This window comes from Oncorhynchus mykiss, chromosome 14 (assembly GCF_013265735.2).
Source record: "Oncorhynchus mykiss isolate Arlee chromosome 14, USDA_OmykA_1.1, whole genome shotgun sequence".
Taxonomy (NCBI): domain Eukaryota; kingdom Metazoa; phylum Chordata; class Actinopteri; order Salmoniformes; family Salmonidae; genus Oncorhynchus; species Oncorhynchus mykiss.
The window spans coordinates 31126569-31198431 of NC_048578.1; the positions used below are offsets into that span (position 1 = coordinate 31126569).

General features: G+C 43.7%; 2 protein-coding genes across 11 annotated transcripts; both read left to right on the forward strand.

Moving 5' to 3' along the window:
• Nucleotides 1-18778: 18778 nt before the first annotated feature.
• LOC110489115 (cytoplasmic polyadenylation element-binding protein 4) lies at nucleotides 18779-40778 on the forward strand. Of its 9 annotated transcripts, none has more exons than XM_036943300.1 (12): nucleotides 18779-18936; nucleotides 21706-23031; nucleotides 25176-25271; nucleotides 30657-30750; nucleotides 31502-31552; nucleotides 31725-31748; nucleotides 35165-35341; nucleotides 35528-35617; nucleotides 36193-36311; nucleotides 36913-37027; nucleotides 37175-37356; nucleotides 37555-40778. In XM_036943300.1, the coding sequence occupies exons 2-12, from the start codon at nucleotides 21961-21963 to the stop codon at nucleotides 37780-37782; spliced, it is 2247 nt and encodes a 748-aa protein (XP_036799195.1). In that variant the 5' UTR covers nucleotides 18779-18936; nucleotides 21706-21960; the 3' UTR covers nucleotides 37783-40778. The 9 variants fall into 9 exon arrangements, with proteins under 9 accessions (XP_036799195.1, XP_036799199.1, XP_036799200.1 ...); XM_036943304.1 differs by having other exon boundaries at nucleotides 30660-30750; XM_036943302.1 differs by having other exon boundaries at nucleotides 18798-18936; nucleotides 21881-23031.
• Nucleotides 40779-57177: 16399 nt separating this feature from the next.
• On the forward strand, nucleotides 57178-59904 carry LOC110489481 (homeobox protein MSX-2). Of its 2 annotated transcripts, XM_021562181.2 has the most exons (3): nucleotides 57178-57426; nucleotides 57529-57603; nucleotides 58611-59904. In XM_021562181.2, exons 1-3 carry the CDS (start codon nucleotides 57264-57266, stop codon nucleotides 59084-59086), a joined length of 714 nt encoding a protein of 237 aa, XP_021417856.1. In that variant the 5' UTR covers nucleotides 57178-57263; the 3' UTR covers nucleotides 59087-59904. The 2 variants fall into 2 exon arrangements, with proteins under 2 accessions (XP_021417856.1, XP_021417855.1); XM_021562180.2 differs by having other exon boundaries at nucleotides 57178-57603.
• The last annotated feature ends 11959 nt before the right edge of the window (nucleotides 59905-71863 follow it).

The following is a 71863-nucleotide window of genomic DNA, read 5'->3' on the forward strand; positions in this document are numbered from 1 at the left end:
GAGTTAGATGGATGAAGTGAAAGGATGTTCATTCAGTCCAGTCAGTTGCAAATAACTGACAAGGGTATTTGGCACACCACCTCCCCTCATCTCTTTACCTCACCTCATCTCTTCACCTCTCCACTCCCCTCATCTCCTCACCTTTCCTCCCCTCATCACCTCTCCTCATCTCCTCCCCTCACATCTCCTCCCTTCATCTTCTCACTTACCCACTTACCTCTCCTCTCCTCTCCTCTCCTCTCCTCTCCTCACCTCTCCCCTCATCTCCTCACCTCTCATCTCCTCCCCTCACCTGTCCTCTCATCTCCTCACCTCTCATCCCCTTACCTCTCTGTTCACCTCTTCCCCTCACCTCCTCCTCTCATCTCTTCACCTCTCCTCATCTCTTCAAATCTCCATTCCCCTCATCTTCTCATCTCTTCACCTCTCATCTCTTCACCTCCCCTCATCTCTTTACCTCCCCTCATCTCTTCACCTCTCCACTCCCCTCATCTCCTCACCTTTCCTCCCCTCATCACCTCTCCTCATCTCCTCCCCTCACATCTCCTCCCTTCATCTTCTCACTTACCCACTTACCTCTCCTCTCCTCTCCTCTCCTCTCCTCTCCTCTCCTCTCCTCTCCTCTTCTCCGCTTCTCCTCTCCTCTCCTCTCCTCTCCTCTCCTCTCCTCTCCTCTCCTCTCCTCTCCTCTCCTCTCCTCTTCTCCGCTTCTCCTCTCCTCTCCTCTCCTCTCCTCTCCTCTCCTCTCCTCTCCTCTCCTCTCCTCTCCTCTCCTCTCCTCTCCTCTCCTCTCCTCTCCTCCTCAGCCTGATATTAATGAATGGTGTTCACTATGTGGGGCCTGGATATGTGAAGCCCAGAAAGCAACACTTGAGTGATGATTCTGTCTGTGCCAGTATCCTGCGCACACACACACACACACGAACGCCTGACCTGCTGTGAACACAGGGGCTTGCTGTATCGGATCAGGCCACTGTCACAGGAGCAATTAAAAAGAGCACAGGCCCTCCTCTCATACTGTCACTGTCTATTAGATAGAGACAGGCCCTCCTCTCATACTGTCTGTCTGTTAGATAGAGACAGGCCCTCCTCTCATACTGTCTGTCTGTTAGATAGAGACAGGCCCTCCTCTCATACTGTCCCTGTCTATTAGATAGAGACAGGCCCTCCTCTCTTACTGTCTGTCTGTTAGATAGAGACAGGCCCTCCTCTCATACTATCACTGTCTATTAGATAGAGACAGGCCCTCCTCTCTTACTGTCACTGTCTGTTAGATAGAGACAGGCCCTCCTCTCATACTGTCTGTCTGTTAGATAGAGACAGGCCCTCCTCTCATACTGTCTGTCTGTTAGATAGAGACAGGCCCTCATCTCATACTGTCTGTCTGTTAGATAGAGACAGGCCCTCCTCTCATACTGTCTGTCTGTTAGATAGAGACAGGGTAGGAGAGGGGGAGGGAGGAGGGGAGGGGAGGAAAGGACAGGGAGAAGAGATTAGACAGGAAGATGCATAGAGACAGAGAGACAGAGAGACATGTACAGTGCCATCGGAAAGTATTCACACCCCCTGACTTTAACAACATTTTGTTATGTTACAGCCTTACTCTAAAACAGATTTTTAAAAAAAATCCTTATCATTCTACACACAATACCCCATAATGATGAAGCAAAAACCGGTTATTCAATTTTTTTTGCTAATTTATAAAAAAAAAACGGAAATATCACATTTAGTATTAGGACCCTTTACTCAGTACTTTGTTGAAGTACGTTTGGCAGCGATTACAGCATTGAGTCATCTTGGGTATGACGCTACAAGCTTGGCACATCTGTATTTGGGGAGTTTCTCACATTCTTCTCTGCAGATCCTCTTAAGCTCAGTCAGGTTGGATGGGGAGCGTTGCTGCACAGCTATTTTCAGGTCTCTCAAGAGATGTTCGATCGGGTTCAAGTCCGGGCTCTGGCTGGGCCACTCAAGGACATTCAGAGACTTGTACTGAAGTTACTCCTGCATTGTCTTGGCTGTGTGCTTAGAGTCTTTGTCCTGTTGGAATGTGAACCTTTGCCCGGTCTGAGGTCCTGAGAGCTCTGGAGCAGGTTTTCATCAAGGATCTCCCTGTACTTTGCTCTGCTCTGCTCATCTTTGCCTCAATCCTGACTAGACTCCCATTCCCTGCCGCTGAAAAACTTCCCCACAGCATAATGCTGTCACCCCCATGCTTCACTATAGGGATGGTGTGAGTTCAATCTTGGTTTCATCAGACCAGATAATATTGTTTCTCATGGTCTGAGAGTCTTTAGGTGGCTTTGGCAAACTACAAACAGGCTGTCATGTGCCTTTTACTGAGGAGTGGATTCCATCTGGCCACTCAACCATAAAGGGATGATTGATGGAGTGCTGCAGAGATGGTTGTCCTTCTGGAAGGTTCTCCCATTTCCACAGAGAAACTCTAGAGCTCTGTCAGAGTGACCATCGGGATCTTGACCACTTCCCTGACCAAGGCCCTTCTCCCCCGATTGCTCAGTTTGGCCGGGCGGCCAGCTCTAGGAAGAGTCTCGGTGGTTCCAAACTTCTTCCATTTAAGAATGATGGAGGCCACTATGTTCTTGGGGACCTTCAATGCTGCCAAAACGTTTTTCTACCCTTCGCACAGATCTGGCCCTCGACACAATCCTGTCTCGGAGATCTACGAACAATTCCTTCGACCTCATGGCTCATGTCCAATCAATTGAATTTACCACAGGTGGACTCCAATCAAGTTGTAGAAAAATCTCAAGGATGATCAATGGAAACAGGATGCACCTGAGCTCAATTTCGAGTCTCATGACAAAGGGTCTGAATACTTATGTAAATAAGGTATTTCTCTTTTTATTTTTAAAACATTTACAAACATTTCAAAAAGACTTCGCTTTGTCATTATGGGGTATTGTGTGTAGATTGATACGTTTTTTTTAGAAATACAATTTAGGAGAAAGCTGTATCGTAACAAAATGTGGAAAAAGTAAAGGGGTCTGAATACTTTCTGAAGGCACTGTATATAGAGAAACATATAGAGTCAGAGAGAGAGAGTCGGAGTGTCAGAGAGAGAACATTTCCCTGTGACCCTCCTCAGCCACCCCCCATAATACAATAGCCTTATGAAACCCTGCGATATCAAAGGTGACTGCAGAGAAACACACACACACACACACACACACACACACACACACACACACACACACACACACACACACACACACACTGTGTGGCAGGTACTGTACAGGAGCCTTCAATGATCCTGGGCAGGGCCCGGTTGAGTTGAGACCACAGAGGACAGAGAGGTGTTTACAGCTCTCAGGTTTATTACTAGACCTTTTTATTTACCACTCTTAGCCATGGTTGACTGGTCACTGGCCCACAGGCCAGTTTACACCACTGGGGTCAACTAGTCTATCTGAGAGTCTGAGAAAAACCCTTCAATGAGTAGGTGTGTCCAAACGTTTGACTGGTACTGTATACCTACTGCATATATATATATATACAGTGGGGAGAACAAGTATTTGATACACTGCCGATTTTTCAGGTTTTCCTACTTACAAAGCATGTAGAGGTCTGTCATTTTTTATCATAGGTACACTTCAACTGTGAGAGACGGAATCTAAAACAAAAATCCAGAAAATCACATTGTATTATTTTTAAGTATTTAATTTGCATTTTATTGCATGACATAAGTATTCTCTACAGGGAGAGCTCGAAATTGTAAGCCCTTTTGGTGCTGCCCTAGAGTTACATTAGAAGTGGCCTTCGATGAAGGCTTAATGTCACTGGCCACAGATAAAATTACGTCAAACTCTGACAGTGCCTTGCAAAAGTATTCACCCCCCTGGGCATTTTTCTATTTTTGTGCATTGCAACCTGTAATTTAAATCAATTTTAATTTGGATTTCATGTAAATGGACATACACAAAATAGTCCACATTGGTAAGTGAAATGAAATAAATAACTCTAAATGGAAAAGTGGTGCATGCATGTGTATTCACCCCCTTTGCTATGAAGCCCCTAAATAAGATTTGGTGCAACCAATTACCTTCAACTTTAATTGGTGCAACCACCTGTGTGCAATGTGTCACATGATCTGTCACATGATCTCAGTATATATATACCTGTTCTGAAAGGCCCCATAGTCTGTAACACTACTAAGGAAGGGGCACCACCACTAAGCAAAAGGCACCACCACTAAGCAAAAAGCACCACCACTAAGCAAGGGGCACCACCACTAAGCAAAAGGCACCACCACTAAGCAAAAAGCACCACCACTAAGCAAGGGGCACCACCACTAAGCAAGGGGCACCACCACTAAGCAAGGGGCACCACCACTAAGCAAAGGGCACCACCACTAAGCAAGGGGCACCACCACTAAGCAAGGGGCACCAACACTATGCAAGAGGCACCACCAAGCAAGTGGTACCATGAAGACCAAGGAGCTCTCTCAGTTCAGGGACAAAGTTGTGGAGTACAGATCAGCGTTAGTTTATAAAAAATATCAGAAACTTTGAACATCCCACGGAGCAACATTAAATCCATTATTAAAAAATTGAAAGAATATGGCACCACAACAAACCTGCCAAGAGGGGGCCACCAAAACGCGTGGAACAGGCAAGGAGGGCATTAATCAGAGAGGCGATAAAGAGACCAAAGATGACCCTGAAGGAGCTGCAAAGCTCCACAGTGGAGATTTTAGTATCTGTCCATAGGACCACTTTAAGCCGTACACTCCACAGAGCTGGGCTTTAAGGAAGAGTGGTCAGAAAAAAAGCCATTGCTTAAAGGAAAAAATAAGCAAACAAGTTTGGTGTTCGCCAAAAGGCATGTGGGAGACTCCCCGAACATATGGAAGAAGGTACTCTGGTTAGATGAAACAAAAATGTAGGTTTTTGACCATCAAGGAAATCGCTATGTCTGGCGCAAACCCAACACCTCTCATCACCTCGAGAGCACCATCCCCACAGTGAAGCATGGTGGTGGCAGCATCATGCTGTGGGTATGTTTTTCATCGACAGGGACTGGGAAACTGGTAAGAATCCCTGGCCAGGGAGATATGTATACTGTAGCTAAGAAAGTAATACTAAGTGTATGAATCCCTGAAGATCACTAACGTCATAATTCAACCATGATTCAACCAAGTTCACAGTTGTCTTGAAAGCACCATTAATCCAGAGAATGCCAGACTTTGATTACAAAGTTTGATGACAAAATTTGCCAAGAAGGATTTGAAGGACTGCTCCACCTTCCTGTTCAAGTGGGCACAGCACAACAGCACAAAAAGGTATTGTATGCTGCTACATAAATTATGTAACATGCCAGGGAGATATGTATACTATAGCTAAGAATGTAATACTAAGTGTATGTTGTGTAGTAAGCTGTTAGTAGCCCATGTGCCTAAACCTAATAATTTGTTCCCTTTTCCACTCATAACTTAGCCTTCTGTTTCAGGCTAAGACTTAGCCTACTGTTTAGCCTGTTTGAGAGAACTGTCATCATTGAATATTGTAAGACCTGTCATTGTATGCTTATATGCCCCCTTTATTTATCATACGGTTCTGACTTGGTTTACAGGGAGAATACAGTAAGAACAGCCCCAGTTCTGAATTCTGTCTCTGTACATTTCAAAGTGCTGAACAAATAGTTATATTGACAACTATGAGGAGGCATTGTCTATTAATTTTATAGTTATTGATTGAAGATGTCATTGGAAACACTTATCTTCCTCTATCGCTTTTACTTCAAAACCTAGAAACGCGTAATTTTCTTATATGTTGATGTTGGGGTGGTGCTGGATGGATATGAAGTTGAAACATGTGGAAATGTCCCTTTAAGCCAAAGTAAGCTAGCAGTGTTATTAAAAGTCTAACTGAAACATTCATTGAAAGTTGAGGAAGTTATTCAAAAACCTCCATGCAACCTAAAAATGAATGTTTCCAGAGTAGGAAAAATTGTTCACATCCATTCTTAGAACGTTTAAAATATGTTCAGTTTTACTGGTTTGGAAATGTACAGTAGCTTCGTTTCCAGAATCAATTAGAAACTAAAAACGTACATTCCCACAACTTCAAGGAACCAAATGTGCTAGCTGGGTGCTCTCTTATAATTTAAAAAGTCCACAAAAAGTCCCACTGTACCTGACATCGTTATTAACCTTTAGACGTACGAGTTACCATACCAGTCGCAGGGATGGCTAACTCTGGAAATTCCTTTCGTTTTTTTGCACCTTACTTGTGAAATAATCTTCAAAATTCAAAATGTATTTATTTTGGTGCCTCTAGGGCGGGGTGGACCAATTCAGTTTGTCCGTGATGTGTACGCAGAGGAACTTAAAACTTACTACCCTCTCCACTACTGTCCCATCGATGTGGATAGCTCCGTCTGCTGTTTCCTGAAGTCCAAAATCTTCTCCTTTGTTTTGTTGACGTTGAGTGTGAGGTTATTTTCCTGACACCACACTCCGAGGGCCCTCACCTCCTCCCTGTAGGCCGTCTCGTCGTTGTTGGTAATCAAGCCTACCACTGCAGTGGCGTCGCCAAACTTGATGATTGAGTTCGAGGCGTGCATGGCCACACAGTCGTGGGTGAACAGGGAGTACAGGAGAGGGCTCAGAACGCACCCTTGTGGGGCCCCCGTGTTGAGGACCACGGGGTGGAGATGTTGTTACCTACCCTCACCACCTGGGGGCGGTCCGTTAGGAAGTCCAATACCCAGTTACACAGGGCGGGGTCGAGACCCAGGGTCTCGAGCTTGATGACGAGTTTGGAGGGTACTATGGTGTTAAATGCTGAGCTGTAGTCGATGAACAGCATTCTTACATAGGTATTCCTCTTGTCCAGATGGGTTAGGGCAGTGTGCAGTGTGGTTGCGATTGCATCGTCTGTGGACCTATTGGGGCGGTAAGCAAATTGGAGTGGGTCTAGGGTGTCAGGTAGGGTGGAGGTGATATGGTCCTTGACTAGTATTTCAAAGCACTTCATGATGATGGAAGTGAGTGCTACGGGGCGGTAGTCGTTTAGCTCAGTTACCTTCACTTTCTTGGGAACAGGAACCATGTTGGCCCTCTTGAAGCATGTGGGGACAGCAGACTGGGATAAGGATTGATTGAATATGTCCGTAAACCCACCAGCCAGCTGGTCTGCGCATGCTCTGAGGACACGGCTGGGGATGCCGTCTGGGCCTGCAGCCTTGCGAGGGTTAACACGTTTAAATGTTTTACTCACGTCGGCTGCAGTGAAGGAGAGTCCACAGGTTTTGGAGCAGGCCGTGTCAGTGGCACTGTATTTTCCTCAAAGCGAGCAAAGAAGTTATTTAGTTTGTCTGGGAGCAAGACATCCTGGTCCGCGACTGGGCTGGTTTTCTTTTTGTAATCCGTGATTGACTGTAGACCCTGCCACATACCTCTTGTGTCTGAGCCGTTGAATTATGTCTCTACTTTGTCTCTATACTGACGCTTAGCTTGTTTGATTGCCTTGCGGAGGGAATAGATACACTGTTTGTATTCGGTCATGTTTCCGGTCACCTTGCCCTGGTTAAAAGCGAAATTCAATTTTGAGCGAATGCTGCCATCAATCCACGATTTCTGGTTTGGGAATGTTTTAATAGTTGCTGTAGGTACGACATCGCCGATGCACTTTCTAATGAACTCGCTCACCGAATCAGCGTATTCGTCAATGTTGTTGTTGGACACAATGCGGAACATATCCCAATCCACGTGATTGAAGCAATCTTGAAGTGTGGAATCAGATTGGTCGGACCTGAGCGCGGGAGCTTCCTGTTTTAGTTTTTGTCTGTAGGCTGGAAGCAACAAAATGGAGTCGTGTTCAGCTTTTCCGAAAGGAGGGCGGGGGAGGGCCTTATATGCGTTGCGGAAGTTAGAATAACAATGATCCAGGGTTTTACCAGCCCTGGTTGCACAATCGATATGCTGATAGAATTTAGGGAGTCTTGTTTTCAGATTAGCGTTGTTAAAATCCCCAGCTACAATGAATGCTGCCTCAGGATATGTGGTTTCCAGTTTACATTGAGTCAAATAAAGTTTGTTCAGGGCCATCGATGTGTCTGTTTGGGGGGGAATATATGCGGCTGTGATTATAATCGAAGATAATTCTCTTGGTAGATAATGCGGTCCACATTTGATTGTGAGGAATTCTAAATCAGGTGAACAGAAGGACTTGAGTATATCCGTAAACACACCTGCCATAAACACACCAGTATGTTGTTATGATCACACCACGTCTCGTTAATCATAAGGCATACGCCCCAGCCCCTCTTCTTACCAGAAAGATGCTTGTTTCTGTCGGCGCGATGCGTGAAGAAACCAGCTGGCTGCACCGACTCCTTTAGCGTCTCTCGAGTGAGCCATGTTTCCGTGAAGCAAAGAACGTTTCAGTCTATGTTGTCTCTCTGGAAGGATACCCTTGCTCGGATTTCATCAACCTTGTTGTCAAGAGACTGGACATTGGCGAGTAGTATGCTAGGGGTTGGTGCGCGATGTGCCCGTCTCCGGAGCCTGACCAGAAGACCGCTTCGTTTGCCCCTTTTACCGCGATGTTGTTTAGGTTCGCCGGCTGGGATCCGATCCATTGTCCTGGGTGGTGAGCAAAATACAGGATCCGCTTTGGGAAAGTCGTATTCCTGGTTGTAATGATATTGAGTTGACGTTGCTCTTATATTCAGTAGTTCCTCCCGACTGTATGTAATGAAACCTAAGATTACCTGGGGTACCAATGTAAGAAATAACACCTAAAAAACTAAATACTGCATAGTTTCCTAGGAACGCGAAGTGAGGTGCAAGAGGCAAGGCAAATGGTCTGTTCCAGTCAGGCTGACAGCTGGCAGGCAGGCTGTAGGCAGAATTAGGCCCTTACAGCTCTTGTGAAGCAGGGGACAACGAGCGGATAAGAGGCAATCCATAATTTTGATTAAGACATTAATGAGCGAGCTAGGATGGACGTAGTCAGTATAACTATTTGTTCAGCACTTTTAAAATGTACAGAGACAGAATTCAGAACATGGGCCGTTCTTACAGTATTCTCCCTGTACACCAAGTCAAAACCATAGGATGAATAAAGGGGGCATATACGCAGAAAATGAAATCTCTTACAATATTCGATGATGACATTTCTCTAAAACAGGCTATAGGCTACATATGCACCACCACTAAATCAGAACAGTAGGCTAAGTTGAAAGTGGAAAAGGGACCAAATGATTAGGTTGAGGCACATGGGCTACTAACAGCTTACTACACAACATACACTTAGTATTACATTCTTAGCTATAGTATACATATCTCCCTGGCATATTACATAATTTATGTAGCAGCATACAATACCTTTTTGGACTCATCCTGTTGTGCTGTGCCCACTTGAACAGGAAGGTGGAGCGGCGGTCCTTCATAGCAAATTTTGTCATCCAACTTTGTAATCAAAGTCTGGAATTCTCTGGATTAATGGTGCTTTCAAGACAACTGGGAACTTGGTTGAATCATGGTTGAATTATGACGTCAGTGATCTTCACGTTGGAGCTCTAGAAAGAGGCCTGAGTTCCCGACATGGAATTCCTTGTTGGATGACCATTCAAAGCGTATTTTCCTAGTCTGAGCTATTTTTTTCAGAGTTCCCAGTTGTCTAGAACATTGGTTCATATTCTTTGCTAGTTAGTGAGTTATTAGCCCAGTTATACAGCTAATTACAAGTAGCTAATTTCTAGTCAACAATGGGGAAGTGGTCATTTCCAACAAGAGCACAAAATGTGTGCATTTCTATCCATCTTTGAAAAGCAAGTCAGGTAAAGAGCTTTTTATGTCTTCATTTTTTATGTATTATTTTCAATTTTCAAATGAGGACCTGAAGCAAGGATATGCATATTCTTGATACCATTTGTGTCAATGGTGGGTGTAGCTGGTGCATGGAAGTCAGGCGCAGGAGAGCAGAGATGAGTGGACAAAGCACTTTACTCAGGCAATCATAATACAGAACGCAACCGCGTCACCAAACAAATGCCCAAGGAACAAGTGAGGCAGCACAAAGTACAAAACCCAAGTACAAAGTACCGGCTGCCACAAAGCACGGGCATAAAACAAAACCCGGCGCAAACCAGCCAGAATCCTGCCAACCTTGACAAATAAACAATACCCCACACAGACACAGACATGGAGGGAACAGAGGGCAAAATACACATTGTAATGATGATGAGTTGTAAACCAGGTGTGCAGGAAAACAAAACAAATGGAAAATGAAAAGTGGAGCAAGGATAGGGACCAACTTCGGCAGAAGTCATGACAATTTGAAAGGAAACACTTTGAAGTTCGTGAAAATGTGAAATGAATGTAGGAGAATATAATACATTAGACCTGGTAAAAGATAATACCATTTTTTTTTGTACCATCATCTTTGAAATGCAAGAGAAAGGCGAAAATGTATTATTCTAGCCCAGGCACAATTTAGATGTTGGCCACTAGATGGCAGCAGGGTGTGCACAAAGTTTTAGACTGATCCAATGAAACATTGCATTTCTGTTTCGAAATTTGGTATCAAGACTGCCCAAATGTGCCTAATTGGTTTATTAATAACTTTTCAAGTTCATAACCTTGCACTCTCCTCAAACAATAGCATGGTATTCTACTACTGTAAATTGGACAGTGCAGTTATATTAAGAAGAATTTAAGCGTTCTGCCAACATCAGATATGTCTATGTCCTGGGAAATTTTCTTGTACTTACAACCTAATGCTAATCACATTAGCCTACGTTAGCTTAACCGTCCCGTGGGGACCAACCGATCCTGTAGAGGTTAAAGGGGAAGTTTTGTATTTTGAGACAGTCTTGAATAAGCTATGTAGCCAATAGGCAGAGCATAGCATAATTTGTCTGATTCTCTGTAATGATGGCATGGGAATAATAATGCATTTTATTTTGTTTCTTGCATCAAACACAACATTTTCAGCCACCCCCTTGTGTGAAAGACACGTGGATAAACAGGTTAATTTCAAGCCCTGCATGTTTTTTAACAGAAGTCTCGTGGAATAATGGCTATTGAACACCACACATGGGCTTCTACTGTAGGCTGAATGATAGAACAGCTCTTTCCATGTTAAAATGTTATGGGACTGGGGAAGAGGGTAGAGGAAATGAGAGGGGAAGAGAGGAGAGGAGGGGAAAGGAAGGGAAGGAGAGGAGGGGGAGAAAAGGAAATGAGACGAAAGGAAAGTAAAAGAAAGGAGAGGGAAGAGGAGAGGGGAGTAAAGGACAGGAAATGAGAGGAATGGAAAGGAAAGGTTAGGGGAGAGGAGAGGAGATGGGATGAAAGGAGAGGATAGGGGAGGAAAGGAAAGGAGAGGAAAGGAATGGAAAGGAAAGGAGAGGATAGGGGAGGAAAGGAAAGGAGAGGAGAGGAAAGGAATGGAAAGGAAAGGAGAGGATAGGCGAGGAAAGGAAAGGAGAGGAGAGGAAAGGAATGGAAAGGAAAGGAGAGGATATGGGAGGAAAGGAAAGGAGAGGAGAGGAAAGGAATGGAAAGGAAAGAAAATGAAATGGGAGGAAAGGACAGGACAGGAGAGGAAAGGAAAGGAGAGGAAAGGAAATGAGAGGAAAGGAGAGGAGAGGAAAGAAGAGGGTAGGAAAGGAAAGGGGAGGGAAGGAAATGAGAGGAAAGGGGAGGAGAGGGAAATAAATAAAAGGAGAGGAGAAGAGAGGAGAGGAGAGGAGAGGAGAGGAGAGGAGAGGAGAGGAGAGGAGAGGAGAGGAGAGGAGAGGGAAGGGAAGGGAAGATGAGGCAGAATTGTATCATTGTAAACTCTCAGAGATCCAGCAAGTCAAAAGTTGTTCCCTGTGTCTTCTCCACTTCTCCTCTTCTTCCAAGTCCTGATGCTTCTGGATAGGTATAAACCACATCTCCACCTAGAGGCCACCATATTTATTTCACCTATCAGCTCTGTGAAGAGCAGCAAGAAGTAACTTGTCTGAAATTAAACACGACCATTGTTCTCATCTGATGTGGCGTCTCTTTTCCGTCTAACGTTGTAATACGAGCTGTGTTTCAAGTTTCAACAACTGGAAAGATCCAAACAGCTCTTCTATTCAGACACGTAACTGCAGACGTCAGCCGGTCAGCGGGTTCCTATTGAGCTCTTCCTTCGTCTGGTTTTTTAACAGTGTCAGTTTTTATGTGTTGTCTCCACTAAACATATAGGACATACCTTGTCTCACTAAACATTATGACTGTGATAGGGGTTTGAGAGATGTATACATTGTTACATTTCCAACCATACTAGAGTGCTTTTTACCAAACACCCTCAGCTCATGTTCAGTTCAGTTGTGATGGTTTATAATGGTGTGTGTATGTTGTACTTATGGATCAATTCAAACAGCTCACAAGTAGTTCATCCCATGTTTTAAATTAGGCCTTGGAAAGCGTTGTCCTTCCACATGTCTATTGACATCTCGGTCTGTCCTCTTTCTCTGCTCTCTCTTTCTGGAGAGTGACATCAGTGTAGAAGTGTGTTGTAATGTACAACGACCACCAGATGGCGAAATCTCACCAATGACCAGAGCTATCCAACCATTTTCCAAGAGAACTGTGCATTATAAATGGCAGCCAATTCCCTATAGTTCACTACTTTTGACCAGCGCTCTATGGGCCCTGCTCAAACGTAGAACACTATATAGGGAATAGTGTGTCATTTGGGACTCATACACAGGGTTGGCCTCGTCCTAGAGAGCTACTGGGTGTGTTAGAGAAGGTTTGGAGCAAAACCCTGCACATCCACAAATCAGCTGTCACAGTGGAGAGGTGAGTAGTGACTGGGATAGTGTAACTGCCAGGGGACAAGGATGACAGTGGACAGGTATGACAGGGGACATGGACAGTGGACAGGAACAACACCAAGGAAACTGTACCAGCCTACACATAGTAGGGCTCAGGTCGGCATGGTAACTGAAACCTTATAGGACCTGTAGCAGAGCCATGGCTAGTAGATAAACCAGATAGCATCAGCCCATGCTCCTACACACGCACGCACACGCGCACACACACACACACACACACACACACACACACACACACACACACACACACACACACACACACACACACACACACACACACACACACACACACACACACACACACACCTATGTTTCTACAGTTGGGTGGAACTGGAGTCAACCCTGCCGCTGTCCTAGTCCCTGTGAACTAATGAATTAATTAAACCAATGAATGACTGAGCTGACTATGTTAATTGCGAGCAGCATATCACCTTGCATACCACCGCTGGCTTGCCTCTGAAGATAAGCAGGTTTGGTCCTGATCAGTCCCTGGAAGGAGCAGGGTTGGTCCTGTTCTGTCCCTGGATGGGAGCAGGGTAAGTCCTGGTCGTCCCTGGATGGGAGCAGGGTTGGTCCTGTTCTGTCCCTGGATGGGAGCAGGGTCGGTCTTGTTCTGTCCCTGGATGGGAGCAGGGTAAGTCCTGGTCGGTCCCTGGATGGGAGCAGGGTTGGTCCTGTTCTGTCCCTGGATGGGAGCAGGGTCGGTCTTGTTCTGTCCCTGGATGGGAGCAGGGTCGGTCTTGTTCTGTCCCTGGATGGGAGCAGGGTAAGTCCTGGTCGGTCCCTGGATGGGAGCAGGGTAAGTCCTGGTCGGTCCCTGGATGGGAGCAGGGTTGGTCCTGGTCAGTCCCTGGATAGGAGCAGGGTTGGTCCTGGTCGGTCCCTGGATGGGAGCAGGGTTGGTCCTGGTCGGTCCCTGGATGGAAGCAGGGTTGGTCCTGGTCGGTCTCTGGATGGGAGCAGGGTTGGTCCTGTTCTGTCCCTGGATGGGAGCAGGGTTGGTCCTGTTCTGTCCCTGGATGGGAGCAGGGTCGGTCTTGTTCTGTCCCTGGATGGGAGCAGGGTAAGTCCTGGTCGGTCCCTGGATGGGAGCAGGGTAAGTCCTGGTCGGTCCCTGGATGGGAGCAGGTTTGGTCCTGGTCGGTCCCTGGATGGGAGCAGGGTTGGTCCTGGTCGGTCCCTGGATGGGAGCAGGGTTGGTCCTGGTCGGTCCCTGGATGGGAGCAGGGTTGGTCCTGGTCGGTCCCTGGATGGGAGCAGGGTTGGTCCTGGTCGGTCCCTGGATGGGAGCAGGGTCGGTCCTGGTCGGTCCCTGGATGGGAGCAGGGTTGGTCCTAGTCGGTTCTTGGATGGGAGCAGTGTCAGTCTTGGTTGGTCCCTGGATGGGAACAGGGTTGGTCCTGGTCGGTTCCTGGATGGGAGAACAGATGCTGCTGGAAGTGGTGTAGGGGTGCCAGTAGGAGGCACTCTTCCCACTGGCATAAGGAGGTCTCAGGGCAGTGAAGGGGATATTGCCCTGTATAGGGTGCTGTCTTTGGGATGGGACATTAAACGGGTGTCCTGACTCTCTGTTGTCATTAAAAATCCCATGGCACTTATTAAAAGTGGTATTTAAATCCAATATATTATTATTATTAATGAATAATGAAAGGTGAATGAGGCTTATCTGTAGACCTCAGTTATGACTGTGTGTGAGCCTCAGGGAGGGAGTCGGTCACTGTGCGCTTTTACATGATGAGTAATGTTGCTTGATACCTGAAGACTTGGTCCTGAAGATACCTGCTAGGCGTTTAGCTCAGTGGGCTAACACAGTCTTGTGGAGGGTTGGGGCAGACATTGTCATGTAAACACAATAAACACCCAATAGGAACAACTTCTCACAAGAACAGAAACCAGGTGGAAGTGTAGAGGAGAGCACTGCAGAGAGAGAGGAAAAGAGAGAACGAGAGCGAGAGAGTAACAGTGAGGTTCAGATCTGATCAAGGCGAGATTAATCAAGCCGTAAAGCTCGATTACCAGCTGAAAATAGCAGCAGCTTATTTTAATGAGATTGCTATGCAGCAGTGTGAACTGTGCAGCTTGGCGCTACCGAAGACACACACACAATCTCTCTCTGATGCTTTCTGATTAATCTTAAAGGGATAAATAACTGATTCAATCATTTGATTATCACATCTTGACCAATAAAGTATGTTCCAGAGTCAAGGCTTATGAAAGAAGATTCCCAGCTAGCACATAACGTTCTGAGAACCATATGTTTCTTAGAGCTTGGTGAGAGAGTGGTTGTTCTATGGTTATTTTGCCTACAACCTTCCCACAACTCTCTGGTGCAGGATAGTTGTTTGGCTTTGGAACATTCTCAGCACATTTAAGGAACTTGACAAAAGACTGTTATTTTCCTGGTATTTCATTACTTTAACAGAACGTTTCCTAAAAGTTCAAACATGGTTACATTTACATTTTGATAATGTTCTAGGAATGTTCTAAAACTGGTTTGACATTGGGAATGTTCTCACGTTGTTCTGAGAACGTTAAGAAACAACCTTCTTCTTTGTGAATTTCAGTAATTCAGTATAACGTTTCCTACAGGTTTCCTCATTGTTCTACTTAGAGTCATGTTCTCAAATTGTTCCGAGAACGTTTAGAAAACTGTCTATAAAACACACAAGAAAACTTTAGTAACGTTCAGAGAATGTTATAATAACGTTATTTAAAAACATACACATTCCGGTCTCAGCATCAACAACAATCTCTCTATCCTCTATATTTTTGAGTGTGTTCAGGTGTGTTGGAGCGCCCACACCTGATCTTAATGAGTGTATGTTTCCCTTGAAATGGGGTCTGTTTGAATAGACTAAATTGAAACATGACAAGTTAGCTCCATCCTTGTGGCTCAGTGGAGTAATTCCACGGATAGAGAAAATAAGTTCAAGTCTCACTGACGCTGACGCTGTGCCACAATAAAAAATAAATGTGTTTGCATGATTAATAGCTAAGAAAATGTCCTATCTGTGCTTGGAGTTCAAATTGTATTGGTCACATACATGTATTTAGCAGGTGTAGCAAAATGCTTGTGTTTCTAGCTCCAACAGTGCAGTAATATCTATCAATACACACAAATCTAAAGTAACGGAATTAAGAATATATAAATATTAAGGCGAGCAATGTCAGAACGGCATAGACTAACATACAGTATATATGAGATGAGTAATGCAAACTATGTAAACATTATTAAAGTGACTAGTGTTCCATTGTTAAAGTGGTCAGTGATGTCAAGTCTAAATACAGTGGGGCAAAAAAGTATTTAGTCAGCCACCAATTGTGCAAGTTCTCCCACTTAAAAAGATGAGAGAGGCCTGTAATTTTCATCATAGGTACACTTCAACTATGACAGACAAAATGAGAAAAAAAATCCAGAAAATCACATTGTAGGATTTTTTATTAATTTATTTGCAAATTATGGTGGAAAATAACTATTTGGTCACCTACAAACAAGCAAGATTTCTGGCTCTCACTGGCTCTCACAGGCCTCTTTAAGAGGCTCCTCTGTCCTCCACTCGTTACCTGTATTAATGGCACCTGTTTGAACTTGTTATCAGTATAAAAGACACCTGTCCACAACCTCAAACAGTCACACTCCAAACTCCACTATGGCCAAGACCAAAGAGCTGTCAAAGGACACCAGAAACAAAATTGTAGACCTGCAACCAGGCTGGGAAGACTGAATCTGCAATAGGTAAGCAGCTTGGTTTGAAGAAATCAACTGTGGGAGCAATTATTAGTAAATGGAAGACATACAAGACCACTGATAATCTCCCTCGATCTGGGGCTCCACGCAAGATCTCACCCCGTGGGGTCAAAATGATCACAAGAACGGTGAGCAAAAATCCCAGAACCACACGGGGGGACCTAGTGAATGACCTGCAGAGAGCTGGGACCAAAGTAACAAAGCCTACCATCAGTAACACACTACGCCGCCAAGGACTCAAATCCTGCAGTGCCAGACGTGTCCCCCTGCTTAAGCCAGTACATGTCCAGGCCCGTCTGAAGTTTGCTAGAGAGCATTTGGATGATCCAGAAGAAGATTGGGAGAATGTCATATGGTCAGATGAAACCAAAATATAACTTTTTGGTAAAAACTCAACTCGTCGTGTTTGGAGGACAAAGAATGCTGAGTTGCATCCAAAGAACACCATACCTACTGTGAAGCATGGAGGTGGAAACATCATGCTTTGGGGCTGTTTTTCTGCAAAGGGACCAGGATGACTGATCCGTGTAAAGGAAAGAATAAATGGGGCCATGTATCGTGAGATTTTGAGTGAAAACCTCCTTCCATCAGCACGGGCATTGAAGATGAAACGTGGCTGGGTCTTTCAGCATGACAATGATCCCAAACACACCGCCCGGGCAATGAAGGAGTGGCTTCGTAAGAAGCATTTCAAGGTCCTGGAGTGGCCTAGCCAGTCTCCAGATCTCAACCCCATAGAACATCTTTGGAGGGAGTTGAAAGTCCATGTTGACCAGCAACAGCCCCAAAACATCATTGCTCTAGAGGAGATCTGCATGGAGGAATGGGCCAAAATACCAGCAACAGTGTGTGAAAACCTTGTGAAGACTTATAGAAAACATTTGACCTCTGTCATTGCCAACAAAGGGTATATAACAAAGTATTGAGATAAACTTTTGTTATTGACCAAATACTTATTTTCCACCATAATTTGCAAATAAATTCATAAAAAATCCTACAATGTGATTTTCTGGATTTTTCTTCTCATTTTGTCTGTCATAGTTGAAGTGTACCTATGATGGAAATTACAGGCCTCTCTCATCTTTTTAAGTGGGGGAACTTGCACAATTGGTGGCTGACTAACTGTTTTTTTGCACCACTGTATATATGGCAGCAGCCTCTAATGTGCTAGTGATGGCTATTTAACAGTCTGACGGCCTTGAGATAGAAGCTGTTTTTCAGTCTCTCTGTCCCAGATTTGATGCACCTGTACTGACCTCACCTTCTGGATGATAGCTGGGTGAACAGGCAGTGGCTCGGTGGTTGTTGTCCTTGATTATCTTTTTGGCCTTCCTGTGACATCGGGTGCTGTAGGTGTCCTGGAGGGCAGGTAGTTTGCTCCCGGTGATACGGTGGGCAGACTGCACCACCCTCTCGAGAACCCTGCGGTTGCGGGCTGTGCAGTTGCTGTACCAGGCGGTGATACAGCCCAACAGGATGCTCTTAGTTGTGCATCTGTAAAAGTTTGTGAGGGTTTTAGGTGCCAAAACAGTTAACCTATGCTAGCTGTCTTGTTGAAACATGTCCTCAGAACATTATTTTGTTACCTTCTAATAACCTAGAATTTCCATTCTCAGAACATTAATGAAAACATTCAGGGAACCATAGTAAAACATTCTCAGAACCTCCACGCAACCTAAAACTGAACGTTCCCAGAACAGGCAAAATGTTCACTTCAGTTCTCAGAATGTTTAAAAAATGTTCAGTTTTACTTCAGGAAACGCATGACTTCGTTCCCACAACCAATAGGTAACTTGAAAGGAACCAAATGTGCTAGCTGTGTCAAGATTAGCCTCTTATCTTGCCTTTTTCTTGTGTTTAAATGTGTTTAATAAACCAGTTTAATCATAGATGAATATCACACAGAAGCCTTGACTGACTAGATTTTTAAATGCAGGGAGTACTGAATGTATACAACACATCTAGTTTGAATTTTGTGCATTATTTACCTGCATGTGTAACTCCACCCATGAATTTCTCAACATCCTTATTTGGGCTGAGAACGTCTTGAACGCAGTGCCATTTCATTGAAAAGGCGTGAGATGGGTGTGGTTTACCCACACATATCCAATTAAACACCAGTCATCTGTGGAAAGGGGCGAGGCCGCAGAGGGAAACCCTTGCAGTCTGTGGGTGGGAGTTGGAGGAGGGGGCGGGGTTATGAGTCGGAAGTGTCTCCCTACTGGCCCAGCTGTCATCGACAAGAAGAGACCATTCGTACCGGTTGACTTGGAAATGCAGAAAATTGAAAGAAGCTGAAATATGGCAACATCTAGGAACCATAAGGACATGACGACAATTTAGAGGTACATAATGCACGATATAGAATCCGTTTCCGAAATGTAATGTCGTACCAGAGAAATGCACTCAGGTTTATACCCGTGGTTTAGAATTGCACAAAAATTATGACGACAACGATTGGTGCTAAGCTATGACATTGAACACACAGGACACGAAACCGACGAGGTCGTTTAAAGATACACACACCATTTAATACCAATATCACCGCATATCCAGCCCGTGTATCGCTGTCGGTGGAATTTTCGGATACATTGTTTAATTTGTCATCGACATTGTTGCCTATCTGCTTCGATTGCTCGTTAGAACGGCTACACTGTATTAGCTTTTCGGCTATTACCCTAGCCGAGCGGCTTGTATACGGGGAACTAGGCTACCCTAGATTCAGCATAGACAAGAAACGTCACCAGCATTTTCTTCTTTAACTGGTCGCGACGGAGGAGGTCATTGCAGAAACAAATCTAGATATTCGGTAGGTGTTGGTGTATTTACCTTCATTATAACGCACGGGCATAGACACACACTACACTGCATATAGACCAACACTGATAATCGTAATGTGTTTGATTGACAGGGCACATGGAGCCCAATGCAGCAGCTGTTAGCTTGCTAGCCACATAACGACCTTTGGGAAGAGAAACGTCAACTAATAGCGTAGCCAGTCTGCCTGGTGCTATGTGCTTATACCGCAGCTAACCTACGCAGGTTCACTCAGGTGTTTTCTGATGTGGCCTGCTAGTGCTACTGCTATGCTAAGTCTGTTATTTTATCATGTAGCCTTGGCCTACTGGGGCTGAGCGAGTCAATGATTTAATCTCATTGTTACATCACTAGCAGTCTGCAGTTGCAGCAAAGTCACTGCAGTTGGCTAGGCTGGTGTTGTTTTGGATGGCCTGTAGGATCAAATTGTAGAATGATAGCCTTTGTATTTATGTCCCCCCCTGTCTCTCCCCCCCTCCCTTGCCCCTTTCTCTCTCCCCCCCTCCCTTGCCCCTGTTCCCCCCCCCCCCTCCCTTGCCCCTGTCTCCCCCCCTCCCTTGCCCCTGTCTCCCCCCCCTCCCTTGCCCCTGTCTCCCCCCCCCCCTCCCTTGCCCCTGTCTCCCCCCTCCCTTGCCCCTGTCTCCCCCCCTCCCTTGCCCCTGTCTCCCCCCCTCCCTTGCCCCTGTCTCCCCCCTCCCTTGCCCCTGTCTCCCCCCCTCCCTTGCCCCTGTCTCCCCCCCTCCCTTGCCCCTGTTTCCCCCCTCCCTTGACCCTGTTTCCCCCCTCCCTTGACCCTGTTTCCCCCCTCCCTTGACCCTGTTTCCTCCCTCCCTTGACCCTGTTTCCCCCCTCCCTTGGCTCTGTTTCCCCCCTCCCTTGACCCTGTTTCCCCCCTCCCTTGACCCTGTTTCCCCCCCTCCCTTGACCCTGTTTCCCCCCCTCCCTTGGCTCTGTTTCCCCCCTCCCTTGACCCTGTTTCCCCCCTCCCTTGACCCTGTTTCCCCCCCTCCCTTGACCCTGTTTCCCCCCCTCCCTTGACCCTGTTTCCCCCCCTCCCTTGACCCTGTTTCCCCCCCCTCCCTTGACCCTGTTTCCCCCCCCTCCCTTGACCCTGTTTCCCCCCCCTCCCTTGACCCTGTTTCCCCCCCCTCCCTTGACCCTGTTTCCCCCCCCTCCCTTGACCCTGTTTCCCCCCCCTCCCTTGACCCTGTTTCCCGCCCCTCCCTTGACCCTGTTTCCCGCCCCTCCCTTGACCCTGTTTCCCCCCCTCCCTTGACCCTGTTCCCCCCCCCTCCCTTGGCTCTGTTTCCCCCCCTCCCTTGACCCTGTTTCCCCCCCCTCCCTTGACCCTGTTTCCCCCCCCTCCCTTGACCCTGTTTCCCCCCCCTCCCTTGACCCTGTCTACCTTGACCCTGTTTCCCCCCCCTCCCTTGACCCTGTTTCCCCCCCCTCCCTTGACGCTGTTTCCCCCCCCTCCCTTGACCCTGTTTCCCCCCCCTCCCTTGACCCTGTTTCCCCCCCCTCCCTTGACCCTGTTTCCCCCCCCTCCCTTGACCCTGTTTCCCCCCCTCCCTTGACCCTGTTTCCCCCCCTCCCTTGACCCTGTTTCCCCCCCTCCCTTGACCCTGTTTCCCCCCCTCCCTTGACCCTGTTTCCCCCCCTCCCTTGACCCTGTTTCCCCCCCCTCCCTTGACCCTGTTTCCCCCCCTCCCTTGACCCTGTTTCCCCCCCTCCCTTGACCCTGTTTCCCCCCCTCCCTTGACCCTGTTTCCCCCCCTCCCTTGACCCTGTTTCCCCCCCTCCCTTGACCCTGTTTCCCCCCCTCCCTTGACCCTGTTTCCCCCCCTCCCTTGACCCTGTTTCCCCCCCTCCCTTGACCCTGTTTCCCCCCCTCCCTTGACCCTGTTTCTCCCCCCTCCCTTGACCCTGTTTCTCCCCCCTCCCATGCCCCTGTTTCTCCCCCCTCCCTTGACCCTGTTTCCCCCCCCTCCCTTGACCCTGTTTCTCCCCCCTCCCTTGACCCTGTTTCTCCCCCCTCCCTTGACCCTGTTTCTCCCCCCTCCCTTGACCCTGTTTCTCCCCCGTCTCTCTCCCCCTCGACCCCGTCTGTCTCCCCTCTCTCCCCTCCCCCTCGACCCCGTCTGTCTCCCCTCTCGACCCTCCCCCCCTCGACCCTCTCGACCCTCACCCCCCCCCGATCCTCTCTCCCCCTCCACCCCTCGACCCTCTCTTCCCCTCCACCCCCTCCCTCGATCCTCTCACTGTCTCTCTCCCCCCCCTCCCTCGACCCTGTCTAGTCCGCTTCTCACCCGTCTCCCCCTTTTTACCTCACCCACTGTTTTCCCTACATCACCTTTCCCTCCCCTTTCTTCTCGCGCATGCCTTCACTCCTGTCCTCTCCCTCACCCCCTTTCTCCCTTCAATTCCTCCCTCTCTCCCGCACTCCTCTCCTTCCCTCCCCATGTTATACAGTAGGAAATAGGCCTAGAAGACATTGAGATAAGAAGAACAAAGTTGAGGAGGAAATATTGTCTTTACCCCGGGATTCATAAATGGACGACTACGGCTTCGGAGTCCTGGTGAAGAATAACGGCAGTGGCAACAAGTCTGCTTTCCCTGTGAGGATCCCCCCTCACCTCCAAACCCAGCCCCCCCACCTCAATCACCCTGCCAACCCCCCCAGCCCCCCTTCATTCGTCAACAGCACCTCGGCCACCAATGGAGGAGGTAGCGCATGGCTGTTCCCCTCCGTAACACCCCACAGTAACATGCAGGATGAGATCCTTGACTCCGACAAGTCCAAAGCCCTGGACCTCCAGGACCTGCAGGAGAAGGCCCAGCCGCAGGCCCTCTCCCCTGGGCAGCAAGAGGCCGGAGGTGGCCTAGGGGAGCTGGATGGAATCCTACCTGAGGACGGCTCCCTGGAGAAGGGCTCGTTGGAGACCGGTGGGAAGGAGAAGCTTAGGGGTGGGATGGACTCTCCTCCGGTGCTGGGGGGGTTTGACTACCAGGATAGCCTGGGGATGGGGACATCCGGAGCCCAATCCACCACCACCTCCTCCTTGACCTCCTTCAACAACTGGTCCCCGACCATACCTTCCAACCCCTCCCCCGTTATCGGCGAGGACGTCGGGGGTGGGTTCTTTGGCCCGGCTGGTTCCAACGCTAACGGACCCCAGATGCTGTTCCAGAACTTCTCCCACCACGCGGGGCCCGGCTTCGGAGGGGCGGGGGGCAGCTTCTCCCCCCAAATCGGCCCGGTCTCCCAGCACCACCCTCCTCCCCACCACTACCACCCCCACAACCAGGGGGTCCCCCCTCAGCACCGTCGCTCTCCAGCCTCCCCCCACCCTCCCCAGCCCTCCTTCCCTCCTCACCCCCACCGCTCTGGAGCTTTCACCCAGCTACCCCACCTGGCCCCGGCCCAGTCCAAGCCCCCCTCCCCTTGGGGCAGCTACCAGAGCCCTGCCCCCCCCACTTCCACCTCCTGGAGCCCCGGGGGAGGTGGGTACGGTGGCTGGGGAGGGTCACAGGGGGTTCGTGAGTACCGCAGGGGCCTCAATGGAGGGGTGACGGCCCTCAACTCCATCTCACCACTTAAGAAGTCTTTCCCCAACAATCAGGTACTGAACTAGCTAGATATACTGCACACTCCCCTCTAACAACCTGCTACTGAACTAGCTAGATATACTGCACACTCCCCTCTAACAACATGGTACTGAACTAGCTAGATATACTGCACACTCCCCTCTAACAACCTGGTACTGAACTAGCTAGATATACTGCACACTCCCATCTAACAACATGCTACTGTTAGATGTATATACTGCACACTCCCATCTAACAACCTGGTACTGTTAGATGTACAGTTGAAGTCGGAAGTTTACATACTTAGGTTGGAGTCTTAAACTCGTTTTTCAACCACTCCACAAAACTATAGTTTTGACAAGTTGGTTAGGGCATCTACTTTGTGCATGACACAAGGAATTTTTCCGACAAATGTTTAGACCGATTTAATTCACTGTATCACAATTCCAGTGGGTCAGCAGTTTACATGCACTAAGTTGACTGTGCCTTTAAACAGCTTGGAAAATTCTAGAAAATTATGTCATGGCTTTAGAAGCTTCTGATAGGCTAATTGACATAATTTGAGTCAATTGGAGGTGTACCTGTGGATGTATTTCAAGGCCTACCTTCAAACTCAGTGCCTCTTTGCTTGACATCATGGGAAAATCAAAAGAAATCAGCCAAGACCTCAGAAAGAGAATTGTAGACCTCCACAAGTCTGGTTCATCCTTGGGAGCAATTTCCAAACGCCTGAAGTTACCACGTTCATCTGTACAAACAATAGTACTCAAGTATAAACACCATGGGACCACGCAGCCATCATATCGCTCACGAAGGAGACGTGTTCTGTCTCCTAGAGATGAACGTACTTTGGTGCGAAAAGTGCAAATTAATCCCAGAAGAACAGCAAAGGACCTTGTGAAGATTCTGGAGGAAACTGGTACAAAAGTATCTATATCCACAGTAAAACGAGTTCTATATCGACATAACCTGAAAGGCCGCTCAGCAAGGAAGAAGCCACTGCTCCAAAACTGCCATAAAAAAAGACAGACTATGGTTTGCAACTGGGGACATGGGGACAAAAATGATACTTTTTGTAGAAATGTTCTCTAGCCTGATGAAACAAAAATAGAACTGTTTAACCATAATAACCATTGTTATGTTTGGAGGAAAAATGGGGAGGCTTGCAAGCCGAAGGTCACTATCCCAACCATGAAGCACGGGGGTGGCAGCATCATGTTGTGGGGCTGCTTTGCTGCAGGAGGGACTGGTGCACTTCTCAAAATAGATGGCATCATGAGAATGGAAAATTCTGTGGATATACTGGAACAACATCTCAAGACATCAGTCAGGAAGTTAAAGCTTGGTCGCAAATGGGTCTTCCAAATGGACAATGACCCCAAGCATACTTCCAAAGTTGTGGCAAAATGGCTTAAGGACAACAAAGTCGAGGTATTGGTGTGGCCATCACAAAGCCCTGACCTCAATCCTATAGAAAATTTGTGGGCAGAACTGAAAAAGTGTGTGCGAGCAAGGAGGCTTACAAACCTGACTCAGTTACACCAGCTCTGTCAGGAGGAATGGGCCAAAATTCACCCAACTTATTATGGGAAGCTTGTCGAAGGCTACCTGAAACATTTGACCCAAGTTAAACAATTTAAAGGCAATGCTACCAGATACTAACTTGGTGTATGTTAACTTCTGAACCACTGGTAATGTGATGAAAGAAATAAAAGCTGAAATAAAGAATTCTCTCTACTATTATTCAGACATTTCACATTCTTAAAATAAAGTGGTGATCCTAACTGGCCTTAGACAGGGAATTTTTATTTTATTAAGTGTCAGGAATTGTGAGAAATTGATTTTAAATGTATTTGGCTAAGGTGATTAGTAACCTTCAGACTACAACTGTATATGACACACCTCATACCTGTTAAGACCGGATGTCCCAAAGGCCTCAGACTGATGAGTAGATTAACCATATTCATATAACAGCCTACAATGAACTACAAATGATTTTTCTTTAATTTCAATGTTTTGCCAAACTCCAGTGGAGCTTGGTTTAGTTGCTTATGATATAATTTATTTGCGACTGCAGTCCATAAAATGAACTCTCATGTTCTTCAATGGTACAATCACATGGTATTATCCCACATGTACTACATAGGACAATATTATATAATCTGGTCCTGTCTTCCAGGTGCCCTCTCAGAAGTATCCTCGTAATAACTCTGGGTTCAACCAAAAGGCCTGGATGGAAGACAGCATGAGTCGCACTGACAACTTCCCTTTCCAGGTGAGAGAAGTGATCAGCAAACTGTAGAGAGAAAATATATTTATCCACCCTTATAGGACAATGAAAATGGACTTCAAACATGTTTTTATATTGTTAAAACCAACACGTGCATTTTTGGTACAAGTGTCAGAGCCAAATTATATGTTCTGATATGCGCAATACAGTACACATCAAAATAAATGAGAAGAGCAAATATGATCTAGTTACTAGTAAGTAGAGCATCTGATAACATCAATGACAATTAGGCCAACAAAAAAAATGTTGTGATGAAATTCACAGTAACTATGTATTGTTGTATATGTAGTCTTCTAGATCTGTGAATGTGGTGGTAGCGTATGCCATGAGGAGGCCTAATCCGGTAATCAGTGTTCACCCAAAATAGCACCATACTCCCTGTTTTAGTGCACTACTTTAAACCAGGGCCTGGTCAAAGGTAGTGCACTATACAGGGAATTGGGTGCCATTTGATACGGAAACTTCAGCCTTCTTCTTTCGTTAGAGATGCAGCACATTAAATACGGAAACCCCAGCCTCCTCCTGTTGTTAGAGATGCCACAACGCTTGTATGACACATATTGACATACTGTCATCTCACTTCTGCAGGCGTTGGCCCTGTTTGAATAGATAAAGAAGGCTCTGTTTGAATACATATAGAAGGCTCTGTTTGAATACATAAAGAAGGCTCTGTTTGAATACATAAAGAAGGCTCTGTTTGAATACATAAAGAAGGCTCTGTTTGAATACATATAGAAGGCTCTGTTTGAATACATAAAGAAGGCTCTGTTTGAATACATATAGAAGGCTCTGTTTGAATACATAAAGAAGGCTCTGTTTGAATACATATAGAAGGCTCTGTTTGAATACATAAAGAAGGCTCTGTTTGAATACATAAAGAAGGCTCTGTTTGAATACATAAAGAAGGCCCTGTTTGAATACATAAAGAAGGCCCTGTTTGAATACATAAAGAAGGCTCTGTTTGAATACATAAAGAAGGCTCTGTTTGAATACATAAAGAAGGCTCTGTTTGAATAGATAAAGAAGGCTCTGTTTGAATACATAAAGAAGGCTCTGTTTGAATACATAAAGAAGGCTCTGTTTGAATACATAAAGAAGGCTGTTTGAATACATAAAGAAGGCTCTGTTTGAATACATAAAGAAGGCTCTGTTTGAATAGATAAAGAAGGCTCTGTTTGAATACATAAAGAAGGCTCTGTTTGAATAGATAAAGAAGGCTCTGTTTGAATACATAAAGAAGGCCCTGTTTGAATACATAAAGAAGGCTCTGTTTGAATACATATAGAAGGCTCTGTTTGAATAGATAAAGAAGGCTCTGTTTGAATACATAAAGAAGGCCCTGTTTGAATACATAAAGAAGGCCCTGTTTGAATACATATAGAAGGCCCTGTTTGAATAGATAAAGAAGGCCCTGTTTGAATACATATAGAAGGCCCTGTTTGAATACATAAAGAAGGCTCTGTTTGAATAGATAAAGAAGGCTCTGTTTGAATACATATAGAAGGCCCTGTTTGAATACATAAAGAAAGCCCTGTTTGAATACATAAAGAAGGCCCTGTTTGAATACATAAAGAAGGCCCTGTTTGAATACATAAAGAAGGCCCTGTTTGAATACATAAAGAAGGCCCTGTTTGAATACATAAAGAAGGCCCTGTTTGAATACATAAAGAAGGCTCTGTTTGAATAGATAAAGACGGCTCTGTTTGAATACATAAAGAAGGCCCTGTTTGAATAGATAAAGAAGGCTCTGTTTGAATACATAAAGAAGGCTCTGTTTGAATACATAAAGAAGGCCCTGTTTGAATACATAAAGAAGGCTCTGTTTGAATACATAAAGAAGGCTCTGTTTGAATACATAAAGAAGGCCCTGTTTGAATACATAAAGAAGGCCCTGTTTGAATACATAAAGAAGGCTCTGTTTGAATACATAAAGAAGGCCCTGTTTGAATACATAAAGAAGGCTCTGTTTGAATACATATAGAAGGCTCTGTTTGAATACATAAAGAAGGCTCTGTTTGAATACATAAAGAAGGCTCTGTTTGAATACATAAAGAAGGCCCTGTTTGAATACATAAAGAAGGCTCTGTTTGAATACATAAAGAAGGCCCTGTTTGAATACATAAAGAAGGCTCTGTTTGAATACATAAAGAAGGCCCTGTTTGAATAGATAAAGAAGGCCCTGTTTGAATACATATAGAAGGCTCTGTTTGAATACATAAAGAAGGCTCTGTTTGAATACATATAGAAGGCTCTGTTTGAATACATAAAGAAGGCTCTGTTTGAATACATATAGAAGGCTCTGTTTGAATACATAAAGAAGGCTCTGTTTGAATACATAAAGAAGGCTCTGTTTGAATACATAAAGAAGGCCCTGTTTGAATACATAAAGAAGGCCCTGTTTGAATACATAAAGAAGGCTCTGTTTGAATACATAAAGAAGGCCCTGTTTGAATACATAAAGAAGGCTATGTTTGAATACATAAAGAAGGCTCTGTTTGAATACATAAAGAAGGCTCTGTTTGAATACATAAAGAAGGCTCTGTTTGAATACATAAAGAAGGCCCTGTTTGAATACATATAGAAGGCTCTGTTTGAATACATATAGAAGGCTCTGTTTGAATACATAAAGAAGGCCCTGTTTGAATACATAAAGAAGGCTCTGTTTGAATACATATAGAAGGCTCTGTTTGAATACATATAGAAGGCTCTGTTTGAATACATATAGAAGGCTCTGTTTGAATACATAAAGAAGGCTCTGTTTGAATACATAAAGAAGGCTCTGTTTGAATACATAAAGAAGGCTCTGTTTGAATACATAAAGAAGGCCCTGTTTGAATACATAAAGAAGGCCCTGTTTGAATACATAAAGAAGGCTCTGTTTGAATACATAAAGAAGGCCCTGTTTGAATAGATAAATAAGGCCCTGTTTGAATACATATAGAAGGCTCTGTTTGAATACATAAAGAAGGCTCTGTTTGAATACATATAGAAGGCTCTGTTTGAATACATATAGAAGGCTCTGTTTGAATACATAAAGAAGGCTCTGTTTGAATACATAAAGAAGGCCCTGTTTGAATACATAAAGAAGGCCCTGTTTGAATACATAAAGAAGGCCCTGTTTGAATACATAAAGAAGGCTCTGTTTGAATACATATAGAAGGCTCTGTTTGAATACATAAAGAAGGCTCTGTTTGAATACATATAGAAGGCTCTGTTTGAATACATATAGAAGGCTCTGTTTGAATACATATAGAAGGCTCTGTTTGAATACATATAGAAGGCTCTGTTTGAATACATATAGAAGGCTCTGTTTGAATACATATAGAAGGCTCTGTTTGAATACATATAGAAGGCTCTGTTTGAATACATAAAGAAGGCTCTGTTTGAATACATATAGAAGGCTCTGTTTGAATACATATAGAAGGCTCTGTTTGAATACATATAGAAGGCTCTGTTTGAATACATAAAGAAGGCCCTGTTTGAATACATAAAGAAGGCTCTGTTTGAATACATAAAGAAGGCTCTGTTTGAATACATAAAGAAGGCTCTGTTTGAATACATAAAGAAGGCTCTGTTTGAATACATATAGAAGGCTCTGTTTGAATACATAAAGAAGGCTCTGTTTGAATACATAAAGAAGGCTCTGTTTGAATAGATAAAGAAGGCCCTGTTTGAATACATAAAGAAGGCTCTGTTTGAATAGATAAAGAAGGCCCTGTTTGAATACATAAAGAAGGCCCTGTTTGAATACATAAAGAAGGCCCTGTTTGAATACATAAAGAAGGCTCTGTTTGAATACATAAAGAAGGCTCTGTTTGAATAGATAAAGAAGGCCCTGTTTGAATACATAAAGAAGGCTCTGTTTGAATAGATAAAGAAGGCCCTGTTTGAATAGATAAAGAAGGCCCTGTTTGAATACATAAAGAAGGCCCTGTTTGAATACATAAAGAAGGCTCTGTTTGAATACATAAAGAAGGCTCTGTTTGAATAGATAAAGAAGGCTCTGTTTGAATAGATAAAGAAGGCTCTGTTTGAATACATAAAGAAGGCTCTGTTTGAATACATAAAGAAGGCTCTGTTTGAATACATAAAGAAGGCTCTGTTTGAATACATAAAGAAGGCTCTGTTTGAATAGATAAAGAAGGCTCTGTTTGAATAGATAAAGAAGGCTATGTTTGAATACATAAAGAAGGCTCTGTTTGAATAGATAAAGAAGGCCCTGTTTGAATACATAAAGAAGGCCCTGTTTGAATACATAAAGAAGGCCCTGTTTGAATACATAAAGAAGGCCCTGTTTGAATACATAAAGAAGGCTCTGTTTGAATAGATAAAGAAGGCTCTGTTTGAATACATAAAGAAGGCTCTGTTTGAATACATAAAGAAGGCTCTGTTTGAATACATAAAGAAGGCTCTGTTTGAATACATAAAGAAGGCTCTGTTTGAATACATAAAGAAGGCTCTGTTTGAATACATAAAGAAGGCTCTGTTTGAATACATAAAGAAGGCTCTGTTTGAATACATAAAGAAGGCCCTGTTTGAATACATAAAGAAGGCCCTGTTTGAATACATAAAGAAGGCTCTGTTTGAATAGATAAAGAAGGCCCTGTTTGAATACATAAAGAAGGCCCTGTTTGAATACATAAAGAAGGCTCTGTTTGAATACATAAAGAAGGCTCTGTTTGAATAGATAAAGAAGGCTCTGTTTGAATACATAAAGAAGGCTCTGTTTGAATACATAAAGAAGGCTCTGTTTGAATACATAAAGAAGGCTCTGTTTGAATACATAAAGAAGGCTCTGTTTGAATACATAAAGAAGGCTCTGTTTGAATACATAAAGAAGGCTCTGTTTGAATACATAAAGAAGGCCCTGTTTGAATACATAAAGAAGGCTCTGTTTGAATACATAAAGAAGGCATACATCCTTTCTTCTTTGAGGTAAACGCAGATCTGACATGACCTGGATTGGCTAAAGCAGTAGGGTGTAAGTCTAGCTTTTCCAGTCACACACAGATTGGTGATTACTTCAAGGAAGGGATTATTTGAAAAGCAGTCAGTGTCTATCTACAGAGACGGGCATGTGACACAAAAGCTGTAGATGGCCTACATCTGGAGATATCTCTGTAGAATCACAGAAATACATTTTGGTGGTAGTTTGTTCGTAAAGCGTCACCACAGAACGTCTCAGTGAATGTGTAACTGTTTAGGTCTAAAGTACCAGGACAACATAGTTCTCATCTATTAACCAAGCAAAACTGTGTCAAGGGTCTAGATTAGAACCTACCACGGGTTCTAGCGTCAATGGTCTAGTGTTCCTGTTCTTAGAACACTGCAGGCTAATCATTGTGTTCCCTGTCTCTCTGTGTCTCTCAGCAGGAGAGAACCCGTTCCTTTGATGGCTTCAGCATGCACTCCCTGGAGAACAGTCTGATTGATATTATGAGGGCTGAACAGGATTCATTGAAAGGTGGGTTTCTCTGTTTCTCGCAGGATGAAAAAACACCCTGGGTCTGTATTCACAAAGCGTCTCAGAATGAGTGCTGTTCTTGAATGAGTTTTTTTCTTTTAGAGAAATAATGAATATGATTATATGTACAAGGGGGACCTGATCCTAGATGCTTTGAATATATGCCCTGGTATTCTGTAATACTGCACAAACAGTGAGGAAATATGAGCTGAACATACAGTAATGGCATATTTTCAATTTAGAGACAGAAGATTGATTTCCTGTAATTCTGACCGGGTGGTAAACTGTCTAGCTGCGCCAGTGCAGGATAGAGTTGAAACTGCTATACTCTGTCTAAACCTGCTCAATCACACACGCTTACCTGTTTAAGTACTGCTATGCTGCCACTTTGATCCATGCTCCACTCTCCATTCTCTCCACCACCATGAATTAAACATTTGGGTTACGTTTTGTCGCATACCATCTCTGAAGACATGTTTTATAAGCCAAGGCCCAGACTGCTCTTCAGAAGGAGTTTGTCACTATGTTAATTTAGGCCAGTCCATCACTTATTTCCCCCCTCTGATCATGTATCTGTTGGCTGTTAAGTCAGAGTTCTCTGGACGCTTTGATGGTTCTGCTGCTCATCTCAATTCTCATTATCTTCAGTGCATCACAGAACAGCTACAGTTGTTGAAATGTGTTGGCTATATGGAGTGAGAAGGCGAAATAATATGCATATTCTAACTGACTTCGGTCTCTTCCTCTCCAGGTCGCTATGGTTTCTCTCACCAGGGCGGAGATGGGTCTTTGCCCATGAATGGTATGGAAATGTTATATTTTGCCTCAAGTACAATAAAGTTTATAGCTTAGTTCAGCCATTCACAATACAGGTAGTCAATTGGATGCAAGTTGTTCATGGAGTGTACATTATTTTAGAACCCTGTGCTGTTAAGAGTTGGTATAAAGGTTGTTGTCTCTTGTTTTACATGCAGCTAGGAGCTATGGCAGACGACGAGGTAAAGCCAAACCCAAAATGTCTTCATGTTTTAGCCTAAGTCATGTCATTATTTGCAAAGCGGCCATTAAACAGTACATGCTGTCTGTCTGGTTTGGCCTCTCTGTCTGGGGGAATAGGGTGCCATTTCAGATGCAACTTGTCCGTGTTTACCTCTTAAATGCGGACTGTTCACTAGTCCCCGACTGAACCTGCAGAGGAACACTTCAAGTCCCCAGGGAGGATTTGAAATTAATATAATAAAAAAATCAAAATAAAATGTATTAATTCTATAAATACTATAAAGCATTTAAAAACTTCCATGTAGATTATGTGGCCTACTGCTCTATGTTGCTTTATATACTTAACATGAAGTGTTGAAATGGATTTCCAGGTTGTCTTTATTGCAGTTGTGCTGACTGACCATCTCACACATTGCTATATTAATAATGTTCAACACGTGTTTGTTGTGAAATCTGATCATATGTACAGCGCAACAGCAAAAAAGATGAGCTGACATGATTGTCGGGTGCCTGTTTCCTGCTGGGTTTTTATGACCTGGCTGTGGTGGCTTGTCACTAGACTTTACCAAAGCATCAAAGCGCTTGTGGAAATCATGATTGGTTTCATGATCATGGTTCTCTTTTGTCTTCATCACAATGAAAAATTGCTTTGAGTTAATTTGATTTCAATCAATGTACCACAATTTTATTGTAGGCGTATTTATTTGGGTACAATCTTACCCTTTTACGACAACTGAGTCAAACAGAGCTGAGCCAAGCTCTACAGAGCTGGCCTGGTTAAATCTAAGCTCTACAGAGCTGGCCTGGTTAAATCTAAGCTCTACAGAGCTGGCCTGGTTAAATCTAAGCTCTACAGAGCTGGCCTGGTTAAATCTAAGCTCTACAGAGCTGGCCTGGTTAAATCTAAGCTCTACAGAGCTGGCCTGGTTAAATCCAAGCTCTACAGAGCTGGCCTGGTTAAATCCAAGCTCTACAGAGCTGGCCTGGTTAAATCCAAGCTCTACAGAGCTGGCCTGGTTAAATCCAAGCTCTACAGAGCTGGCCTGGTTAAATCCAAGCTCTACAGAGCTGGCCTGGTTAAATCCAAGCTCTACAGAGCTGGCCTGGTTAAACATCCACAATAGTTGTTGAAAAGGACAATGTGAAAATGAATTATCGGAGCCAGCACAGTATGGTTTGAAAATATATATTATAACCACAAATAGGTGCTAAGTGGCATAAAAATGTCCTGGCTCTCGTGTTTGGTTTGAAAGTTAAAAAGCCTTTAATGTATGAGACATTAAAATACTTCAATGTATATCAGCTTACGTCTTCATCAGGGTGTCTGGGTTAGTACGGTTTGGGTTGGCAACATGGTGTGAAATAAGTCCAGGGTGTCTGTGTTAGTATGGTTTGGGTTGGCAACATGGTGTGAAATAAGTCCAGGGTGTCTGGGTTAGTACGGTTTGGGTTGGCAACATGGTGTGAAATAAGTCCAGGGTGTCTGTGTTAGTATGGTTTGGGTTGGCAACATGGTGTGAAATAAGTCCAGGGTGTCTGGGTTAGTACGGTTTGGGTTGGCAACATGGTGTGAAATAAGTCCAGGGTGTCTGGGTTAGTACGGTTTGGGTTGGCAACATGGTGTGAAATAAGTCCAGGGTGTCTGGGTTAGTACGGTTTGGGTTGGCAACATGGTGGGAAATAAGTCCAGGGTTGTCTGTGTTAGTACGGTTTGGGTTGGCAACATGGTGTGAAATAAGTCCAGGGTTGTCAGTTAGTATGGTTTGGCAACATGGTGTGAAATAAGTCCAGGGTGTCTGGGTTAGTACGGTTTGGGTTGGCAACATGGTGTGAAATAAGTCCAGGTTGTTTGTGTTAGTACGGTTTGGGTTGGCAACATGGTGTGAAATAAGTCCAGGGTGTCTGGGTTAGTACGGTTTGGGTTGGCAACATGGTGTGAAATAAGTCCAGGGTGTCTGGGTTAGTACGGTTTGGGTTGGCAACATGGTGTGAAATAAGTCCAGGTTGTCTGTGTTAGTACGGTTTGGGTTGGCAACATGGTGTGAAATAAGTCCAGGGTGTCTGTGTTAGTATGGTTTGGGTTGGCAACATGGTGTGAAATAAGTCCAGGGTGTCTGGGTTAGTACGGTTTGGGTTGGCAACATGGTGTGAAATAAGTCCAGGGTGTCTGGGTTAGTACGGTTTGGGTTGGCAACATGGTGTGAAATAAGTCCAGGGTGTCTGGGTTAGTACGGTTTGGGTTGGCAACATGGTGTGAAATAAGTCCAGGGTTGTCTGTGTTAGTACGGTTTGGGTTGGCAACATGGTGGGAAATAAGTCCAGGGTTGTCTGTGTTAGTACGGTTTGGGTTGGCAATATGGTGTGAAATAAGTCCAGGGTTGTCTGTTAGTATGGTTTGGCAACATGGTGTGAAATAAGTCCAGGGTGTCTGGGTTAGTACGGTTTGGGTTGGCAACATGGTGTGAAATAAGTCCAGGTTGTCTGTGTTAGTACGGTTTGGGTTGGCAACATGGTGTGAAATAAGTCCAGGGTGTCTGGGTTAGTACGGTTTGGGTTGGCAACATGGTGTGAAATAAGTCCAGGGTGTCTGGGTTAGTACGGTTTGGGTTGGCAACATGGTGTGAAATAAGTGCAGGGTTGTCTGTGTTAGTACGGTTTGGGTTGGCAACATGGTGTGAAATAAGTCCAGGGTGTCAGGGTTAGTATGGTTTGGGTTGGCAACATGGTGGGAAATAAGTCCAGGGTGTCTGGGTTAGTACGGTTTGGGTTGGCAACATGGTGTGAAATAAGTCCAGGGTGTCTGGGTTAGTACGGTTTGGGTTGGCAACATGGTGTGAAATAAGTCCAGGGTTGTCTGTTGTTAGTACGGTTTGGGTTGGCAACATGGTGTGAACTAAGTCCAGGGTTGTCTGTGTTAGTACGGTTTGGGTTGGCAACATGGTGTGAAATAAGTCCAGGGTTGTCTGTGTTAGTACGGTTTGGGTTGGCAACATGGTGTGAAATAAGTCCAAGGTGTCTGGGTTAGTACGGTTTGGGTTGGCAACATGGTGTGAAATAAGTCCAGGGTGTCTGTGTTAGTACGGTTTGGGTTGGCAACATGGTGTGAAATAAGTCCAGGGTTGTCTGTGTTAGTATGGTTTGGGTTGGCAACATGGTGTGAAATAAGTCCAGGGTGTCAGGGTTAGTACGGTTTGGGTTGGCAACATGGTGTGAAATAAGTCCAGGGTGTCAGGGTTAGTACGGTTTGGGTTGGCAACATGGTGTGAAATAAGTCCAGGGTGTCAGGGTTAGTATGGTTTGGGTTGGCAACATGGTGTGAAATAAGTCCAGGGTGTCTGGGTTAGTACGGTTTGGGTTGGCAACATGGTGTGAAATAAGTATCTCATCTCTACCGATCTATCTCTCTGCCCTCTAGGTCACTCTAACCTGTTTCCCATGGAGGACGAACGGTCCTTCGGAGAGGACGAGTCAGGTGACCAGGGACTTCCTGGTTTAGGATCCGCCCACTGTTTCCCGCACCTCAACGGAGAGCGAGTGGAGAGATACTCACGCAAGGTGTTTGTGGGAGGACTGCCCCCCGATATAGACGAAGGTATTGATTAATGAACAGAATAATACACCTTTTACAATGTAGTTCTGAGTTAAAGAAGATGAGAGGTGTCTCTTTTCTATGTTAATGGGTCCCGATGTGATGCCAGAGGCATGAAGGCTATGTGCTACAACTACAGGGTCCTGAAGAGCCTGTGTAGCTGACTATCTTTGACTGTTTCATTCTCAGATGAGATCACCGCCAGTTTCCGCCGGTTCGGTCACCTGTTTGTCGATTGGCCCCACAAGGCTGAGAGCAAGTCCTATTTCCCACCCAAAGGTGAGTCTGATATGGTCACATTGGCCAGGAAATACTCTGGGCCCTAGGAATGACGGGGAACACTCTGGGCCCTAGGAATGACGGGGAACACTCTGGGCCCTAGGAATGACGGGGAACACTCTGGGCCCTAGGAATGACGGGGAACACTCTGGGCCCTAGGAATGACGGGGAACACTCTGGGCCCTATGAATGACGGGGAACACTCTGGGCCCTATGAATGACGGGGAACACTCTGGGCCCTAGGAATGACGGGGAACACTCTGGGCCCTAGGAATGACGGGGAACACTCTGGGCCCTAGGAATGACGGGGAACACTCTGGGCCCTAGGAATGACGGGGAACACTCTGGGCCCTAGGAATGACGGGGAACACTCTGGGCCCTAGGAATGACGGGGAACACTCTGGGCCCTAGGAATGACGGGGAACACTCTGGGCCCTAGGAATGACGGGGAACACTCTGGGCCCTAGGAATGACGGGGAACACTCTGGGCCCTAGGAATGACGGGGAACACTCGGGGCCCTAGGAATGACGGGGACTAGATAGTCATGAGTATTGAGCTCTTTCTTTCCCTCTAGGTTATGCATTCTTACTGTTCCAAGACGAGAGCTCTGTCCAGGCTCTGATCGATGCCTGTATCGAGGAGGATGGCAAGCTCTACCTCTGTGTCTCCAGCCCCACCATCAAGGACAAGCCTGTGAGTGGAGCTTGACGTGTCTGTGTGTGTGACACACGAGCCAGTCTGTCTTGGTGGGAGTTGTCTGTCCTCCTTGTCAGTCTAGCACTGCTGGTAAATAGTTGTGAGATCTCCCCAGTCCAGTCACCTAGTTCAGCCGGGCCCAGTCCAGTCCAGTCACCTAGTTCAGCCGGGCCCAGTCCAGTCCAGTCACCTAGTTCAGCCGGGTCCAGTCCACTCACCTAGTTCAGCCCTGTCCACTCACCTAGTTCAGCCCTGTCCACTCACCTAGTTCAGCCCTGTCCACTCACCTAGTTCAGCCCTGTCCACTCACCTAGTTCAGCCCTGTCCACTCACCTAGTTCAGCCCTGTCCACTCACCTAGTTCAGCCCTGTCCACTCACCTAGTTCAGCCCAGTCCAGTCCACAAACCTACAGTAAGGCAGCCCTGCCCAGTCCACTCTGCTCACCTACAGTAAGTCAGCCCTGCCCAGTCCACTCTGCTCACCTAGTTCACATCTAGTTGTAGGGACATTGAAAGCGTTACAAACGTTATGAAATTTGTTATCATTTTGAAGATGTTATATGGGTGTTACCTGAATGTTGTCTGGCCGTTCCTCTAGGTCCAGATCCGTCCCTGGAACCTGAACGACAGTGACTTTGTGATGGACGGCTCTCAGCCTCTGGACCCCAGGAAGACCATCTTCGTAGGGGGGGTGCCACGTCCTCTACGTGCAGGTACTGGACTGTGATTCTGTGTGTGTGTGTGTGTGTGTGTGTGAAAGAGACTCTGAGCTACAGTAATGCCTAGGCTTTAGCTCAGTAGGCTAACACTGTCTGACAGACCCAGCCAGCCACATCATCCTATATGTGTTAATGTTCCAGTGGAGCTGGCCATGATAATGGATCGTCTGTATGGAGGAGTGTGTTACGCTGGCATCGACACAGACCCTGAGCTGAAGTACCCTAAAGGAGCGGGCCGTGTGGCATTCTCCAATCAGCAGAGCTACATCGCTGCTATCAGCGCTCGATTCGTTCAGCTGCAGCACGGCGAGATCGACAAACGGGTGAGTCAGTCTGGTCTGTGGTAGTTTAGCGGAGCCACATACGCCGTGCATTTTGTCCAGGAGAAGAACCATAGAGACCTCACGCGAACAATAGCTAAGCTACAAAATGGAGCTGGGTCTGAGCTTTTGCCCTCTGGTTTGTCTCTAGTCCCATTCCATCTGGGTATGTTTCATCTCCTCTTTCCCCCTCTCCCCCAGGTGGAAGTCAAGCCATATGTGCTGGATGACCAGCTGTGTGATGAGTGCCAGGGGACACGCTGTGGGGGGAAGTTTGCTCCCTTCTTCTGCGCTAACGTCACCTGTCTCCAGTACTACTGCGAGTACTGCTGGGCCGCCATCCACTCCCGTGCCGGACGAGAGTTCCACAAGCCACTGGTCAAGGAGGGGGGAGACCGGCCCCGACACATATCCTTCAGGTGGAATTAGGGAGGTAGGGGGACGGGTTATGTTGTAGAAAATAAATGCACTTTTCTTTTTGCTGGTTCCTATTTAGTTTCAAAATGAAAAAAGAAACTTAAAAGCTTAATTTAATCTTTATTTTTTTAATCAGACTTTCTTCTAAGACAAGTAAATGCTAAGAAGTAAAACGAAGTGAAAGAAATCCCGTTTTGAATTTAAGTTAAGGTGTGCATGAGTACTTGGATGCATTATTAGATATGAGAAGAAATGTTTCTTCTGACTTGACTGTACTTTTTTTTCTCATTAGCTGGCGAAGCTGCTTACATTTGTTGTCAAGAGTAACATATATAAAATTTGAGTGAGCTATGTGCTGCACCTCAATCAGTATATTAACTAGGACAGTTGCGTTTTAAAGGGTGCACTTATTTTGTTACTTTACGCATGCAGGATTAGATTTATAATTGTATCGTTAACCAAAGGTTGAGAGCAACTGGTCAGGTTCAAGTTCAATAGTCAAAGAAATCCACTGCAGGAGGGCAGACAGACTGACAATTCCCTTCATCATAAATAAACTGTTCAGAGTACAAACAGGATTATTTCAGAAAAAATTATCCCCTCGGTATCGGGCCTGACATCAATAACTGGTATGTGTTTCTAGATCATGGTTTAAATTGACTCTTTGTAGCCAAAATGGGCAAACCAAAGATTGGCCTAAAAACAAGTGATCAAAGCCAGTTGATTATCTGAGGGGTTTAAGGACTATAAGACTAAATTTTCAGGTTCAGGAGGTCAGTAAGGCTAGTGCCGTTTTAAGTTATGAAATTGAGGAGAGGGGAGAAACAGTCTTTGGAAAGACACTTTCAGCTCATAAAGACTACAGCCCTAGCTGTCTAGGCAGGGCTCCGGTATTGGCAGTAGTATTAGCTCACTTTATATTGTCAGGGATATTAGCACTGGACGCTAACATGCTAATGTTGTAGTACTAGTAGGAATGCACAGTACAGTGGTAGCTAGCTACAGTGTTCCCTGAGTGACATAGTATGCAGCCTGGTACTATGTGCTTTAGTGTTAACCATCTCCTCTGGCTATTGTTGTCCAGCCAATTAACACAGAGAGGAGTTGGCTTAAGCACAGACAGACAGGACTACCAGGCTAGTCTCATGGTGATCTGGCGCACTCTCTACCATGACTGGAGTGTAGAGGAAGTAGATCCGAGCTGTGGCGAATTGATTCGCTAGTGGATCTTAGCTGTGGAGGATGAATACGTTAGTAGTTGGACACTCTTTGAAGAACTTGCTGTCACAGAGATAAAGATATTATTTTATACATGGCCTGCTGATTTTTGTACAGTGTTTTCTAGCTGATTATTTTGTCATGAACATATATAAATTTATTATGCACTACTTTTCTAAATATTTTTTTCAATAGTCATTTTAGGCACATTTTTCACAAGATGGGATAACTCCTTTTGCAATACCTCATTTTTTTCACTTGGTGAAAAATAATTTTGTACCTTTGTTACTAAGAGATCTGCATTTATGGTAAAACTTAATTTAAAAAAAATAAAAAATGAATGATATTAATATAATTTTCAATTTAGCTTTTTATATATTTAAGTGCTGGTAAATGTTAAATTGTCTGGTGTGATTGTGTAGAGAAAAGAAAAAGAGTTAGCCAATCATGTACAGACTTCTCTTTCATAATAATAAACCATAAGTACTGGATCTTAAGGCATGACAAGACCTTTCTAAACTTATTTTGATAGTCTTGAAACATATATATTCAGCTTGTAGTGGGTAAGGAAAATATTGGGGAAATGTTTTGGCTTGGGTGGATGAGTGAACCCTTGTTCCCTTGTATCATCAGTGAATGATGACAGGTGTTCTAAAAAACTATTTAGATTCTCATTCTGGAACTACCTGAAGGTTCCAGAACGTTCCAGTTATTCTAGGCATGCATGACGTAATACAGAATAACATGACTATTGACTAGTGTTAATGCAGAAAACTATTGTAATGCACTAGATCTGTTTTATTTTTGTATGAGTTAAGTTCTCTTTCAGATCACCTAATATCTATCCTCTCTTTCTCACCTAAAGTCTGCCTCCCTCACAGACACCTGCTGTACATGCAGGATACCACATGAGTTTAGCCATGTAGAAGACACTTGTTCCTAAAGAGACTTGATCACTCCACCCCTGTGATGTGGCATGCTTTGGGACATAGACTTGAATGTGATTCATGTTGCAAGTTAACTTTGAGCCCTTATGTGCAATACTTCTTCTTTCGTAAAACACTTTCCCTCTTTCTGCAATGTAAATCATTTAAACCCATATAAACCATGTAAACATTCAAACAGGATTATTTTCTCAGTCTACTATTGTTCATGCTGGTGTCTGCAAAGTCAAACAAAACAAGAGACTTTCTACTAATATATAACTGAATTTATTTTTAAACATTATTTTGTGCTTATTCAATTATTTTGCTACTACCATGCTACTGTGATTAAGAAAACATTGTATATACTAAGTTGATAACGTATTTAGCATTTGTTATATTTTCAATTGAAATGTAAAATTATCATTTGGATCAGATTTTTCTATTTTTTGGGGTGATGTGTTGAACTTGTTGATGTCTAGGTTTTCTAATTGCTGTTTGTGTACCACATTCAGAGGAATAATGTCTGTTAGTATTACTTGATTGCGAAACATGTCAATAGTTTTTAATGGTATGTTGGGAAGGTTGTATTTATTGATATACCTTTTTTTACTTGAGACATCATCTTGATTTTTATTATGGTCATTTCGCATTTATAAGTTCCAATTTGTATATTTCTCCCCCTCCCGGTTATGTTATGTGGTAACAGATGTCAGTTTTTATAGTTGGTTTGTAGAACTGAAGTAAAAATCGAGATCTAAAGTCCTATAATCATCTGCAGCCAACTATTTCTAACTGTATGCATACAACATTTGAAGTATTTGTAATGTGAGATGTTGAAAGAATAAAACTCAGCTGTGAGGAGAAACAGTGGTTGAAGTCCATTTCTTGAGGAAAGCAAGGCATGCTAGGCTGCTAGGTTTGTACATGGAAAGGGAAAACACACAGGTTCTTTTTTTCAGTACATTCCTTTTGAACCCTGCACCCAAATAAACTGACTCAAACACTCCAATTTCTCATTATGTTGCTAAAAGTGGACATAACTCCCCTCCATGGAATTAAACCCATTTGGATTGGTATAAATCTTGTTACAACAGTCCATTCCTTTTTAATCTGTGATGGGCAGTGAGTAAGTGCACACTTCATGGAGAAGATTGTCCCTCCTCACAAGACCAGTCTTTCTACATTGTTTTGTTCCTCTTTTTTATTTGTGTGAACCGTGTTGTGACCCTTGTTAAATGCATTTGACTTGACTAGAAGGGTAGAGTATTGGACCATAACTGTTGAGTGCAGCTGTGTGTGACAGAGACCAAGGAGGAGGTTTCTGACACATCTGGCCTGCTGAGCTGAACCAGGTCAGAAAGGGCAAATTATAGATGCAGGCAGATCCAATCATCCAGCCCGGACCTTTGGCTCCTGATACCAACAACGACGGATACCCAGAGGGTTAAAAGTGGATTTAACATGCCACTGCAGTATGTACTATTACGTTTGTCATAAAAAGAAAGCAACGCCATCTGCTGGCGAAGAGAAGCCATTGTAATGCAGCATGGCAAATATCTTATTTACATAAATCAATTTGGCTGGCAGTGGCAAATTGTACTGCTCTTTTGGTCAGTGAGTGACAACACTAATGTTCACCAAATAAGTGATTAGCAGCTAAATTGAGAATTAAATAGTGGGTTGTTGCATCTCTAACTAGATCAATAGATTAATGTTTACAGACTGGGCACGTGCAGCTAATCCTAACTGCTCGAGGTAAATAGGGCTCGAGACTCGAGAATTTTTTGAGAGACTAACTTTTGCTAGCTAACTTCAAATTATTGTTGACAAACGGGCATAGAAATAAAATGCCAGGTGCTCAGTTCAAGGCTGTTTACGTGCCAAGTTTTGGATCTCAATCCTCACGATGTAGTCAAAAAGATGGACAGCAAACGAATGAGTACTTGATCGAGTTGTCCAGCTCACGGAGAAGACAAGATACATTGTCAACAAAAAAGATCAAATTAACGAAGTGTAACAGCAAGCCTGCACTGTCCAAGAAGAAACGAAAGGATGAGAGAAGGTCGATGCCTCCACCACGACCCGTGATAGAGAGAATGACAGCTGCCCGAAGTCAAGGTGAAGGAGAGAGATCACAGAGACGGAGAAGTCCTAGCGTTGGCCGAAGATGTAACTACACTAAAATAACGTTATCCAGAATATTGTCAGAATGAGTAGTTAGCTATCAACAGAATGTTGTCATGTGATGGTCTAGCTAGCTAACGTTAAGTTGGGTGCTATGTCAAGGGTAGGCTACCCAACTCAACCCTGTTAGAATTCTTTCAAAATCCATTAATTCATCGTAACTTCCTGGAAGTATTCACTAATTAGAATGAAAAAACATGTATGTATGTGGGTCGTTCAGTTTACCTGTCCAATCATGTCTAACCAGTGCTAATTTCAAGGAAGCTAGGAAGGAAGGAATCACTTTTAAATATTTTAAACGGGGCCGCAGTCTCGTTCCTTCCTTGTTCCTCCATGTCCGATACAGGCACTCCTCAGAGCATGATGAATGAAGACCTCTTCACCTTCTACCAGAGAGACGAGCAGACGTCAACCAACCAACCTGTAAATTTCATGCTGTATTACAAATATGTCTGATTTATTTGTGTGGTTTGTGTCTGTTGCCTCCATTTCCTGGCAGTCTGGCAGCTGTTGAATTGTGTTACCTGTCACAGACCTACCGTTATTAAACTACTGTACTGTCTCTAACCTACAACGTTTTTATATGATGTTGATGTAGGCTTTGCCATAACTCTGTTACTTCTCTCTCCTCCCCAGCAGTGGGCAGCCAGACAGGCTGTGTTAAGGACCATTGGTAGGATGCTGCAGGAGAACAGAAGTATCAGAGAGAGACTGGTCTCCCTCAGCCATAGCAGTCAGGCTATACATTGAACTCATTCTGAAGACTAGATTACAATCTGGGAATGATACATAGATTATGGAACTTCTCTTTCCCTCTCAAACTCAGGAATGGAATAGTTTTATTTGTTTCCCTTAAATGTTATGATTTTGTTTTAACCAAGTTTATGGACTACCTGGCAAATGTGCTGATTTGAGATGGAATGAAGATGAGGTTATTTATGTTACCTGAAACTAAACCTGTACTGTACATCTCGAGCAATCTGTTCCTATAGTTTCCTCTGGTTGAAAAAATACACTATAAGTTGGTTTTGATGGGGAACACACAGATATTTACTGTTGTCATAGATTTGGACTGTTGTCATGGGGAACAAAGAGTTCTGAATTAAAACAACTTCTTGGGGAGAAAGTGTTGTTAATTTCTGTTATGTCTGGTGACCTATAACAGGTCAACCAACCCTCCTGAAGTGCTACTACTGGGTATGAAGGCTGTTGCACCAGCCCTTCTTCCTCATGGAGAACCTCACCTCTTTTTCCACTAGAGGGAAGTGTCTCTATTTTGTGTGTGTGTGGGTGTGTTCGATACTGTACACTCAGCCACCTAAAGGTAGAATACACAGGTCAGCCACAGCTCAACTTTCTCAGTCAGAGGTTCTCAGTAGAGCCTGGGAGTGTCCAAAATGGCACCTTATTCCCTTTATAGTGCACTACTTATGAACATAACCCTATGTGTTTCTGTTCCCTGCTCCTTATTAGTGAATTAACAACCCACAGGCAACATGTGTTTCTATTTCCTGCTCCTTATTAGTGAATTAACAACCCACAGCCAACATGTGTTTCTGTTCCCTGCTCCTTATTAGTGAATTAACAACCCACAGCCAACATGTGTTTCTGTTTCCTGCTCCTTATTAGTGAATTAACAACCCACAGCCAACATGTGTTTCTGTTTCCTGCTCCCTATTAGTGAATTAACAACCCACAGCCAACATGTGTTTCTGTTCCCTGCTCCTTATTAGTGTATTAACAACCCACAGCCAACATGTGTTTCTGTTCCCTGCTCCTTATTAGTGAATTAACAACCCACAGGCAACATGTGTTTCTGTTTCCTGCTCCTTATTAGTGAATTAACAACCCACAGCCAACATGTGTTTCTGTTCCCTGCTCCTTATTAGTGAATTAACAACCCACAGCCAACATGTGTTTCTGTTTCCTGCTCCTTATTAGTGAATTAACAACCCACAGCCAACATGTGTTTCTGTTTCCTGCTCCCTATTAGTGAATTAACAACCCACAGCCAACATGTGTTTCTGTTCCCTGCTCCTTATTAGTGAATTAACAACCCACAGCCAACATGTGTTTCTGTTTCCTGCTCCTTATTAGTGAATTAACAACCCACAGCCAACATGTGTTTCTGTTTCCTGCTCCTTATTAGTGAATTAACAACCCACAGCCAACATGTGTTTCTGTTTCCTGCTCCTTATTAGTGAATTAACAACCCACAGGCAACATGTGTTTCTGTTTCCTGCTCCTTATTAGTGAATTAACAACCCACAGCCAACATGTGTTTCTGTTTCCTGCTCCTTATTAGTGAATTAACAACCCACAGCCAACATGTGTTTCTGTTCCCTGCTCCTTATTAGTGTATTAACAACCCACAGCCAACATGTGTTTCTGTTTCCTGCTCCTTATTAGTGAATTAACAACCCACAGCCAACATGTGTTTCTGTTCCCTGCTCCTTATTAGTGAATTAACAACCCACAGCCAACATGTGTTTCTGTTTCCTGCTCCTTATTAGTGAATTAACAACCCACAGCCAACATGTGTTTCTGTTTCCTGCTCCTTATTAGTGAATTAACAACCCACAGCCAACATGTGTTTCTGTTTCCTGCTCCTTATTAGTGAATTAACAACCCACAGCCAACATGTGTTTCTGTTTCCTGCTCCTTATTAGTGAATTAACAACCCACAGCCAACATGTGTTTCTGTTCCCTGCTCCTTATTAGTGAATTAACAACCCACAGCCAACATGTGGTTCTGCTTATCCTAACATCATTAGCTGTAGTATTTACAGGCCAGTTGTGTTGCCCTGTGTATCATAACACACTAAAGTCTGGCCCTGTACAGTATACACATGGAACACAACATACAAACAGAAAAACATCCCCTAAAGGATCAGCTATATTGATCAACTGACACAGACATCTGTCTAATCTAGAGTATTTGAAATAAGGTACAGTAAGTGTCTGATAAGACAGACTACATCTCTCCCTGATTCTACCTGTGATCAGACAAGTTTCAACTGAGCGTACATCGTTTAACACAGGCTGAATGACATGGTACCTACTCAAGTTAATTACATTCCCCTTCTCTGTCTCTTGGATACCATGAAGGTAGTTAAATAAAAAAAAATACACTCACCGGCCAGTCTATTAGGGATATCCATCTAGTACTGGGTCGGGTCCCCTTTTGCCTCCAAAACAGCTTATATTCTTTGGGGAATTCTACAATGTGTCGGAAATGTTCCAAAGGGATGTTGGTCCATGTTGACGCCATGGCATCACGCAGTTGCTGCAGATTGGACGGCGGTACATTCATGCTGTGAGCAGCCCATTCCCTCTCATCCAAAGCTACTCTATAGGGTTGAGGTCTGGGGACTGCACAGGCTGCTCAAGTAAACTGAACTTGCTATCATGTTCCGGGCAATGTTTTTCCACTCCTCAATTGTCCAGTGTTGGTGATCGCGTGCCCACTGGAGCCGGTGTGGTAGTCTGCTGCAATAGCCAATCCGTGACAAGGATCCATGAGTTGAGCGTTCCGAGATGCCCTTCTGCACACTACTGTTGTACTGCCCTGTTATTTGTCTGTGGCCCGCCAGTTAGCTTGCACGATCTTTGCCATTCTCCTCGGACCTCTCTGATTAACAAGCTGTTTTCCCCCACAGGATTGTTGCACCATTATCGGTAAACCCTAGACCAGGGCTCTCCAATCCTGTTCCTAGAGAGCTTATGTAGCTCTCCAAGAACAGGGTTGGAGAGCCCTGACCTAGACACTGTTGTGCGTGAAAAGCCCAGGCGGGCATCCGTTTCTGAGATAGTGGATACGACACACCTGATACTAATGATCATTCCATGCTCAAGTCACTTAGGTCACTTGTTTTGCCCATTCTAACGTTCAATCAAGCAGTACCTGAATGCCTTGACACCTGTCTGCCTGCTTTATATAGCCAGCCACGGCTGCATGACTCTCTGTTTAGGAGCTATCCATTTTTTTGTGAGCGAGATGATGTACCTAATAAACTGGCTGGTGAGTGTACGTTAATAAACAACCACAATTATACAATTCAATTCAAGGGGCTTTATTGGCACGGGAAACGTGTTAACATTGCCAAAGCAAGTGAGGTAGATATACAGTGTTGTAACGATGTACAAATGGTTAAAGTACACAAGGGAAAATAAATAAGCATAAATATGGGTTGTATTTACAATGGTGTTTGTTCTTCACTGGTTGCCCTTTTCTTGTGGCAACAGGTAACAAATCCCGCTGCTGTGATGGCACACTGTGGTATTTCACCCAGTAGATATGGGAGTTTATCAAAATTAGATATTTTTTTTCGAATTCTTTGTGGATCTGTGTAATCTGAGGGAAATATGTATCTCTAATATGGTCATACATTGGGCAGGAGGTTAGCAAGTGCAGCTCAGTTTCCACCTCATTTTGTGGGCAATGTGCACATAGCCTGTCTTCTCTTGAGAGCCATGTCTGCCTACGGCAGCCTTTCTCAATAGCAAGGCTATGCTCACTGAGTCTGTACATAGTCAAAGCTTTCCTTAAGTTTGGGTCAGTCACAGTGGTCAGGTATTCTGCCACTGTGTACTCTCTGTTTAGGGCCAAATAGCATTCTAGTTTGCTCTGTTTTTTTGTTAAATCTTTCCAATTTGTCAAGTAATTATCTTTTTGTTTTCTCATGATTTGGTTGGGTCTAATTGTGCTGCTGTCCTGGGGCTCTGTGGGGTGTGTTTGTGTTTGTGAACAGAGCCCCAGGACCAGCTTGCTTAGGGGACTCTTCTCCAGGTTCATCTCTCTGTAGGTGATGGCTTTGTTATGGAAGGTTTGGGAATCGTTTCCTTTTAAGTGGTTGTAGAACTCAACGGCTCTTTTCTGGATTTTGATAATTAGTGGGTATCGGCCTAATTCTGCTCTGCGTGCATTATTTGGTGTTCTACGTTGTACACTGAGGATATTTTTGCAGAATTCTGTATGCAGAGTATCAATTTGTTGTTTGTTCCATTTTGTGAAGTCTTGGTTGGTGAGCGGACCCCAGACCTCACAACCATAAAGGGCAATGGGCTCCATGACTGATTCAAGTATTTTTAGCCAGATCCTAATTGGTATGTTGAATTTTATGTTCCTTTTGATGGCATAGAATGCCCTGCTTGCCTTGTCTCTCAGATCGTTCACAGCTTTGTGGAAGTGACCTGTGGCGCTGATGTTTAGGCCAAGGTATGTATAGTTTTTTGTGTGCTCTAGGGCAATGGTGTCTTGATGGAATTTGTATTTGTGGCCCTGGCAACTGGACCTTTTTTGGAACACCATTATTTTGGTCTTACTGAGATTTACTGTCTTGGCCCAGGTCTGACAGAATCTGTGCAAAAGATCTAGGTGCTGCTGTAGGCCCTCCTTGGTTGGTGACAGAAGCACCAGACCATCAGCAAACAGTAGACATTTGACTTCAGATTCTAGTAGGGTGAGGCTGAGTGCTGCAGACTTTTCTAGTGCCTGCGCCACATATGTTGAAGAGGGTGGGGCTTAAGCTGCATCCCTGTCTCACCCCACGGCCCTGTGTGAAGAAATGTGTGTGTTTTTTGCCAATTTTAACCGCACACTTGTTGTTTGTGTACATGGATTTTATAATGTCGTATGTTTTACCCCCAACACCACTTTCCATCAATTTGTATAGCAGACCCTCATGCCAAATTGAGTCGAAGGCTTTTTTGAAATCAGCAAAGCATGAGAAGACTTTGCCTTTGTTTTGGTTTGTTTGGTTGTCAATTAGGGTGTGCAGCGTGAATACATGGTCTGTTGTACGGTAATTTGGTAAAAAGCCCATTTGACATTTGCTCAGTACATTGTTTTCATTGAGGAAATGTACGAGTCTGCTGTTAATGATAATGCAGAGGATTTTCCCAAGGCTACTGTTGACGCATATCCCACGGTAGTTATTGGGGTCAAATTTGTCTCCACTTTTGTGGATTGGGGTGATAAGTCCTTGGTTCCTAATATTGGGGAAGATGACAGCACTAAGGATGATGTTAAAGAGCTTCAGTATAGCCAATTGGAATTTGTCGTCTGTATATTTTATAATTTCATTGAGGATACCATCAACACCATAGGCCTTTTTGGGTTGGAGGGTTTTAATTTTGTCCAGTAGCTCATTCAAGGTCATTAGAGAATCCAGTGGGTTCTGGTAGTCTTTAATAGTTGATTCTAAGATTTGTATTTGATCATGTATATGTTTTTGCTCTTTATTCTTTGTTATAGAGCCAAAAAGATTGGAGAAGTGGTTTACCCATACATCTCCATTTTGGATAGATAACTCTTTGTGTGGTTGTTAGTGTTTTCCAATTTTCTATGAGTCTATGGATTCTTCAATTACATTGAGCTGATTTCTGACATGCTGTTCCTTCTTTTTCCCATATTGTATTTCTGTATTGTTTTAGTGATTCACCATAGTGAAGGTGTAGACTCAGGTTTTCCGGGTCTCTATGTTTTTGGTTGGACAGGTTTCTCAATTTCTTTCTTAGATTTTTGCATTCTTCATCAAACCATTTGTCATTGTTGTTCATTTTTTTCGGTTTTCTATTTGAGATTTTTAGATTTGATAGGGAAGCTGAGAGGTCAAATATATAGGTTTCCAAACTGCATTACTTCCATCTATAGCATTTCTTAATGTTACTCAGTTCCTTTGGATTTGATGCCTCATGATATAGTATTGCTCTGTTCAAGTAGACTGTGATTTTGCTGTGGTCTGATACGGGTGTCAGTGGGCTGACTGTGAACGCTCTGAGAGACACTACTTTTGACCAGAGCCCTATGGAAAGTAGCTGTGGGAAGTAGGGTTGGTGAGGGTGCTGCACTTCTGTATGAGCGGACAAAAATAGTAATCAACAGTGCAGGGAGACCATTTTTTTCAGCACCCCCCCTAAACATATTTTCCTGCTGGGCTCCAGTCAAAAGTAGCACACTATGCAGGGACCAGTGGAGGCTGCTGAAGGGAGGATGGCTCATAATAATGGCTAGAATGAACCGAATGGAATGGCATCAAACCATGTGTTTGATATATTTGATACCATTCCACTATTACCACGAGCCCATCCTCCCCAATTAAGGTGCCACCAACCTCCTGTGGAAGGGAATAGGTTGTAGCAGGAAGCTTTTAGTGGTACAGTATGGCAACAACAATCACCAGTATATTTACTAAGAGTGTTAGGAGTACAGTGTTGTGGATAAAGACATTCTCAGGAGGTGATTAGGGTCTAAACAGACCATTTCAGTGTAAAGTCTGAACAGATCTAATCAAGGCTGTGGTTTGAGACAGAGACTGGTGGTAGACCATGGCGGCTCTACCTTCCAACCACACAGCCCTAGCCTCAGCATTGGTTTTGTTGTTCACTGTATTGTTGATGTGGAGAGGCCGTTTTCTGTATCACTCTATACTCTATTGAATGTTTACTCTATTGCTATGATTGTTCCTGACCCCACTCCCACCAGTGTTGTTTATATGGAGAGGCCTCTGGACACGAAGGAGGTTTCTGGGCTCTTAGGCTAGTCCTGAGAATGGAGTGTGTTGTATTAAAAAACCATTAGGCATAGCCTGAGGGCCAGTCTGTTTGTGCTATAATGCCAACTCAATAAGCAATAGAGTTGTCAAGAACACACACAGATCTGGGACCAGGATAGGAGAGACCCACCCTGTTAGATTGCAGTAGCATGCTAAGCTGAAAGAGCTGGTGAACACTATTCAACCTGATCGACCGCCAAACTCAACTACACTGAACAAAAATATAAACAAAACATGTAAAGTGTTGGTCCCATGTTTCATGAGCTGAAATAAAATATCCCAGAAATAATTTTGTGCACAAATTTGTTTACATCCCTGTTAGTGAGCATTTCTCCTTCGCCAGGATAATCCATCAACCTGATAGGTGTGGCATATCAAGAAGATGATTAAAACAGCATGATCATTACACAGGTGCACCTTGTGCTGGGGAACATAAAGGGCCACTCTAAAATGTGCAGTTTTGTCACACAACACAATGCCATAGGTTTGAGGGAGAGTGCAATTGGAATGCTGACTGCAGGAATGTCCACCAGAGCTGTTGCCAGATAATTTAATGTACATTTCTCTACCATAAGCCGCCTCCAACTTTGTTTTAGAGAATTTGGCAGTACGTCCAACCGGCCTCACAACCTCCGACCACGTGTAACCACGCAGCCCAGGACCTCTTACATCTGGCTTCTTCGTCTGCGGGATCGTCTGGGACCAGCCACCCGGACAGCTGATGAAACTGAGGAGTATTTCTGTCTGTAATAAAGCCATATTGTGGGGGAAAACTCATTCTGATTGGCTGGGACTGGCTTCCCAGTGGGTGGGTCTATGCCCTCCCAGGCCCACCCATGGCTGCGCCTCTGCCCACTCGTGCCATCCATAGATTATGGCCTAATGAATTTATTTCAATTGACTCATTTCCTTATTATGAGCTGTAACTCAGTGAAATAGTTGAAATTGTTGCATGTTGCGTATTTTAGTTTAGTTCAGGCCTCCTCTCTAAGTGTCTCTGGTGATTAGCCCCAGTGTTGCTTACAGCAGGCCTCCTCTCTGAGTGTCTCTGGTGATTAGCCCCAGTGATGCTTACAGCAGGCCTCCTCTCTGAGTGTCTCTGGTGTTTAAGGTTATGGTCAACAATTAGATTTTCTTTCGTCTCTATTTTTCTTTCCAGTCTGACACCAAGACTACGTCTTATTGAGATCATGTTCTGTCGTCAGAACATGCAAGTACCTCCGGTCCAACCCATCTTCCACTACCTTTCTGCAAAACATTTTTTATTGAACCTTTATTAAACTAGGCAAGTCAGTTAAGAACAAATTCTTACTTACCATGACGCCCTACCCCGGCAAAACCCTAACACCGCACAACGCTGGGCCAATTGTGTGCCACCCAATGGGACTCCCAATCACAGCCGGTTGTGATACAGCCTGGAATCAAACCAGGGTCTGTAGTGACGCCTCTAGCACTGAAATGCAGTGCCTTAGACTGCTACCCCACTCGGGAGATTAATATAGAACTTATCTTATGCTAATTTGACCTTATTCATTAAGTTTGATAAGGGCCTTATTAAAATTAACTGGTTTGAAAACATGTGCATCCCCAAAGGTGTGTGTTTCCTTTCAAGTCTCCTCAGGCACCTTAGAGAGCGAGGGAGGGAGAAATGTTGCATCCCAAATGGCCTATATTCTCTATAGAGTGGACCCTATGGGCCCTGGTCAAAAGTAGTGGAGAAGACTCGTTACGCCAGGAGCAAACTGAGCTGTAATGCTGTATTTAGAGAAACAGGAAAAACACAAACTGTCATTACTTGTGTCCCAACTCAACCCTATACTCAACCCTGTGTCCCAACTCAATGGTCCCCTATAGGGGGATGCATCCTCTCTGTCATTACTTTTGCTGGAGAACACACTGCATAGTGAATAGCATACATTCTCTGCAGATCTTCTCACACATACTGTATACATGTAGGGTACTTCTACCATACTGTATATGCTAATGACATGCTTCAAACTGGTTGATTAAGGAGATGGAGGAGGTATTGAGTTATTTTAGTCTGATGGACAATTAAATCTTGTCAAGGTGTTATGTCATGAGGTGTGTGTGTGTGTGTGTGTTGGTTTGATTTTGCTAGTCTGACTGAAGATAAATTATATTTTGGATGTTTATATATATTTTAGTCTGTTTTTGTTGCTTGATCAGGGTTGAGGAGTTGAATAAAAAGTTGTTGACTGCCCTGTAAAGCTACAATACAGTAAGTCTGAGGGAGTTAGAAACAACAACCCAACACAAGCTGTCACGTTCTGACCTTAGTTCCTTTGTTTTGTCTTTTGTTTTAGTATGGTCAGGGCGTGAGTTGGGTGGGTTGTCTATGTTAGTTTGTCTACGATTTTCTATTTCTGTGTTTGGCCTGGTATGGTTCTCAACCAGAGGCAGCTGTCAATCGTTGTCCCTGATTGAGAACCATATTTAGGTAGCCTGTTTTCCTTTGTGTTTTGTGGGTGGTTATTTTCAGTCTTTGTGTGTTTGCACCAGACAGAACTGTTTCGGTTGTTTCTTTGTTTGTTGTTCAGTTTTTTAATAAACTAAAATGGACACTTGCTGCGCATTGGTCCTCACCTTCTTCCCAAGACAGCCGTTACACAAGCATGACTTTACACTGGGCAACCATAATGTCCTGCATTGTCCAAACACTATAATTTCTCTGACATGCTTACAAGTAATCCTATTTTTACATCCTTAATGAGAAATGAGGTCTGATTTTGTTGACAGTGCTGAGCCAGAGTTGTGGTTCCAGCTGTTTCAGGGCCCCTGGGGTTATATTGATGAGTTGGAGCAATAAGCAAACAGTGGGAAAATATACCAGCAAAACTAAACCCACTATAAATTCTTCCCTGGAAAGTGGTTACAATTCAGACATTTATTGTGATTAGGAACCAGTGGTCACTGCAATTTGGTCATTTAGAATTGGGGGACCAAAGGACAAGAACATGGATGTTTAATGCAGACATGCGTACACAGACCCACATGTCTTATGTACTCGACTGTACTGTGAGAGCATTTTATACTGTGTGTTTATTCACTGTGCTCTAGAAAGAAAATTGTATTTAGGGAGTGGTGGAGGTTATGTTATAACAATATCAAATGGCACCCTATACCCTACATAGTGCACTACTTTTGACCAGAGCCCTGTGTAGGGAATAGGGTGCCATTTGATAATGCAAGCCCTGTGTGCCCTAAATTAACCAGGCTTTCCCAGTTCATTTCTACTTAGGAAATAACTATTTTCACTGTTGTTTTTATAATTAAATCCTAGATCTAAACTATACTTATAATTAAATCAAAATGTGGGTAAGTTAACTTGAAGTTTATTTTGACTTTTGTCATCAAACCCTTTTCTGTGGACGCAGTTTGACAGGTACCGAATGAAAAATTAGGCTTAGATTATATTGTCCATTGAAGTCTGGAAAATATCCTTCCAGACAGTGAGAGAGACCGTGTGGGTCAGTCTGTTTAGAATAGGTTGTTCAACTCAGTGATTTGCCTGTTTTAACCTGTCTCCAGACCTGTTATTACTAAGAGGTCTCTGAAACAGTCAGAACACCATGTACTTTCAGAAGAGGCTCTTCTAACTATTAACCCTCCTTAGGGTTGACAGCTGTAATAAGGGTTGTCATGGTTACCCGTCTGTAGAGGACATCAGTCTTCCAGTAGCTTCAGCCTGTAGCTACCTTCAGGTTTTCCTCAAGGATTCTAATCCATAGCTCAGACACACCGGTAGGATTGTCAAATATATGACAACAGTACTTAGCACCTCTGAACAGAGTGTCGGCAGTCAATCTCGTTTGTGTTCACACAGCAAAGACCTTGAAGTCGTCAGCCTCTCAGCCATGTTAAAATACTCCAAACCAGAAGGTGGCAGTAGCGTTGCACTAACTCGGCAGCTGTTTCATGGAAACGAATCCATCGTGATTGAATTATAATGTCAATACTAGCTACAGTGGTTAGCTAGCTTGGAGGAATTATTTAGTGTTGTGCATTGCATCTGTGCACTTAGCTAGCTACCATCCCACAGCTCCCACAGCTTACAATGCAAATGTAGTGTACCTGGCTCATGACATTTAACTGGATTTACAGAGAAAATTGCCTCTTTTTCCTTTTTGTTGTCACTCCTGTTGGCTCCCCCATGTGGGGTTCCGCGCTCTCTGGTTGGCTCAAAGTCAAGTTGTTGGTCACTGACAAGCATTGCGATTCTACAAGTAGAATTACTAGGGCGGCAGGTATCCTAGTGGTTAGAGCGTTGGGCCAGTAACTGAACGGTTGCTGGATCAAATCCCTGAGCTGACAAGGTCTGTCATTCTGCCCCTGAACATGGCAGTTAACCTACTGTTCCCTGGTAGGTTATTGTAAATAAGAATTTGTTCTTAACTGACTTGCCTAGTTAAATCAAATTTTTATTTATATAGGTTTGTAGGTTTGTAGGTATCGCTTTTGAGAAAGAGAATGAACGGCCTCCTACTGTGATAAGTGAGATTCTGGTTTCATGCTTTTATATATATATATAATATTTCTACTCACAATGAATGACAGATAAAATGTAAATATGTACATTTTTCCAGTGCTTCATGCTTAAGGGACTTTGTCCTAGCTACTAACACCTCAGGCTAGTTTCTGGAGTGGATTAGACCTGGGTTTTTAGTGAAGCAAGTATTGTTGTACAGAAAATAGCATTCAATAAAATGCCAATTTTCTGTACAACAATATAGACCCTTCCCCTGGTTTCTAGAATAAGAGACTACCTATTGTGACCTCAGGCTAGCTTCTGGGGTAGATTAGACCAGGGTCTATGCTGAAGCAATTAGGATCAAATATTGTCGAGCAGAAAACACCATTCAAACAGAATTGCATTATTAAAGAGGAGACAGAGTAAAGTTGCTAGTCTACGCCCCATAGCCATTCCTTCCCCCTGGTCTCTACATCTAGGAAACCATGTATTTTAGTAAAGATACCCCAGCTTAACTCAGAAATGCGGAACCAACAGAGAGCTCTCTCTGTGTGTGTGTGTGTGTGTGTGTGTGTGTGTGTGTGTGTGTGTGTGTGTGTGTGTGTGTGTGTGTGTGTGTGTGTGTGTGTGTGTGTGTGTGTGTGTGTGTGTGTGTGTGTGTGTGTGTGGCAGTGCTACTTGTATGATATCTAATCAATGGGACTGAGGGTTGTAGTGGCCTGGAGCTCAAAGCTCACGCTGGACTCCTGGCACACTGACCTTTAGGTGGACAACCAGAGAGACCAGAGAGATGTGAGCACATTTCCTTAAGGCTGGCCGTCTGTCGATCTGTAGAATCAGGGAGGAGGGGACAGTGTCTACCCCCAATCAGACAGACCCCTGCTGGGCTTGGTGTGGCCACTCTGCCCCCTTAACCAGGGATAGGAATCAGAGGAGAGGAGAGGAAAGAGGAGAGAAGAAGGGAAGAGAGGAGAGGAGATGACTAATGGGTGGAATTTAAGGATGTCAACATCAGTGAACTTTTCTTGTGCTCTGATATAAACCTCACACTCTTCTCTCTCCTTCACTGCCTTTCCAGCTAATTGCCTCTTCTCATTAAACTACTATAATTATCCTGGAGGCGTGAATACGCTTCCTCTTATTCCTCCTGACCCAGCTAAACTATGACACACACACCTACACAAACACACACGTACACAAACACAGATCACAGTGGGAAACCGCAGGGATGAAAGAGAGACCCTTAATTGCTTTGCATGTGTTTCCATGAGGCTGGGGCTGGTGTTGCTGTAAACACACACACACACACTCACACACACACACACACACACACACACACACACACACACACACAGGCATTATTTAAGTGCCTCCAGTGTGTCTGGGCTGTGCTCTGTAATCAGTTGAGGATTAGTGTGGTGGTGTCAGCCCCTCCCCCCCTCTGCGTCATTAGGCCTTTGTGTGTGTGTGTGTGTGTGTGTGTGTGTTTGTGTGTTTGTTTGTTTGTGCATGCATGCATGCGTGCTTGTGTTTGTGTGTTTGAGCGCGGCCACGCATCATTTCTAGGTTTTCCGGATAATGCTTTTGTTTGAATAGCATCTATGATCTCTACAGGACAGAGATGCTTTTCTTGGAAGATTATATTTATTATTATTATTACTATTATTATTCTGTGCTGGTTTCTTCATATGCACAGCCCTACAGGTACTTTATACAGTCACACACACACACACACCCTAACCTGACAGCGCTGCTCAGTCTAAGTGATGATAGACTGAGGCTAATGTGAATGGGCGCCACACACCTCAGGAAGGTAGTAATTTACCTTCATTACCCTTAAAAATCCTGCTTAAAGGAGACGGATTCCACACGCCTAATTACAAGGTGTTAATTACAACAATGTAATGACAGTCATTTACTAACCTGCAATCGGGCAAGTAATGCACTGCATAGGGAATAGGGTGCCATTTGGGACCCTGGTTGACTGACATAATTCTTATTGATTACCAATGTGATGTTTAAGGTCATAGCGAGTTTCAACATGAGTAGAGAGACTCGGGGCTCCACAGAGCCAGAGCTGTTTCCTTTGACTGTGTTGAAGTGGTAACACAACACTTAAGTTGTTTCTCTGATCCACTTTTATCTTCCTGCCAGCGACCGACGCCCAGAGACAAGTTATGATGACACATAGGCCTATACACACACACATTAAGCTAATAGCAGAGAGGGAGGTACAGTAGTAGGACAGGGGCTCAAGCTCTAATATATCACTACAATCAGCTCCCTATCAGCAGCACTGGACTAGTCTGCAAGTGAGATAGCACAGGGCTGACCCTGGAAAAAACACGCCCATGATTGAAATCGGGCGTGGTCTGTGGATCTGTCTCCGTCCTTAAGTTCGTACGTACAAGCTGAAACGAGTCAACTTCGACTCCTCCTTATGGCAGCTTTCTGTCATTGTTTCTGTCGGTTTCAGATACATAACAGCACAGGCTTTCAGCCCCCCATGGTTGCTGTGCATCATTTTCGTGATGTTGTCAGCCAACCTGCTGTCTATTTACTGCACTGAAAGAGTCATTTTTTATTTTCACTTCTAAGGCAATGGGCTATTTTTCATCATTGATTCATGTCCTTCATTTGTTGAATGTAGCATATTATTTATTATATTAATTCTTAAAATATAAATAATATAATTAATTCTGGGAAAATGGGGTTAGGCAGGCCTAATCTACATATTTGGAGGAATAGCCTTCATTGAGGGAATGAAGCATGAACTAGTTATCAGATATTTTCCCTCCACATCCTCCTTCTCACGCAGTTAACGGTAAATTAGCCTCGTTTTTACCCGGCCTAGTGTTTACGCGGAGTGGAGTGTGTCTCGAGGGTCTCTTTAACCTCAAGACCCCCCAGGACCACACCCAAATCCCCCAAACTCACAGGCCAATCACAAGTCTCCTTCCGCCTCTACAGTTTTTTCAGGGTTTTAATTGGTTGAAAGTCCCAGTACTTTAAACAAGCGTTCTCATGAGTTTAGAGTAGACACAGACTTCAGAGCTTGAGAAATTGTTGTTGACTCCGCGGACAACAGTTGAGATGCGCATGTTGTTGTTTACTTGAAGCATGGATTCTCCAGTAGATTTGAAAGATGGCTTTTCAACCTATGAGGACACTCCTCCACTGAGGCAGTTTAAGGAGCGCAAAACACCTTTATCACCTTTACCTTTCAGTGTGGAAGCGATCATGTTGGATAGGACTCATAGCGAAGGAGAGAGACGCGGCAGCGGTACGATAATCTCTCCCCTGGGGAATTACTCTATATCGGTGTCCAGACAGCCGTCTAGTCCAGAATACTTTATTGACAATTTTGACCCGTCTTCTTCGCCAGTTAAATCAGAGACGTCGGAACCAAGGGACTGTGCGTCATGGATATCACCGCGGTGCAGGTTGTCTCCAGCGCTCAGTAAGTGCTCAACCTTATACTGTAGAAGAGTTATTGAATAGCCTACGGCCTAGTATATTTTTGTCCCATGCTGATCTATTGGGAAATATCCGTTATTTATGTTTTCTACTGTATTTTAAAGTTGTAGCCTATGTGGAAATAAGATAACTTAAATAGAATTGGAAAAGTCTTAGTGTGCAGTAGTTTTATACCATTCCATCTACAGATCAATATCATTCAATACACTGCATATCATCAGGGGAGAAGGCTTAATTCATGTATTTGTGTATGTACACTAAGTATACCAAACATTAGGAACACATTCCTAATATTGAGTTGCACCCCCTTTATTTGCCCCCCCCCCCTCAGAACAGCCACAATTCGTCAGGCCATGGACTCGACAAGGTATAGAAAGCGTTCCACAGGGATGCTGGCCAATGTTGACAGCAATGCTTTTGTGTTGGCTGGATGTCATTTGGGTGGTGGACCATTCTTGAGCACACAGGAAAATGTTGAGCATGAAAAACTAGCAGCATTGCAGTTCTTGGCACAAGCCAGTGCACCTGGCACCTACTACCAGACCCTGTTCAAAGACACTTAAATCTTTTGTCTTGCTCTTTCACCCTCTGAATATCACACATACCCAACCATGTCCCAATTGTCTCCAGGCTTAAAAATCCTTCTTTAAACATGTCTCCTCCCCTTCATCTACACTGATTTGAAGTGGATTTAACAAGTGACATCAATAAGGGATCATAGCTTTCACCTGGTCAGTCTATGTCATGGAAAGAGCAGGTGTTCTTAATGTTTGTGCACTCAGTGTATTTTGATTAATGTTCTCTTTTTGTATATTAATGACATGTTTAGGCTATTGGGTGTTGACAAATACCACAAACACTCATCACGCCTTTACTGAGACGTTCCTCTCTCCCTTCCTCTTTCCCTCCCTACTTCCTTTTCTCCCTCTTTCTCTCCCTCTTTCTCTCCCCTTTTACCTCCCTCTCTCCATCTTCCCTCCCTCCCTCTAGACCAGGTCAATTTCTCCTTGAGGAAACACAAGACCAACAGGAAGCCCCGGACCCCATTCACCACCTCCCAGCTCCTGTCCCTGGAGAGGAAGTTCCATCATAAACAGTACCTGTCCATCGCTGAGCGGGCTGAGTTCTCCTCCTCGCTGTCCCTCTCAGAGACCCAGGTCAAGATCTGGTTCCAGAACCGACGGGCTAAAGCCAAGAGACTGCAGGAGGCAGATGTGGAGAAACTCAAGATTGCCGCTGCAGGTGTTGGATCCAAGCCGGGGTTCTATCCCCCGGGGTTCTATCCCCCGGGGTTCTCCTCACTGCCATTCCCCCTCTGTGTCAGTCTGGAGGGTCTGGGTGGGGAGGTCTCAGAGATGTGCGGAGGACAGGGGTACCCCTTCAGACGTACCACTCTGTTAACAACCGTACCACATCTGGGGGTGTACACCTCACCTGTAGGGTACGGACTCCTCCACCTGTCTTGAGGTGTGTGTGTGTGTGTGTGTGTGTGTGTGTGTGTGTGTGTGTGTGTGTGTGTGTGTGTGTGTGTGTGTGTGTGTGTGTGTGTGTGTGTGTGTGTGTGTGTGTGTGTGTGTGTGTGTGTGTGTGTGTGTGTGTGTGTGTGTGTGTGTGTGTGTGTGTGTGTGTGTGTGTGTGTGATGAACCTTACAACAAGATATTAAATCGTACCCTAACTTTCAGGGGTGCTTTGAATATAGTGTGCTGGACCTACTTTGATATATTCAAGAGATGTGGAAGTGTACATTGTTATATGGTACCTTATGTTCCCTGGTTTGTTACGGAAGTGACTAGCGCATCAGAACACCCATAGTACAAGCATCATTGCAGGGTAATTGTTCATTTATTCTATAGCCCTGACCTCCTAACCTCCTGACCTGTGCTGTATTTGCCAAAGCTAGTTGGATTGTACCCAAAGGATATTGATCTGGTTCTCCCGTTTGTCTGATCACTCCGTAAATGCGAGATTATCTCTATAATAGTATTATTGATGTCTCTGTTCCTGTCTTTGGGAAAGGTTATTTTTAGACTTTCATATTTGTGATATACATATAGGACAACATATTTATTGAATAAATGTAATATAAGTAAGCAGTAAGAGTCAAAGGGGTGTGGTATATGGCCAATATACCATGGTTTAGGGTTATTCTTATGCACGATGCAACGTGGAGTGCCTGGACACAGCCCTTAGCAGTGGTATATTGGCCATATATCACAAATCCCTGAGGTTCCTTATTGCTATTATAAACTGGTTACCAATGTAATTAGTTAAAATAAATGTAAAAAGCAGTAAAAAATAAATATTTTGTCATACCCATGGTTTAATGTCTGATATACCACGGCTGTCAGCCAATCAGGATTCAGGGCTCGAACCACCCAGTTTATAATATATATTTTATGCAGTGGATCTACAAGTGTAAATAGTTTGTGGTCTGATGTTGAATATAAATATTGTTATTTGCTGAGTATCTAGTCTTTTGATTTGTTGTCACCTTCTCTTCTTATAGTTACAGTGTGTATTTTAGTCATGATTATGCTTCTACGTCTGGTAAATACAAAGAATGAATTGCTTAAATTTGACAGAATTTCATATGTAAGTGTATTGTTTAATCGTGTATCGATCCGATTGTTTGATCCGACCTTTAACTTTGTACATGGAGCTGTAAAGTGTGTAGTATGGGCTAGTTCACCTCTGATTTAAAGTGTGTAGTATGGGCTAGTTCATCTCTGATTTAAAGTGTGTAGTATGGGCTAGTTCACCTCTGATTTAAAGTGTGTAGTATGGGCTAGTTCACCTCTGATGTAAAGTGTGTAGTATGGGCTAGTTCACCTCTGATTTAAAGTGTGTAGTATGGGCTAGTTCACCTCTGATGTAAAGTGTGTAGTATGGGCTAGTCCACCTCTGATTTAAAGTGTGTAGTATGGGCTAGTCCACCTCTGATTTAAAGTGTGTAGTATGGGCTAGTTCACCTCTGATTTAAAGTGTGTAGTATGGGCTAATTCACCTCTGATTTAAAGTGTGTAGTATGGGCTAGTCCACCTCTGATTTAAAGTGTGTAGTATGGGCTAGTTCACCTCTGATTTAAAGTGTGTAGTATGGGCTAGTTCACCTCTGATGTAAAGTGTGTAGTATGGGCTAGTTCACCTCTGATGTAAAGTGTGTAGTATGGGCTAGTTCACCTCTGATGTAAAGTGTGTAGTATGGGCTAGTTCACCTCTGATTTAAAGTGTGTAGTATGGGCTAGTTCACCTCTGATTTAAAGTGTGTAGTATGGGCTAGTTCACCTCTGATTTAAAGTGTGTAGTATGGGCTAGTTCACCTCTGATTTAAAGTGTGTAGTATGGGCTAGTTCACCTCTGATTTAAAGTGTGTAGTATGGGCCAGTTCACCTCTGATTTAAAGTGTGTAGTATGGGCTAGTTCACCTCTGATTTAAAGTGTGTAGTATGGGCTAGTTCACCTCTGATTTAAAGTGTGTAGTATGGGCTAGTTCACCTCTGATTTAAAGTGTGTAGTATGGGCTAGTTCACCTCTGATTTAAAGTGTGTAGTATGGGCTAGTTCACCTCTGATTTAAAGTGTGTAGTATGGGCTAGTTCACCTCTGATTTAAAGTGTGTAGTATGGGCTAGTTCACCTCTGATTTAAAGTGTGTAGTATGGGCTAGTTCACCTCTGATGTAAAGTGTGTAGTATGGGCTAGTTCACCTCTGATTTAAAGTGCGTAGTATGGGCTAGTTCACCTCTGATGTAAAGTGTGTAGTATGGGCTAGTTCACCTCTGATTTAAAGTGTGTAGTATGGGCTATTTCACCTCTGATTTAAAGTGTGTAGTATGGGCTAGTTCACCTCTGATGTAAAGTGTGTAGTATGGGCTAGTTCACCTCTGATGTAAAGTGTGTAGTATGGGCTAGTTCACCTCTGATTTAAAGTGTGTAGTATGGGCTAGTTCACCTCTGATGTAAAGTGTGTAGTATGGGCTAGTTCACCTCTGATTTAAAGTGTGTAGTATGGGCTAGTTCACCTCTGATTTAAAGTGTGTAGTATGGGCTAGTTCACCTCTGATGTAAAGTGTGTAGTATGGGCTAGTTCACCTCTGATGTAAAGTGTGTAGTGTGGGCTAGTTCACCTCTGATGTAAAGTGTGTAGTATGGGCTAGTTCACCTCTGATTTAAAGTGTGTAGTATGGGCTAGTTCACCTCTGATTTAAAGTGTGTAGTATGGGCTAGTTCACCTCTGATTTAAAGTGTGTAGTATGGGCTAGTTCACCTCTGATTCTGAGTCCGGACACAGTGGACGGATAAGAAAAACATTTTAATACCACGTGTAGACGAAGTCTGAAAATGTGGGCACCATCAAAATATGGACGAGATCAGAACAAAGGACGCATGTCAGGGCCAGGTGTAAATTAGGCTTAAGCTTTAGTGGGGGAGGTAGATTTAACCAGTTAGGTTAGTTAATAGCTATATATATTAAACCAGTTAGGTCAACCAATAGCTACATATATTAAACTGTAATATTAGATTATACTGTAATAATGTTTGGGGGGCTGACTTTGAAGTTGGCCCCTCCCCCTCAGGCTGAAGGTTTTAGAAGAAATGAGCCAATGTCATTACACGAGGAACCATAACACATTAGACCAATCATCTGGTATTTAACCCCTAATCCCTTTAATGTCCTTAAACTGAAGAATGTGTAGCTAAATGCTCAGGGTCTTACTGAACCGCCCTGGGTTGTGTTCGTAAATGCAAACCGTAGAGAAATGCTTTGCAACAGAAAACAAACCTTTCTCATTGGAAAAGTTCAGGTAGTCCCTCCCTGTTTCAGTCTGTTAACTTCCATTTGTTGCCAAGTGAATACGACCCAGGTTATTGCTAAAGCAGTATGAATGTCTTTGGAAGCCTGTTGCCAGATATGTATGTGCCTTAACTGCAGTCTGACTAGAGGAGTTGGTTAAAGTAAAAACAGGGGTCAGGTTGTGTGTTTGAGTCTGTGTGTGTGTGGGGTCAACTGGGTGGTAAGGTAAAGTGGTGTAAAGTGGTGCTTTTATCCTGGGACTCATATTTTCATCGCCCAATTGACTTTAAACACATAATTATATTCACAAGAAAATTGCACATTTTCTGCAAATAACACTTCTCACATTGACTTGATTGTTGGCATGTGTTCCATTACTCCTCGCAGCACAGAGACTCAGCTCTATGCATTGAGTTTAACTGTGTCCATCCACAAACTGTAGACCTTTCATTAACTCACTCTCTCGCTCTTCCTGAACTCTGACCTTTCATTAACTCACTCTCTCGCTCTTCCTGAACTCTGACCTTTCATTAACTCACTCTCTCGCTCTTCCTGAACTCTGACCTTTCATTAACTCACTCTCTCGCTCTTCCTGAACTCTGGAACTGTGCTAAATGCCGAGCTCTATTTCAATCAAGCCCATTTCTAGTTGCGCTTATCCTCATATTCTGAGTCCAATGCTGTGTGAAATGATGTGTGTGTTTAGTGATAAGAAGTTGAGGATTATTATATGAGTGGGTTGATTCTCATTTCCTTACTTAGCAGTCTACTGGCACACACACACACACACACACACACACATTCTCATTCCCACTGTATGGTACACTGACTAACTGATAGAACTGGAATATATAGTGAAATTATGTTTTGTTTGAAAATGATTTGCCTTATTCGACAAGATGTGAGAACGTACAGTGCCTTGCGAAAGTATTCGGCCCCCTTGAACTTTGCGACCTTTTGCCACATTTCAGGCTTCAAACATAAAGATATAAAACTGTATTTTTTTGTGAAGAATCAACAAGTGGGACACAATCATGAAGTGGAACGACATTTATTGGATATTTAAAACTTTTTTAACAAATCAAAAACTGAAAAATTGGGCGTGCAAAATTATTCAGCCCCCTTAAGTTAATACTTTGTAGCGCCACCTTTTGCTGCGATTACAGCTGTAAGTCGCTTGGGGTATGTCTCTATCAGTTTTGCACATCGAGAGACTGACATTTTTTCCCATTCCTCCTTGCAAAACAGCTCGAGCTCAGTGAGGTTGGATGGAGAGCATTTGTGAACAGCAGTTTTCAGTTTTTTCCACAGATTCTCGATTGGATTCAGGTCTGGACTTTGACTTGGCCATTCTAACACCTGGATATGTTTATTTTTGAACCATTCCATTGTAGATTTTGCTTTATGTTTTGGATCATTGTCTTGTTGGAAGACAAATCTCCGTCCCAGTCTCAGGTCTTTTGCAGACTCCATCAGGTTTTCTTCCAGAATGGTCCTGTATTTGGCTCCATCCATCTTCCCATCAATTGTAACCATCTTCCCTGTCCCTGCTGAAGAAAAGCAGGCCCAAACCATGATGCTGCCACCACCATGTTTGACAGTGGGGATGGTGTGTTCAGGGTGATGAGCTGTGGTGCTTTTACGCCAAACATAAAGTTTTGCATTGTTGCCAAAAAGTTCAATTTTGGTTTCATCTGACCAGAGCACCTTCTTCCACATGTTTGGTGTGTCTCCCAGGTGGCTTGTGGCAAACTTTAAACAACACTTTTTATGGATATCTTTAAGAAATGGCTTTCTTCTTGCCACTCTTCCATAAAGGCCAGATTTGTGCAATATACGACTGATTGTTGTCCTATGGACAGAGTCTCCCACCTCAGCTGTAGATCTCTGCAGTTCATCCAGAGTGATCATGGGCCTCTTGGCTGCATCTCTGATCAGTCTTCTCCTTGTATGAGCTGAAAGTTTAGAGGGACGGCCAGGTCTTGGTAGATTTGCAGTGGTCTGATACTCCTTCCATTTCAATATTATCGCTTGCACAGTGCTCTTTGGGATGTTTAAAGCTTGGGAAATCTTTTTGTATCCAAATCCGGCTTTAAACTTCTTCACAACAGTATCTCGGACATGCCTGGTGTGTTCCTTGTTCTTCATGATGCTCTCTGCGCTTTTAACGGACCTCTGAGACTATCACAGTGCAGGTGCATTTATACGGAGACTTGATTACACACAGGTGGATTGTATTTATCATCATTGGTCATTTAGGTCAACATTGGATCATTCAGAGATCCTCACTGAACTTCTGGAGAGTTTGCTGCACTGAAAGTAAAGGAGCTGAATAATTTTACACGCCCAATTTTTCAGTTTTTGATTTGTTAAAAAAGTTTGAAATATCCAATAAATGTCGTTCCACTTCATGATTGTGTCCCACTTGTTGTTGATTCTTCACAAAAAAATACAGTTTTATATCTTTATGTTTGAAGCCTGAAATGTGGCAAAAGGTTGCAAAGTTCAAGGGGGCCGAATACTTTCGCAAGGCACTGTACATTTCTGTCTACATTTGGTGTCCTGCAGTATTACCAACATCCACTAGATGTAGAAATGTCCCATTTTTGTAGTTGGTTCAGCACAGTAAGTCCCCAACTAGGCTCTCTCTGTATGTCTTACTGTACAAGCTCATCTCCCTTGTCAGTTATCTTTCAAATAAAATTGAAGACCACATTTTAGTGTGTGTGTGTGTGTGTGTGTGTGTCATCAGAAGGATGCCAGGGGCAATGGACCATGTGATTCAGCTCAGCTAGCACAGTCACAGCTGACTGACACAGTCTGACATGTCACACGCATACACAGTCTCTGTCCTGTGCTACCGCAACCCAGTAGACCATGCCCAGACAGATCCCCTCGATAGATGAGACCAACAGCCTCTGGGTATAGGGGTATGTACATAGGGTATAGAGGCATGTACATAGGGTATAGGGATGTATACAAAGGCTATAGGGGTGTATGCGTAGGTTATAGGGGCATGTACGTAGGGGATAGGGGTGTATACATTGGATATAGGGGCGTGTACGTAGGGTATCGGGGTGTTTCCGTAGGGTATAGGGCATGTACGTAGGGTATTGGGGTGTCTCGTAGGGTATAGGGCGTGTACATAGGGTACAGGGCCGTGTACGTAGGGTACAGGGGCGTGTGTACATGGGGTATAGGGTGTGTATGTAGGTTATAAGGGTGTTTCCGTAGGGTATAGGGCGTGTACGTAGGGTACAGGGGCGTGTGTACGGGAGCATAGAGGCATTACATAGGGTATAGGGTGTAATTTGGGAAACATCCTCTGCTTTCTAGTCATGCTGGAGAACACAGACCTGGTTTTCTGCTTCAAAATCCTCTGACTGACATCAAATCTGTTTCAAAATCCTCAAATGGAGAGTAGGACCAGGGACCTCATAAAACAGTGCGGAGGATTCCCGTATGTACAAAAATATTCTGATTTATAACACAGTGCACACGTACGTCTCACGCAGGTTTCTCTTTATAAATCACAATCAACTCGAAATTTGGTGCACGTGGGACATGACGTGGGACGTGCAATACGCACCAGATATTCCAGGTATGCAATTAGTATTCCCTCGTTTGAAAAGAGTAAACCAAATGCATTCAAGTTGTTTAAGCATTTACACAAACAATTGACATGTTCTATTTTTTTTAGTCGCTGCGATTTCCAGCGGGGTCGGTGGTGCTGCAGTTGCGCAGGCGCTGAGTGCACCCAGCCCCGGCGTCTCCACTGCACCTCATGCATCACAACCCTCCAGCGGCCATGTCCTCGCAGATGCAGTCCTGCAAACGCAAAGAGACACCATCGACGCTATTAGCGAGGTTGCCAAGGAGTTGAAGTGGGACTGGCACGGCTTGGTTTCTGCGGATGTTTCTCTGTAATGCTGGGCCCACTACAGCACAGAGATCCAAGATAACTATTAGTAATCGGAACCGGCTCATAAGCCACTCACCATCGCCCAATAAATCTAGCTGGTCTCTGAAAATTCTCTCTCCGAATTCTTCCATTCGTCAAACTTCCAACAGTGCCAAAGCAGCCATTGTGCGTCATTACGCATTATAATTTCATGCCTTTTTATACCCACCCATTTGATTGTCAAAGCTACCCAATTGCGTAACACCTTCAGGTGTGGTAATTGCCCTGATTAACTGACAGTGGCAGGGCCATTATCACATTGACAGTTCTGCGCAACGAACATGTGATAACAATATATGAAACTGTGCGCTCGTATCTGCCCGACGGAGGCATCGAAAACTGCATCAGTTTAAACGTAATTTGTCTTACTGTTCACCTTATTATTTATGAGAATACATTTCATAACATGCAAGTATTATTCAATAATTACAGATCCAATTAAATATGATTCCCGATTAAACTGTACAACATATTTGAGGGGTTATTTTGCAAAAACGGATATCTCCGTTTGTATTTATTAACCTACATTTTTGTGTTATTTTTTTGTGCACTCCAGGTAACTCTTCATATATAATACGTGAGAGGTAATATTTCGATTTATTTTACTCAATGTTATCAATTTCAAAGCGTTTCTCGAAATTCATCCTTCTTCCATCGGAGTCGCAGTTTCTCATTTCGCCAGGTCATGTGTGTACGTATGGGTCAAAGTGTCCCTGGAGGACCGCACATTCTCCCGTCAAGTTAGTTTTTTATAAATCTAAATTCCAAAGTTTGCTTAGAAAGTGGTGTACACCTTTTGTGCCTATGCAACGTTTATAAATGAGGCCCCAGACCACATTATGTACTAAAAAGACATACGCACATCCAGTTAACGACGGACATACTAAGCAGGCGAAAGAAATGCCCAAAATCCACTAAAGGAGAGTAGGGCCAAAACATAGATGCCAAGTATAGAGCATCACACAAATCCCACGATTGGTCAGTATATAGGATATGAAGAGATAAACATCCAACATGCTTAATTGTGATGTGGTGAGGGAGAACCCAGGAGCAGAGAAGAGAACCAGATTAGGAAATATGTAAATACTAAATAAATAGTATTACTTTTTATACTTGTTCACATTTATGATATAATCTGTTAGTCTTCAACTCGTTGTCATGGTTCCCCCTGTCACCAGAGGACAGCAGAGACTGCTCTAGAGAGTATAACAACACAGGTGTTTTCAGTTACTAATCATGATTTCCTTTTTAGAGCTTTTTCTTTTCTGTTATCCTTTGCAGAAGCTTGATTTGTTTGCTGAGTGAGTTGGTGCCTGAGTGAGTTGGTGCCTGAGTGAGTTGGTGCCTGAGTGAGTTGGTGCCTGAGTGAGTTGGTGCCTGAGTGAGTTGGTGCCTGAGTGAGTTGGTGCCTGAGTGAGTTGGTGCCTGAGTGAGTTCGAGCCTGAGTGAGTTCGAGCCTGAGTGAGTTCGAGCCTGAGTGAGTTCGAGCCTGAGTGAGTTCGAGCCTGAGTGAGTTCGAGTCTGTGGTTGTTGTCACACTTTTACTTAGTACCATTCTGTTGAACATTTTCCAGAAATGGAAACCCACATACTTTATGATAATCCCAGTTTTATTTTACTGCATATCTGAACAATGAACTGCAATCGATGCCTCTTATTTCTTTCTAGAATGTGCAAGACGGTGTTGTGAAGTTGTCAATCACCAGTCGATTGAGAGAATAGCATGAATGAATGTAATTTACTGTCTTTGTATTTTACAATGCAATACAGAGACTGTGTTGCACATTCACTAGCCTGGTGGAACCAGTCTGATCATTGCATTCACCACAACAAAGCACCTGAACTGGCTCTTCTAGCTGGCTCCCCAGTCTGAATTAATCCCTACCCTCTCCTAATCTGTGTGACTGATGTGCGGCTCCGTGTGAAATCAGGAGCCAAGCAGAGAGATTCCATTGAATACAAGCAGAAATAACACATATTTTAAGATCAATCTACACAAGGGAGCTCAGTATAGTTGCATGATGACATGGGACATAAAAGGAAATGGATGAGAAGAGGCAGAGGCATAATCCCCATATGTGGCACAGGGGCACGTGCCCCTACAGATTTGTCCTGCTTAAAAAATATATATTTGTTGTTTCTGTATAATACTACTAGCCACCTATAGTCATTTTATAAGGTTGGTTTTAGCTAGCCCAGATAGGTTTCTGATCTCCCAACCTCATAACTAGATACAAAGAAGCCATTTCAGGCTAACAAACAAGTTAGTATCTAGCTTGTCTAACTATCTTAGCTGGCATGCCTGTTGGCAATGTTGATAGACTATACAAAAGCAAGCAATAACTAAATGTACTGAATAAGACCCACATTCCTTTATATTTTTTTACCCAGATTTTATCAGAGATGCAGAGAAGCATTTTTAATTTCGTAAAAAAAATAACCACCTGTCAGGAGGATACAAACAGCTCATGAGGTATGCTTAGATATGCAGATTAATAAACAGTGCCAGTCAAATGTTTGGACAAACCTACTCATTCAAGGGTTTTTCTTTATTTTTACTATTTTCTACATTGTAGAATAATAGTAAAGACATCAAAACTATGAAATAACACATGGAATCATGTAGTAACCAAAAACGTTGTTAAACAAATCAGTGTTATATTAGAGATTCTTAAAAGCCACCCTTTGCCTTGTTGACAGCTTTTCACACTCTTGGCATGCTCTCAACCAGCTTCACGAGGTTGTCACCTGGATTGTATTTCAATTAACAGGTGTGTCTTGTTAAAAGTTAATTTGTGGAATTTCCTTCCTTCTTAATGCATTTGAGCCAATCAGTTTTGTTGTGACAAGGTATGGGTGGTATACAGAAGATCGCCCTATTTGGTTAAAGACCAAGTCCATATTATAGCAAGAACAGCTCAAATAAGTAAAGAGAAATGACAGTCCATCATTACTTTAAAATATGAAGGTCAGTCAATCCGGAACATTTCAAGAACTTTAAGGGTTTCTTCAAGTGCAGTCACAAAAACCAAGAGCTATGATGAAACTGTCTCTCATGAGGACCACCACAGGAAAGGAAGACCCAGAGTGACCTCTGCTGCAAAGGATGAGTTCATTACAGTTAACTGCAGCTCAGATTGCAACACAAATAACTACTTCATAGAGTTCAAGTAACAGACACATCTCCACATCAACTGTTCAGAGGAGACTGCGTGAATAAGGCCTTCATGGTCGAATTGCTGCAAAGAAACCACTACTAAAGGACACCAATAATAAGAAGATACTTGCTTGGGCCAAAAAACATGAGCAATGGGTCAACTGCCTGTTCAGGGGCAGAACGACAGATCAGTATCTTGTCAGCTCAGGGATTTGAACTTGCAACCTTTCAGTTACTAGTCCAACACTCTAACCACTAGGCTACCCTGCCTAGTGAGACTTTGGGTTCCAACCGCCATGTCTTTGTGAGATGTAGAGTAGGTGAACGGATGATCTCCGCATGTGTGGTTCCCACCGTGAAGTATGGAGGAGGAGGTGTGATGGTGTGGGGGTGCTTTGCTGGTGACACTTATAGTGATTTATTTAGAATTTAAGGCACATTTAACCAGCATGGCTACCACAGCATTCTGCAGCGATATACCATCCCAACTGGTTTGCGCTTAGTGGGACTATCGTTTGTTTTTCAACAGGACCAAAAACATCTCCAGGCTGTGTAAGGGCTATTTGACCAAGAAGGAAAGTGATGGAGTGCTGTATCAGATGACCTGGCCTCCACAATCACCCGACCTCAACCCAATTGAAATGGTTTGGGATGAGTTGGACTGTAAAGTGAAGGAAAAGCAGCCAATAAGTGCTCAGCATATGTGGGAACTCCTTCAATACTGTTGGAAAAGCTATCTTTATCAAGCTGGTTGAGAGAATGACAAGAGTGTGCAAAGCTGTCATCCAGGTGGCAACTTTGAAGAATCTAAAATCTCAAATGTATTTTGATTTGTAAAATTTAGGGGGGTTACTACATGATTCCATATCTGTTATTTAATAGTTTTATGTCTTCACTATTATTCTACGATGTAGAAAATCCTAAAAAATAAAGACAAACCCTTGAAGGAGTAGAAGTGTCAACTTTTGACTGGTACTGTACATGTTATTTTATTAGAATTAAGTATAATGATTATGGCTCAAGATTGCATGAAAAAAACTGTTTCAGGTATTTGAAAAATAACAAATTTTTCCAACTTAAAACTTCTTTGGCTATTCAGAAGTTTGGATGAATGAGGTGCCCAAAGTAAACTGCCTTTTACTCGGGCCCAGAAGCTAGGATATGTAGTATTGGATACAAAACACTCTAAAGTTACCGAAACCGTTAAAATAATGTCTGTGAGTATAATAGAACTGATACCAGGCGAAAACCCGAGGAGAATCCATCCAGAATTTTTATTTTGGAGGTGACACCATTTAAAATGCCTTTCTATGGGGAAATCAATGGAATACCTCCCAGATTGCAATTCCTAGGGCTTCCAGTATATGTCAACAGTCTCTAGAAAGAGTTTCAGGCTTGTTTTAAAAAAAATGCTAGAATATGTAGTTTTTCTAAGTGGCTCCCATTTTGGCTGTAGTGTTATCACGAGAGTGGATGAGAGCGCACACTTCGTTATTTATCTCCGGTAATGAACATACTATTCTCCATCTTAAATGTTATTGTTTATTTACATATTAGGGTACCCAAGGATTGATTAGAAACGTTGTTTGACTTGTTTGGATGAAGTTTATTGGTAAGGTTTGGGATTCATTTTGTATGCATTTTGAACGAGGGAAACTGGTGGATTATTGAACGAAGCGTGTCAACTAAACTGACTTTTTGGGACATAAAGAAGGATTTTTTCGAACAAAACGACCAATTGTGATGTAGCTGGGACCCTTTGGATTGCAAACTGAAGAAGATCTTCAAAGGTAAGTGATTTAATTTATCGCTATTTCTGACTTTCGTGATGCCTCTGCTTGGTAGGAAAATGTTTTTAATGCTTTTGTACATGGGCGCTGTCCTCAGATAATTGCATGGTATGCTTTCGCCGTAAAGCCTTTTTGAAATCTGACAAAGTGGCTGGATTAACAAGAAGTTAAGCTTTTAACCGATGTATAACACTTGTATTTTCATGAATGTTTAATATTACAAATTTTGTATTTTGAATTTCGCGCTCTGCAATTTCACCGGATGTTGTCAAGGCCGGGCGCTAGTGGTACGCCTTTCCCAATTAAGGACAGGGGGAATAGTCCACCTCCAGACCACCCCCTACGTAGAGGTATTCGATCCATACCCCATATACCTCAATAGAAGCTAGCCTGAAGCTAGCCAGAAGCTAGCCAGTTTACTGGCTAACGTTAGTATTCAGCTAACCACGGTTGGTGGTCATCAGCTATCCTTTAGCTCGAAAAAACTTTCGCCAGTTTTGTACAACGCGACTCAGACAAGGGCATACCGGACCTATTTTCTC

Bases quoted from the DNA above. Each gene is read 5' to 3' on its own strand.
- LOC110489115 (XM_036943300.1), top strand. From the start codon at position 21,961: ATGGACGACTACGGCTTCGGAGTCCTGGTGAAGAATAACGGCAGTGGC. The intron at 30,751-31,501 runs GTGGGTTTCTCT...CTTCCTCTCCAG, and splicing joins TGAACAGGATTCATTGAAAG to GTCGCTATGGTTTCTCTCAC. The intron at 37,028-37,174 runs GTACTGGACTGT...TTAATGTTCCAG, and splicing joins GCCACGTCCTCTACGTGCAG to TGGAGCTGGCCATGATAATG.
- LOC110489481 (XM_021562180.2), top strand. From the start codon at position 57,264: ATGGATTCTCCAGTAGATTTGAAAGATGGCTTTTCAACCTATGAGGAC. The intron at 57,604-58,610 runs GTAAGTGCTCAA...CCCTCCCTCTAG, and splicing joins CAGGTTGTCTCCAGCGCTCA to ACCAGGTCAATTTCTCCTTG.